The sequence below is a fragment of the Vidua chalybeata genome, chromosome 6 (genome assembly GCF_026979565.1).
Source record: "Vidua chalybeata isolate OUT-0048 chromosome 6, bVidCha1 merged haplotype, whole genome shotgun sequence".
Classification (NCBI taxonomy): Eukaryota; Metazoa; Chordata; class Aves; order Passeriformes; family Viduidae; genus Vidua; species Vidua chalybeata.
The window spans coordinates 8,760,796-8,821,743 of NC_071535.1; the positions used below are offsets into that span (position 1 = coordinate 8,760,796).

A 60,948-nucleotide genomic window follows, 5' to 3' on the forward strand; every position below is an offset into this window, starting at 1 on the left:
GATTGTGCTACTAACAAGTGTTTCCAGCCATCACTGCTGTGATGAAATGGGATGCAAAAATTAGGAAATAGAGCTGTGTCTGGATCCACACAGCTCCTCAGTGCAGCAGCACAGAGAAAGGAGCTGTCTGTGCCTGGCAGCAGCTTTGTGATTAAAATAAACAGTTCTGTGCTGCAACCCCAACCCTACCTCAGTGAGTCGCCCAAGCCAAGAGACATAAATCCTCTTCAACTGCAGAGACAAACTGCAAGTGATCACAAGAAAATGTGGATAGTTTACTGATATTTTTAGGAACTCCTCTCTGTCTAGGTTAAGAATGAAGAGAGGGCTGTCGGTGCCTTGGGGATTGCTGTGGGTATAAGCCAGCACCTCAATTTATTTCAGCTCCTCTAGGAGCAGAGATACATCATTGTAGCTGCTGGGCTCTTGATCTGGATGTGCAAAATCCACCCTAAAGGCTTGCCAATATAATCTCTTAATGCCACCATCTCTCCCGCCTAATGTTCTACCCCATGGTGCTGTGTTATTATTAGGCAGCTTATACAGTGTAGGTTAAACTGGAAAAATCTCCGTTTCTTAGCAATTTATAGCCCTCAATTATTGGGGTCTTAAGGTCACACAAGCCTATGTGCATAAGCTAACTCTTGGAGAGCAGGAGGTGACTGCTTGGAAATTACTGCATTTAGCTCAGAAATTTAGCTCAGAAAAGACAGCAGGGAGATGTTTAAAGGAGACAATGCTTGAAGCAGGACAGCTGAAAAAATTTAAGATGTATGTAGCCCCTTTGCTTCCTCTGATCTTTTGGGGGCTGAGTTGTGTTCAATCCACTTCTCTGGCTCTAAACAACTGCCTTAATAGTCATGCCCATGGCCAGGTATCCATGCTAAGGGAAGCCAAATCTGCTGGTTTTCAGTACCTAAAGGCTTTTGCCTTCTTGCCTGAAATCTTTGACTCTAAGATTTCCTCGCATCCCAGTCCCATAGAGCCAGACTGCAGCAGTTCTTCAATCCCAAATTCAGCAAGGAGGGAGATAATGCATACATGTGCAAAAATGGTCTCCCAGATACTGGCTCCAGACCTCTTGTTCAAGTCTTTTTGTGCTGCACTGCTGTTAAGCCAACATCCCTGCTGTCCAGATGTACGTGCCATAGCACTGTTCCTCTCCTGCTCTGCTCCTCAAGTAGTCCTGGAGCTGTGAGATGAGGTCAGCAGTGTCACTGGGGCACTTGTACATCCCTTGCATCATTATTTGTTCCCAAGGACTGTTCTCTAACTGTTTAATTAGTCCCTTCAGTAACGAACTATGTACCATTTGTTCTCTTTCAGTTGATATTTACCCTGTAGGAATCAGGGGCTCCTGAGAGCTGTCACACAGCAGAGTGTTAGGGGGACCCCGGGGAGAGGAATCGTGTGTGGGCTTTGGTAATGGCCCAGGCAAGCAGGGCAATAAACCAGTCCCAAATGCCTGCTTTTAAATACTGAGAGAGACACTGGAGCTGGTCTGTGATTGTGCTTTTTAGCTGGTGCTCCTCTCCCTCCCTCCAGTGATGCCGGGATCTGTGCATGCACCTCCCTTCAGCTGTCACAGCTGCAGGCTGCCAGGCAAAGTACAGCAAGAATTGTTTGCCAAAACCTGTCCAGCCAGAGACAGCAGGAGAGTGGAGAGGAGACAGCCAGGACCCCACAGCCAGAAGCAATGCCTCCCTGTGCAGCAGCTGAGGCTGGGCTGCAGCACATGTGTGGCGCTTGGGACGGTGGGCTGTTCTCAGCAACCTGAATTTCCCAGTCATGTATTTCTGGGATGAGAAGGCCTTGAATTTTTGATGGCTTGTCTGAAATTAATAGCAAACTAACCTCTATGAAAGTGCTCCTTTGATATTTTTATTGCTTGAAATTCAGAAGCTTGCTGTGGCCTTAGTCCTTGAATTTTCCTCTAACCCATACACTGGAGCAAGCGAAGCACCACTGACCTCAGTGTGAGGGTGGACTCCTTCACTGGCCAAAGAACAATATAAAGGTGTTTTTTCTGCTCAGGTGCTGCATATTGCTCTCAACTTGTACCATTACATACCTAAAGAAATGCTGGTTCTTGCAGACTGATGGATTTGAACATGCCAGCATTGCTAAACACTCTATTTAGGATTTTTAAACGTTTAATTTGTAGCGATAGAGACTAAATTGAGAATTAAAACCATGCACATCAGTCCCAAGGGAGTTTCCCTCTTCCCTCCCACTCCATCTGGAATGAAGAGGAGTTGGAATTATACATGAATTAATGAATAAGTAATAGAGAGTCACACAAATAAATTACAGATGCAAGGATTTTTTTAAAATCATCCACAAGTTAATATTTATTTATGTAACTTGCAGAATCCCAGCCAATGGCTGCATAAATATTAATTACTAATTAAATTTTAATAGCAAAGCAAAACCCCTGTGTTTGCTAGATGTATATGTATTAAAGGCATCATTATTTGTTTGGACAATTAGGTTTGTTTGTGACTTTGGTCAAGCGGTGACAAGAATCCAATTTTAGAGCAGGGGATATCCTGGATTAATCATGCTTTTTGATTTGATTGCAATTGCTCAAAGAGAGGATGAATTAATTATTTTTTTTTACATCCCATGAGGAGATTATAACAAATTTAAAAAGAGCCCTCAGCAAAACAGAGGCATTGCTGGACTCCCAGTTGTGCATCCCCGCTACATATTTGACAGATTTCCAATACAAAGAGGAGGAGGAGGAGGAGGATGGCTTCTCAGCCATCAGCCTGCAGTGGCTGTCCTCATTTAGAGCAGCTGATTGTCTGGTCTGTGGTGGCACTTTTCCATTTATGTGTCTCCTGGCAGCCCAAAGGCTCCCCTGCAATTGCTGCTTTTGCAGGTTACTGTGAGTAATTTTGCATTAATGTCCCTGTGTATCACTTTTTGATGCACATTGCTAAACCCAGCTGGGAAGGAATTTCTCTGGGATGAGCTTTTCTTTTCTGCAAAACAAGAGAGGATGGAAAGCTGGTGAGTCCTGGCAGTGCCATGGTTCAGATCTGAGGCTGCCCTGTGTTTTCTCACACTGCTTCACTAGTTGCTCCAGTTCTGCTGTTTTCTCTGTGTGTTGTCCTGCTGCTCAGGGGAGCTTGTGAGGGTTTCTCAATGCTGTGGTTAAACCAGGCACTGTCCCCTATGATCCAGGCTGGCTGAAACATTCCTGGTTCCCAAGTGGCTCTTGTTGATGCCTTGCCATGACTTGGGGCCCCTGGGCTGTGAGTCAGGCTCAGGAGAGGCATCAGGTGAAGCAATTGTGACTGCCAGGGACCTGAGACTAAAGAGCTTGGCTGGTGGAACAGCTGGGAAAGGGCTGATTTTGCTGAGCTGTGCCTTCAGCAGCACTTGAGCTCGGGTGGTGTAACATGAGGTGAAAGTGCCACGTGGTGCCACAAACATCTCAGGGGTAGATTGCCTAAAGACACTCTGAGAATTAAATGCACCTATGGGTAAAAGGTGCTTTATAGATATCGATGAGTTTTTAAAGGGAAATGAAAATATTCCAGCCAAAATGGGACCACTGCTGTGTAATCTCATGCAAAGAGCTGGTGCTACTGCCTGTGCTGCATCCCTGCTCTGGGGCAGTCAGGGAGGTGCAGTTGCCCTGTGGTTTGGGTTTGGATTTGTGCTTTGGAGCTTTCTTCTTTTAAGTCAGTAATTATGGACTTAAGCTGGTGAGACAAACCCAGAGTTAAGCAAATCAATCTATTTCATCCTGGTGGGGAGTCAGGCCTGCCTGCCAGTACTATCCCACTGTGATTCACCAGGCCCATGGTCTGTTGTAGGTAAGGAAGTAAAAAAGGTGAAACCCAGTGTTCCCTAGGACATACCTGGAAAATCTTTTGAAGGCTCAGGGCTTTAATAAGGATGGAAAGCAGATAAAACATTTATTGCAGTGCTTTTTAATTTGGCCTCATTTAATTACAGGGACACTACTGGTTAAAGAATTTATTAAGCAATTTTCTTACCCACTTTGAGATTGATGGAGCATACAAAGACATGAGTTGATTAAACCCAGCCAGGTTTCACCCAACTTTCTGAAATTAGTAATCTCTAAGGTCTGAAAAGACAAGTACATGACTCAGGGTTCTATGCAATAGCTCCATGTACCTCCCCAGTGAACTCTCCTGGATCCTGTGTTTGGTTCAATAATAGTGGATGGCCATGAGCATGTCCATTTTAAGTGGAAGGAAGAAACAGAGATAGGAAATAAATTAAGCTGGTTACAAGCACAATAAAACAAAGTGCACAAATTTAAATGTAAAACACTGAAAATGTACCAGAAGTAATAAAGACAAACCAGTGATAGGAGTCCGAACTGAAGCCCTGGCTAATTCTGTACTGCAATGATATAAAAGAAAATCAATATTAAAAAAAATGAGACCTTTATCACAGAACCTGTTAAATGGTCTATGCAACAATTTAAAAGAAATTACTTGGGAGCTAGAAGTGCAGCAAAGAAACATCTAAATAATTGACATTTAAAGAATTAACATAAAATTATTCCAAGATAATGAGGGAAATAGTCAAGCACTCTTCTAATGCTCATGTAAAACCAGGCAGCTTTTACAGTGCACCCTCAACCTTTAATGCATCTGCTTAACCATTAGCCTCATGTCCCAGCTCTCTATAGGCAAGATAAGCATTCACTAATGCATGGACCAGCCTGTTTAGATCAGGGTTTTTTTTATCTTGTCCTTGACCTCACTATTAGGTGATGAAATGGCAGGCCAACATGGGGCTGGCTCCATCTCTGCTCCTCCTGGGCAAAATTCCTGATGGACAGAGAATTAAATCAGCATCCCCTGAGTAAGCCACTGCTCCTTTGGAAAATGGATTTCTCTGTCAGTGGTTGACATCGACAAATACAAAATGTTGTGGCATTGCCATGCATCCTTCATTGATCAAATGCTCATTTCAGTATGGTGCTCCCCTTTTAATGGGATGTTGCAGATGTTCATTAAACAAATATTCATTATTTAAGCAAGACAAAGTCCATCCTTAATTTCTTCTCAGTTAACTCTTCTTTCTACAGCTACTGCAGGTAAAAGTCAGGAGACTATATGGATGCTGGTGTGCAAAATTCAAAATATTTTGGTGTCTTGTGTTGGATTTTGGGCTCCCCAGGCAGCTTTGGACTGGCACAGCCTGACAAGGACCTTTGAACAGACAATAAGTGAAGGTACCCTAGTGTAATGCAATGCTGATGGCCAAGCTGATGCCTGTGCAGCCAGGCCAGCTGGCAGCTGGTGCTCACAGACCAAGCCCTAAGTCCTTCAGGCTGTGGGATTAAGGCTCTCTCTTTACTGTGTGACTCCCAGCAAGGCTCAGAGCAAGGACAGCACTGCCAGCTTCTGCTGTCTCCTTTCCTGCCTGCTTGAGGAGTAGTTGGCTCTGGCTGACACAGGCAGTCCTGGGAGCACAGGGTGGGAACATCTTTTAGTTGCTTTGATCTGTGTGAAAGAAGTTTTGTCCCTCGCTCAGATTAAGATTCCCAAGTGGCTGAGGCTTAACATCCGTGAGATCTTCTCTCTCTTTAATAAAAATATACACACACCCCTAGATCCTGTCCAGGTGTTTTGTTGTGTAGCTGTGCAGGCAGCACAATGTCTGAGCACAGAGCATATCCAAGAGTCAGCTCCTGACATTTGGGATTCAGGCTATTTGCAAACTCTGGCATGCCTCAAGAACTCTTTTACACAGGCTTCACATTCCCAGAGCTGTCTTCAGAATTAGTGGGGTCACCAGCCAGGAGATGGGGGTTTTATTACAGACCTGTGGAACAAGGCTGAAAGCTGATTGACATGAACCCAGCACCCAGTCATGCCTGAACCAGATTCCCTCTCTCACATGGGTTATGTGGCTTCTCCATGAGCTCAGCCTTTGCATTTGGGACACATCACCTCTCTCGCCTTTGCTTGTCCTTGTATTTTCCATGACACTTGCAGGAACTTGCTTTTTTTTTTTTTTTTTTTTTTTTTTTTTTTTTTGAGATCTTACAGCTCTATGAAATGTAAACTTGGCTCCTGGGTTTAGAGGCTACCAGAAGACGTTTATGCAGTGGTGGGATTGCAGATGCCCTGTTTCTGTGAGAAACCAGGCTAAAAAGGAAGTCAGGAGCACAGTGATCCCTGGAGGAGTCAGGAAAAGTCCCGCAGTTTTGCTTATGTGTGGAAGAGTGTTGAAGTCTGGAGAGAGCCGCATGCCTGGAGCCTGGGTGTGTGCCCTGCTGTAAGCTGGGGCTGCACTGGAAGGAGCAAAGCCCAGACACAGCCCTGGTGTGAGGAGTGGGGCTGGAAAATCCCAAACCATGAGCACTCGACTCCATTTTCCATTTCTTAGAACATATTCAAAGAGGTTTATACAAATATTTTTGTCCACTTCCATTTCATTTTTTTTCCATCTACAATTTTGATACATATTCAGGGTATTTTTTCCCTGGTATGAGTTTTTTCCTCCCCTTTTTTTCCTTTTTAGAAGTACAGTTTCTCCAATGATATTTTAAAACAAGATGGATTTATCCATGTCTTCAGTTTTACTCCATTTTACTTGAAGTTTTGTGAGTGCTAGTTCTCTGTTTTACAGAATAGCTAACTTGGGGGCTGGGATGTGTTAATTATTCAATGATTTAAATGAAATATCAAAGGAGTTTTTATTGATTTGCATATAAAAGTTATGAAACGAAATATATGGTACAACAGACAAATTAGTAGGCCATAAAAAGCATGAGTGAATTAGTGTTTTATTAAAGCTTTAAGATAACATGCTGTAGTATCTGAAAAGAAAGGTCAAAAGGAAAGAAAAAAGGGAAAATTTAAATGTGTGCACATTAATGGACTGGAGAATGTGGCTTTACTAATAACTTCTGTGCATAAAAATTTATATTTTTCAACACAGCAATCATTTCTTTCACCCTGTTGGGTATTTTAAATGTGCTCCTGTGTATATAATATTAATTTAGTCATAAAATAAAAGGCAGTAATTCAGACAGTAGCCCATGTGAGCTATTAAATTCAAAGTACTGTGTGAAATATTTGCGGTTATGGTTCCTCGCAGTTCTGTGTGAGACACAAACAAACCACTCCTGGCAAGATGAAAGTGTTTGCTTTCAACATACCTGTCTGTGTTCAGTTTGGGTTCCTGTGCTTCCTTATTGAGACCTGACACCATCTCTGATTAGATAGTTTGGGTGTAAATATAAGAATGTTTCTTGGGAACAAAATGGGCACAAAATGAGGATTTGTGCAATAGACAGGCTTTTAAAAGGGGATTGTTCATTCTGTGAGTCTATCAAAGGTAGCCAGTGTTACAGTTCACTTCTTTTTATGCCTGACCATCGAGCTTTGCTGCCTTAGAAGGTGAAAAGATGTTTTTACTTGTCCTGCTCATTCACTAATGTGGGGCTGAAAGTTAACCAGCAGCAAATGGGCTTGACTGTGAGGCCAGTGAGCTGTGTGAAGCATTTCTGTGTTGTCTGTCTCTGGAAAGCTCAAAGCAAATATTCCATCCACTGCAGAAGCAAATTAATACATGGCAATCAATCAAAATTCCTCTCACTTGGTTTCCCTGTGCATGTGCTCTTGCATTACACCTTGGAGTGCCTGGCTGCTCTCCTGTTAAATGTGTCTGTGCTAAGACCCGACACAAGCACTTCTCAGCAAGAGGAAATTAAGCCCAGACCTGGGATGAATCCTTCAGAGACTTGGCTCAGTGCCGGCAGCTCAGCTCATGTGTCAGTGTCCACCCTTAATGGCAGTGGTGCAAACACTCAGAGACTCCTGGTAAAACCATCCCTATGGATTCTCTCTATATTAGGATATAACACCATGCAGCATTTCAAAGCCATCTCTCACCTTTTAATACGAGTGACTTGGAGAGAGATCTCATCCTTGCCTCCCTTCCAGCCTGCCCTCCCACCTCTCTTTACAGAGGATCCAAATCTGCTGCTGGGAATAGCCCCTGATATGGTGAAGTCTGCAAGGAGAAGAGGATTTCCATGGATCCTGCCTCCTGCAACACACACAGCTCAGAGGCCAAGCAGCACAGTGTCCTCTAAAGCCATGTCCAGAGAAAGTGCAGTTGTGTGGGGCAGAGAGTGAGCATTTGCCACAGCTGAGACACAGCAGCAGTTGCTTACACAGCACCTCAGGTCCACATTGCCCAAAATAACTGTGTGGCATAGATCAAAGACAGCCAGTAAAGCAGTAAGAATGACTTCCTTCCTCCAGCACTTCCCCTTGCTATCTAAGGGCAGTGTAAATGCAGTTGGTGAGCTCAGTGCAGGCTTTGCATGACTGATTCCTAGTCAAGGCACAGCTGTGCAAAGAGGTTGGCGGCACCCGTTTGCTTCCTGCCCCTCTCTCTGCTGGCTGTAGGGGATGACTGGGCTCCTCCAGGTGCCACAGCAGCATGGCTAATGGGTGACCTTTCTGGTAGCCTCAGAAAAAGCCCAGCCATGTGTCTCAGTCTCACCACAGCTGTAGCCTGGGCTGGTGGCTTGGCCCAGGCTCCTTGTGGTGGTGCCAGCCCAGCTGGAGCTCCTCTGCAGTGCCCCAGGCTTACCCTGGGAGCCTCTGCTCTGCGCTGCCTGGGGGCCTTGGGGTCTCTTGCACCAGCCTGTATCTGACATCACAGCTGTCTTCAGTGTCCCCTGCACCTCACTGGCAGCCTCCAGGATACCACATGGTCTTGCAGGGTGTGAGAGATGCTTCCATCCAAATTCATCCCTCCTGTAAATCAGACAGTGGAAGGATGGATATCCATGGCAGAACTCTGTGATTCCTCAGTTAGCAGTCGCCCCAGACAATGCATCCTGTTTGTCCTGAGATTACCATCCCGTGGAGAAGCATGGGAGAGCCATTTCCAGCATGCTGTAGGTGGTCTGAGGGCAGTTGTTTTAGGTATTTGTTGGCTTCAGAGAAGAAGAGATCACGGCTTGGCAGGGGAAATAGCTGCAGGCCACCCCCACAGCTCAAATGAAGGGTTAATTTGGCACCAGGAGAGAGGAGATGTGTGTGGGCAGGCACAGCATCCCCACATCTGTGGTGAGTCAGACACCCCAGAGATTCACAGCGGACATGAAAGGGAGAAGTAGGTCAGGGCAGACAAAGACACCGAGGGTTCCATCAGCCGGATCAGAGGCGGCAGCGGGAGGGGATCTGACCTCCTGCTGTTGATTTGCAGAGCAGGGGGGAGAGAATTCATCATCCTCCAGCCTGGCACAGGGCTGACGGTCGGGACTGGCAGCTGCAAAGGCAGGTACCCGGTGAGAGGCAGGCTGCACCTGCACAAACAGCCAGGAAAGATTGCAAAGCCACGGGGAGTCCTTTAATTACGTGTGTGCTGCATCAGTTAGTAAAGACAGTGGCATTGGGCTGTCTGGTTTAATTGGCAGAGCCAGGGAGGAGGGCATCTGACATGGGCACCCTCAGCCTCTCTGGGGACAGGGCAAACCCAAATGACCTTGAAGTCCCAGGAGGGGAGCCACAGCTCAGCTTCTGCTTTCCCACTGCCTGACTGCGCTGGGCAGCAGCTCCTGCCCTGGGAGCAGGTGAGCTCCAGGCAGGCCTTGGCCATGAGCTCTGGAAAGCTCACCCGAGGCTGGGGAATATGCACAGGGTGAAATATGGGATTTAGAGACCAAGGCTCCAGAAGGGAGAGGTGTAAACAAAAGGTGTTTCCCTTTCCCTGGCAATGTTAATGCAAGTGTAGGTTGTTGTATAACTGATTTACTTATTTTCTTTGCCTTTTTGGCAGACTTGGGGTATTCCAAACCTCAAATATTTCCCCCTATCTCTCATCCTGACCTTTATTTCCCAACCTGTTCAAGTGCTAACCACCAGTGGTGGTCCTAAAAGTTGTGTCTGGTCATGATGGTTGCATCTGGCTCAAAGTGGATTTGGGGGAGACAGATAAGAACCCGATAGCCAAGGAGCAGTGCATCCACCTAACTACAGTGCTGGTCTAGGTCCGAATCAAGCCGAGCTTGGAAGAAACTAACATCTGTAGTCTGTACGCAAATATGACTATGTCAAATATGACATTATCTTACTCCACAAATAGTGACAGCCCAGGGCACGTTGAGCTCTCCTGCACAGGAAGAGAGTGTGTGCCAGGATTTCCTTTGAGTAGGAACATCTTTCAAGGTGCCTTCTTGAGGCTGAAAGGTTCCTTATCACATCAGATACTCAGTAAATGAATTGTGAATATGTGTACTGAAAGTTTGAAATGATACAAAGGATTGATTGTGCTTATATAATGCTTTAGACATAAATTGTTGATGAAGCATGGATCCATCTGCATACAACTCTCATTTGAGAAGCTCTTTGCAACATAAGGGGGTCCTTTCTGAACCTCATGATGTGATGGGCGTACATGACAGCTTTGTCTGACCCTGTCCTCTACGCAGTAAATTCTCAACTGTACCTTGCCATCAAATTTTGTTAAACTCCTGTTGATTTACCATTGAACTTTATTTACCCACTGTTTTATATCAATGAAATACATTTTGGCTTCTCTTCTGAGAGTAAAGTTCATGATTCCACCCACAACAAAAAGGAAGCAGATACTTCTCTGTGGAGGATGCAGCCTCTGGGATTTGTCAGTGCTCAGCAAAGTGAAGATGACTCAGATCTGAAACAGGTGCACATCATTTCAGGCACGTTATGTTCCTGTGGAGATGTTCTCAGTCAGGCTCCAAGTGGCATATTTCCTTGCCACTTCACTTTCTTCACAGGATTAAAATAATTCCTGCTGTGGATCTGTCGTGATCCTTCTGGCTGCCCCCAGAGCTGTTGCCTTAAGTGGCAGGAAGAAGGTCTGGTTCCTTTAGGCATGTCTGAGCCTGTACCTTCAGCAAGCTCCCAGACAGCTTGGGAGTGTTGTATAATTATATCCTCCTCTCTGGGGTGTGCAAAAAACTACCAGAGGCATTTGAAGCTGGTCCCAAAGGCAGGATGGGTGGGAGCTTGGTGCAGGAGTCAGGGTGGCTGGAAGAGCCAGGAGGGAAGCAGGGGCTGTTTGAGGGGGGGTTTGTCAGACAGAGCTGCCCAGACACAGCAGGGGCACATTTGGCATCGAGGTGCAGGCAATTGTCAGGAGGACATCATACCAGAAAAGTGACAAATATGGGAAATGTGTCTTTCAGAACACCTGCCTACATGGAAAGGGAATTAAATCAGAGAGCAAGGAGGTGCTAGCCTTGTCTTGTGTCCACAGGGGAAGGGAAGATGAGACTGGGAGGTTAGGAAGGAGACCAAGATAATTCCTTCATCCCTGGATCATGAAGTTTAACTAGAAATCCTTTAAAAACATTTTTCAGAGTTCAAGTCCACTGATGATTTCTACCTCTTCTGTGAAACTCTCACTCTGTCACTTTGGGCAAATTACCATAAAAAGATCATGTGGGTGGAAAATTTCAGCCTGTGTAGAAATGCTCACCAGTAAAGAGGAATGAGAAAACTGATTGCCAGTATTGATCAACGTGCACCTAAAATTTTGCAGATCCCTGACGAGTTTGTCCACCCATGATCTCATCTGACAGTGGGCTTTTGGCAACAATAACAGTTTGTCTTGATTCTGTGACTTCATTTTGTGTACATTATGTTTGATAGTACCAGAGCAAAAAGAGCGTAAAATGCATCTTTTCCCACCTGAGAAGCTCTAGTCACCCATTTCATGTAGATTTAAAATGATGGTGTGCAATCAGCACAGTGAAGAATGCTCTGAAAACCCATCACCCCAATAAGTGGATCTCTTTAAGTAAGAGAATGAAAATAAAATCATATTTTTTATGTGCTGAGACCTCTCAGGAGAGCAAACAGTGGGACTGGTGGATGGAAGGCAGCTCATTTCAACGGGGGTGGAACAAGGTTGGTGTCTGGTGCTCTGAAAAATCCTGACCAAAGGTGGGAATATCAACATACCCCCTTGTAGCAGCAGGAACCAGGGTCTCTCCAGTATAGACACCCCTGCAGAATGGAGAAAGGAGCAGGTTTGCTGAGGGATGTTGGATTTATGGCTCCAGAAGGGGATGTTGATTTTCTTGGGGCTGGGTTGTGATGCTCCATTCATGTTCACTCTGTGTGCACCAGCACAGCAGCACCCAACTGGGGCTGATGGGAGCTGATGGTCTTCTCAGCATGCCCATGCACAAAAACGAGTGGCACTGCTCTGCAGGATGCCAGAGGAACCATAGATGAAATGTCCATTTCCTATCCCTCCCCTAGCTACTGATCTTGATGTTCTGTGCAAAAAAAATTTTAATGTGCCAAAATTTGCCAGCGGTTGCATAAACTTGCCAGCTCTTCTTGGAGCCAACTCATCCAATCCCTTGTGCTGTGTGGCTTTTTCTGGGGGTGCTCAGCTGCTGGGGTGACAAGTGTTGTCTCTGAGGCTGGCTGGAGATGGTGGGGAGGGCTGTGGTGGGCTGGGAGCAGCAGAGCAGAGCCTGTCACGTCGCTTGCAGCTCTTGGGTAACCACATCACACAGCCCCATCTCGCATCTGCATAATCCATCACTTTTAAAGACGTTTCCTTATATGGGTTAATATAAAATGTTGCTCATTGTGTCAGCCAGCAGGAGGTTTCATAGGTCCTTTAGGCAACTTAAACGGTGATTAATCAAAAAAAGCCTCCACCTTCTTCGTGCTGTTAATGTTGTTGTTAGGTTGCAGGCAGCATAATTTATGGCATTTTCTGATCCTGTTAGCTAGGATGTCTGATTAATTTTGGCTCTGGGATTAAGTCAGCAAAAGAAATTTGACTTCCACAAGCAAGTGATATATATCATCCCCCCGAGTGTGGGAGGGACACAACACTATCTTTCTGCCAGCACTTTTATAGTGTCCTCCACTATAGCCAGGAGGTGGCATTATGTACTCATTTTATTACTGCTGCTGACTGGGGACTAAATAGATTTTAAAGTCCAGGACATGGTCAGCTTCCTGATCATGACGAGGAAGGGAGAGCACTACCATGAGATGCTGGAGACCCTGCCCTTGTTCCCCAGCATGGACCACAATGTGCAAACTAGCACGTTTCTCATCCTTTTCCCTCCTGCATAATTCAGAAAATGACATATCAATGACTTAATTATTAGCCAGAATTTTGCTTTTCAAACATTTTTCATTCTTAGTACTCAGGTGCCTTTTTGATGCTTGTTTGATTTTATCTTATATCTTCATTTTGTCTGCTTATATCTTGTCAGTCCTTCTTGGGGCTAGAGAGAAAAGTTGGGGGATAATACAAAATATTCAGTTTATCTCTGCTTTTCTTTTATATAGAGAGCTTTTTTTCATTTTGTTTTTTTTCCTTATTATGGAAATCTTTATCAAGAAGGCATAAGATCCTTTAGTAGCTCTGGGAATTTGTCAGCTGATGAAACAATCTTGTCTAGGTGGGTTTCTATGAGGTTATTTAAGCCACCCTCAAGTACAGATATAGCAGGAGTGCCTTCATCTAGGAGCATTTGTTCTTGTTAGGTGGGATCCTTGCTCTGGGAGGCCTGGCAGCAGCCATGCTGCTCTCCATGGGTACAAACAAGGCATGGCAATTACAAACATCATCTTTCTTCCCCTTCCCATGCCAGTAACCTCCATTCTGTCATTTTGGGTAGCAATGTGCAGTTCATAGACTAAATATCTCTTCTTAATTTCTGCAGGATGAAACAAAAGGAAGAAAGTCAGACAAACCTCAAGTTGCTGCAAGTGATTCAGCCTCTTGATGGAAAGTTCAAGAAGAAATCTCTGCCCCACCTGAGCCCAGCAGTCCATAAGGAAAGGCAATTCTACATCACAGCTGGGGATGTGGCTGCAGCCTGGAAAAAAGCAGCAGAGATCTGGGTTTGGAGCTGTCAGGAGGTCACTAGTGAGAGGTGACTGTAACCCTAAGATGCTGCAGTTTATATTCTTGCTCCATTAACTCTGACAACAGACTTTAGAGATCAGTTTTCTCAACCTGGTTTATAAATCATGCTAGTAAAATTGCACTGGGATTTACTTGTGCATAGCAGGGAGCTCTGCAATTAAAATTAACCCTTTGAACAAGAACTGAGGTGAGTGTGAAAGAGATGCTTGGCACCTATGTGAGGCTGCTCGAGTTTTGGGCTGGGTTTGTGGAAGCCCATGAGTGGATACTGCACACCTTGAGCTTCAGATATTCATCTTTTCCCCAGCCAGACCCAGACAGCTGAGAGGGCAGAGCTGGTGAGATGAGACCAGCCCCAGCCTGGAAGCTGTTACAGACATATCCTGTGACAGGATGGTCCAGTGCTGGTCCAATGCTGGACCATCCCCTTTGCTTCCCAGCAACGAGTGATGTGCAACAGCTTCCAAGCTCAGGCTGGGCTTACACCAACCTGCTCAGAGAGGTGGAGCTTAATAGGATTTATACCCAAAGATTTTCTCTGCCCTTGGAAAGATCTGCTTTCCAGAACCTACCAAAACCACTTCAGCTTTTTGTGCAAATACAAGCCTTTAAAAATAGCTCAATGCTCACCCAGGAAGAGACCCATTTGAAGTCATGAGCTGTTTTTCAAAACCTTGACCTTAATCTCTGAGAGAATGCTGCCTTCTGCATAACCCAGGCAGTCCTACCAGGTCTGTGTGGCTCGAAGCTGTGCCTGTGCAGTCTCAAGCTGTGTGTGGCACTGTGTGACAGGGTCACAGTGGCTCTGCAAGACTGAACTGGGTCACCTCCTCACTCATGCATCAGCAGCAAAACTGGGAGCTCAGTGCTGGTGGCAGGACCTTTATCAGCAGTGATGAATGGCAGGGGGGATTTTCATCTCTTTGATTAATTTTGCTGGGCTGACAGTTAGAAAGATCACATCTTGGCTCCTGCGCCAGGAGATTTGAGTGAGGGAAGGTCTGGATGAACTAACTTTACTTCTGCAATCCCAAAACCTCGAGCCCTCACAGCTCCTGCATGCCTGAGGGTGGGAAGTGCTGGTGGGCTTGGGGAAGCAACACTTGTGCTGTCAGGCTGGGAAGAGAAACAGTGATGGGTCTGAAGTCATTGTGTTTGTAAAGGAAACACTGAGGCAGGAACAATCCATTTTGCTTACAGGAAGAATATCCCTTCCTTCTGTGGATGTTTGGAAAATAAAGGCAGGATTAATTTGACCTCTGTTTTGTTTAATATTTACTGTTTTGAGAGATGGAGGTTTGCAATCCAGAGGCTGCTGTGGCTGTTCTGTGGCTGGGGAGGAGGGATTGCAGCAGCTGGAGAGTGTCACAAGTGCCACAGGGGGCATGAACCTTCCTGGACAGAGGCTCAGGGTGAGCGTTTTAAGCAGCTGGAGCTTTTCCTTTGCTCATCACCTCTTCCCTTCTGCCATGGTTCATTCATTCTCCTCACCTCTCCCCCAACATTGCTTCTGAGCATCTCTGTCCTCAGTGACCTGGGTCACCTATAGAGGCCAATTCCTTGGTTTTCCTTTTGTCAAAACCAGTTATTCCTTACTCAGCTGATTCCTCTCTCATGCCCTCCTGTACAGCCACAATAAGGATCTGGATGTCCCCTCTTGAGATAGCTACCTACAGTCTGAGTCTGAACATTTTTTTATTAGGGCAATGCAAATCTAATGTTGCTTCACTGCTCAAGAGAAAACTCGTTCCTGCCTTCCCTTACAGCACTGTGATCTACTTCCTCATGCTCCAAGGGAATAATATGTGATATTTCAGCTGTGACCATGAACTCAACAGATGAAGGGACCTCCAGCAGCTCCAAAACCACAGAAATATTTTTCTCCCCATTACTGTTACAAACAGTGCAGCATGACAAGCAAAAGGATGGAATATGCTGATTTTTTCCCCAGTCCCGTGGGATGCTGTAGTCTCTCTGTGGGTCTTCAGATACTGAGTGATGTTGCACTTAATCTATTATTAGACTGTAGAGTCCCAGGCACAAATCCTAAAGAGGGCAGCAGAATCAAACCCAGACCTTTGCCTATGGCCGGCCGAAGCAGTGCTGGTGCTGCTGAAGCAATGCTGGTGTTGCTAATTGAATGTACTTTATGTACAGGAGCAGCTCAGCACACACCCAGAACGTGCTGCACACCCTTTGGTGATGTACAAACCGACTGGGACAATTTACAATGGTGATTTTTCCACTGACGGGTAAATTAATGCTCTCTATTACAGGCATTTAATCAATGCCAGCTCCCTAAGTCTCTGAACAGGCCACCAAGATGGAAGATTGATTGGTCTGAATGCATCATATATAAAACAGGGATACTTCATAAGAGCATAAATGACGTGTTTGTTTCCCAAAGCCACAAAGACAGCCACTTGCTGAGACACAGTGAAGGGACAAGACCTGGGTTTAATGTGGGGTTTTTGTCTTGGTTTTGTCTTGGGTTTTTTCAAGACAAGGCTGAAATTATCTAGAGATGGGGAGGAAGATCCTTCCAGCTCTGCACACAAGTAAGGCTGTTTACTTGGAAGGGATCCTGGTGATCCCTGCACTGCCTGTGTGGCTTATGGAGATGCTGCTCCCATATGATGCTGACTTTTGCAGCAAAATTTGCAGTTAATCACAAATCACTGAAGTTTGGCTTCATATTTACACAAGCAGCCAAAACTTCAGAGGAGTTGGTCCCTCACCCCATCCTCCTTTTAATGTTATTTTTCATTTTATTCAGAGCAATATAATGACTTTCTTCTTAGCTCAGCCAGGAGGCTTAGCCTCATTTCCAAGCTGTGGTTTGGATACACAGGGGTGTGGAAAGGATATTGCTGGGACCGTGGGAATCCAGGGTCTGCCTGAGTGTGTCCGTGCTCTTAACTGGGACAAATCTCAAATAAAATATATGAACACAGGTCCCCCTGAAAGATGTATAAAGTGTCTGATTGTATCTCACATGAGAAATGGGTTAAAGCACACAGAGGATCAGTTTGCATTACTTCTAACCTTTGCAAAGTCATCAAGCTGAAGTACTAAGCACTGATTTGATTTGGAAACTGAGACTCATCCTAAGTCAATGGGATAAAGTATACCTGTTATTAATATGGCTAAACACACCCCTAGTTGCATAAGTTAAAGGGGAACACAAAGTGATGGTCACTCTGTCAGGATCCTGAACCCCAAGTGCCTGTGAAAGCCAGTGAGGCTGGGGAGGCTCAGACACTTAAACCTTAATTGTGCTTAAAATGGGATTTAACTGTGCCATAAAATTACATTTCCTTTGGCTTCTGTCAGGTCTGTGAGACTGTGATTATAAAATCAGTCTAACTTCACAACTGGAAAGATTGCCACCATATTCTTCCCAAGTGGATAGCCAGGGCCACTCAGTTTCTGATGGAAAGACAGAGAGCTCAATAAATAAAATCTGGCATATTGAAACTTCATGACTTTACTTCCACAGAGTATTTTGGGTATAGTACTGAAAAAAGCATAAAACAGGAGTTTGTGGTAATGTTTCTGGGGTAGCAGGGAAACAGTGGCATCCTTTTAATCCATTCTGGCTCTTTGTGCTCCGGAGTTCAGTCCAGGGATCAGTGCAGGTTTTTACCCTTAGTCTTGAAAAGTTCTATTTTATGATCTGGTTTATTGTCTCACTAAGACACACAAAGGTATCATTTAAAGCCCAGTAAATTAATTTTTCCCACATTCAGTGGCCCATGGCCTTTGGGCTCCTGGTTAAGAACTCACAAGCATGAGGTGCTGTGCTGTAAGTCACTCTTTCACATCTCCTGAATTAATTACAAAGCACTAAAAATGTGAAATAACAAAAATAATAACTATAATAAACGAATGAAGTGAAATATGTTTTCCTGAAATTAAAGAAGTCGCTATCCAGACTGAGAAAACCAAATATAAACCTGTGTGAGGAGACTAATTTACAGTGTGAGGTTTGTGATGGTAAGGATGACTTCTGCTGTACTGCTCTGCTTCTGAGGTCAGATCTTAATTTTATGAAGAATAAAGAAATCCTTATGTTTGCATAGCACTTCCAACAAGTTTATTTGTCTCTGTGAAATCTGAAATCCCCCACTGCTGTGGGATATTATCCCAGGTGGATTGGACTTCAGTGATCCCTGTGGATCCCTTCCATCTCAGAATATTCTAAGATTTTAGGATTTTATGGTTCTGTTTCCAGTGAGCCAGGCTGGGGAAACAGCAGAGACTACATGCAAACTCTCCTGTTGTGTGGGGAGAGGATCCAGTAGAAGGCAACAAAGATGATGAAGGGACTGGAGCATTTCTCTTATGAGGAAAGGCTGAGGGAGCTGCTCAGTCTGGAGAGGAAACAACTGAGAGGGGACCTCACCAATGTCTGTCAGTACCTGAAGGGAGGTGCCAGAGGATGGACCAGGCTCTGCTCCGTGGTGCCCAGCAATAGGGCAAGAGGCAACAGGCAGAAACTGATGCACAGGAACTCCCACCTGAATATGAGGAAGAACTTTCCTGTGCAGGTGACTGTGGATGGGAACAGACTGCCCAAAGAGGGTGTGGAGTCTCCTTCACTGGACAGATCCCAGAACTGTCTGGATACAATCCTGTGCCGTGTGCTCTGGGATGACCCTGCTTGAGCAGAGAGGCAGGACCAGATGACCTCCTGTAGTCCCCTCCAACCTGATCCAGCCTGTGATTCCGTGATCCTGCAGCACCACTCCAACACTCTCAGCTGTCTCATCCTCTTCTGTTGTGTTCTTGGAGCAAGCCATGTGCTGGGAGATCTTTGGATCCGAGCTCTGCAGTGATTGTGACCATGGGGCGCCGTGTGGGACCTGTTCCCCACGTCACTTGTAGCACGCGTTGCACGTGTCATCACTGTCACTGTAAGGCCACAGGAGGAGGTCCATGCAGAGAGCCACCATCCACCTTGCAAGGACCTTCTCCTGTAGCAGCCACGTGGAGCCTGTGAGTTGGTCAGTGCTGCCATTGCTATAACGTGGACTCGAATGGGAAATACTCAGGTGTGTTGGAGACAGTGATGATTTCTATATGAGAATCATGAAATGTAGTTTCCTTCTATTTTTAGTTCTTTGTTTTGTGAAGGAGACACCTATGTGAGCTGTTTTGTTCCACACCTCATACCCCTGCAAAGGCTGGAGAGTTAGCAAAAGGAGGGAATGGGAAATATGCCTATGTATGTAAAGATAACATGGAGACCCAGGCACCTGAAATACTTTTATTTGTTTAGGGTTTTTTATATTCATTTTGGTTTTTTGTTTGTTTGTGGGTTTTTGTTGATGTTTTTGTTTTATTTGGTTTTTTTTTTTTTGTCTGTGAAAAACAGGCTTTAATACATCAGTCTCATCCATTTGACTTCTAAAAATCAGTGTTTAGACTTCTGAAATTGGCACCTGTTGGAACACCAAAATATTATGCTTGGTGTCTCTTCTGCATCCACTGGATGCATTATAAATGTCACGAGGACAGCAGAGTCAGATTTGCCTTGTTGACACAAGCTAATGTGTTTGGGGAAACAAAGCCACCAATTGACAGGACACTGGCCATCTCCATCCAAGAGGTGTGTCCTGAAGAAACATAAATTGGATCTGTAACATGTAAATCCTGTCTTTAAAACCACACTTAGAAGTTCCTGTGGCATCAACCTGTTTGTTAAAATTGCATTTGGAGCAATAGCCCCATGGCTCCCCAGTAACAAATCCAAAATTTACAGCACTGTGGAAATAGGCAGCTCTACAGAACTGTGGCCTTAACTGGCAAAACATCAAGAGGAGAAATAGTGCCATTGTCTTCCCATCTGACAGACCCACTGCAACAGTGCTTGGTAATTTTAATACTGCTCTTCACAGATATTAAACTTTTTTCCATAGGATTTTGGTGTCTTTAAGTGTCACACATGATCTCAGTTGTCAGGGCCCAGTTCATCCACCCCAGAAGGAACTTGTGCTTTTCCCTTGGTGTTACCTGGCTATAAAATGGCATCTGGGCATGGCAGCTACTCACTAATCTGTGAAACCAAGAATGAGAATTGTGTTTAATGGGCCTGTTCAGTAATGCCTGCAGTCAGGATTTCACAGTGTCTGGGGTTGCTGCTGATTGTGGGCTGCCATGCAGAGAACTGTGATTTGCAAAGGTGCCCAATTGTTATTAGGATTGGCTCTTGCTGTTATTCTTGTTTGTAAAAATACATTTACAGTAAGAATAGGCATTTAATTGGCATTTTAAAATGCCAGTTAAGGGAAAGCTTCAGAGTTTTGCCCTGCTCTCATTCTTCAACACTGAAGTTAAAATAAGTTATAGCCACCAATTTCTATACCAGGTTTCAGCACAGGACTGGGTTAATGAGAAAGCAAATGTTTGACAACATTTATGCCCTGGTAAACTCCATGAGCACATCTCTACTAAACCTGGGCTGGGGGGAACAGAATTCAATCTTCACACAGCCCTGTGTCTGGTTTCCATCCCTGCTCACATGCACCCTCTGAGTGCCTGCAACAGTGGATCTTCACTGCAGAATAAATCTGGCTGTAGCTTTGTGTTTAATTCCAGTGTCCCTTACAGTCTGGGCGTGGGTTCATTGAAAAGTGACTACACTGACTTATTCCTACCCATGCTACCCAGGACTCAGTGAAAGGAAAGTTTTTGTAAATATTCCAGAGGATTCAGAAATTTTATGGAGTCTCCACATCAATCACGTGTCTTTCCTGGGTTTACTTTGGCAGAAGTCTTCAACCTGGATCCTCTCTTAAGCTTCCAATAGCATAAAACTGTGGAGTATGAAAAAACACCCCTTGGGGACCAAAAGTGCGTCTCCATATATCCTAGAATCTTAAAATGGTGCGGGTTGGAAGGGAGGTTGAAAGTTTTAATTCCAGCCCACTCTGCCATGTCCAGGGACACCTGCTACTTGACCAGGTTCCTCAAAGCCCCATCCATCCTGACCTTGAATATTTCCAGGGATGGGGCATCCAAAGCTTCTCTAGGAAAAAATCTGCCACTTTCTCACCACATTACAGCAAGGACTTTTTTCCTACTATCTAATCTAAATCTGCTCTCTTTCAGTTTAAAGCCATTACCTCTTGTCCTATCACTTCATGTCCTTGCCAAAAGTCTGTCTCTGGTTCTTTCTTGCCCCTTTTTTAGCCCCTTTGGAAGGCTCCTAGAAGTGTCACCTTGTAGGAGGCAGCCCTGGTGCAGATGTGTCCAGCTGTGTCTTCTCAGGGAGGTACTGAAGGAGATCTACAGGTGTAGCATTTGCTTAAAACTGCAGATTGTCCTTTAGGGTCATGTTAGAGGCTGGCACTTGCCCTTGCACAGATAAAAAGAAATTTCATGTTTAGGATTATCAGATTTCCAGCTACTCTGCAGAAACAGCTGTCAGCAAGTCTGTGACAGCAGATGCTGGGATGTTATTCAGTTTGCTGTGGGCTAATCTGCTGCTCTGCCCTCCCCAGTTACAGTCATTTTTTGCTATCACAGGAGGAAGCTTGGACAAATACTGTGATAAGAATGTGCATCAAAGTTGTCTGGGTCCTTCCAGAGTGAGGAGCCTTAGGCAGATAGTCACTTTTCCAGTCAATTGACTTTATTTAAAGAGTTCTGTCAAGACAATCCATGCTTTGCTTTCCCACTACTCCATGGGCATTGTCAGGGTGGATTGCCTCAAAAGAGCAGGAAAGAAATCTGGAGGGTGACAGAGACTGCTTAGAGGTGACAGCAAAAGGAACACACAGCCTGAACTGCACTCCAGTAATCTCCATCTACCTGGGCCTCCAACTTGCTGGGAGATTGGTGTAAATTGTGGCATAACTTGCAAATACCTTATTTTTGTATGTGAGAAGTGCATTATGCCTTTGGGTATATGAGAAAGGATCTGCCAGCCAATCCACAGGACTAGCTGCTCCTGAAATCCTTTGGCACCCCAGCTGGAATTTTAGATACAGCAACAGTGACCACTCAGCCCCTAAGACTCAGACTCAGATGAAGCACCTACTGTAGTCCAGTTTTATGTGGCTTTCTCAGCAGCAGTGTTGGTTGGAGCAGAGCTCCCATTCCAGGCTTTGAAAGTTAAAAAGTCACCATTCATAAGAGCATCTTCTCTCCTTCTTGTCTGGAAGTATACAGAGCTGGTCTTGCTGAGAGAAACTCACTGGTGGTCTCTGGAACAAATGCACCCTTGGACAAGATGCCCCTTTCTTTCTCTGTGGGATGAATGTAATTCCTGAGTGAAGTTGTACATGGACAAACCCAGCACAATTTCTGCTTGCTGACCTGGAACCACATCATTGGACAGTCTGAATTTCAGAGCAAACCACCTCAGAAACATCAGATTATTTTTATGTCCACATTTTTTGAATAAAAGCCAAAATGAGCGGAAAGAAAAGTAATTATGGATTTTTACTCAAATTAATGTCCTGTATTGTGGGAAACCCAGCCATTAGAGAACTGACATGACAGATGCGAAATCAGAAGCAAAAATGAAGCTGGTTCCTGGATTTTCTCTGTCCAGTAAAGACTGTTAGAAAAAGTTGCCTGACACCTGGCCTGTAATGTCTGAGTCTTCCTCAGAGCTCATCATGCAAAGCCACAGTGAGTGGAAAGAAGATATTGAAGACAAATGTTCATATAATCTATTTTAGAACAAGATAAGTGATGTCTTAAAAATGTTTCTGTGCCTGTAGACAGAGTCAAGGTTACTTGCTTAGATACAACATTCACATTGCTGACTTTTTTGGCAAGAAAAATCCTGTTTGTGGTGATGATGTAACTGGATTTAGAAAAATATTGTAGCAAAACACAAAACAGAGAAGGAAAGGCTGTGTTTATATTGCACTGCATTTTGTGGTCAGTTATTATTAAAGGCAAATGCACATTTTGAAAAGCGGTTCAGGTCTCTCAAAAGAATCATCTGTGTGAGCTGACAGGAAAGGTTTACAGAACAGCATTTAATCATGTTTTCATTGTGTCTGGTGAGGATGCTGTGCAAATTCATTGTTTGCCTTGATCTGGAGAGACCTGCCCCTGGAGAGGAAGAGGAGGAAGCAAAACACAATAACTATGGTTTCTGAGAAACTTTGCAAGGAAATTAAACAATAACAGAGTAGAGGATTGACAGTTCTAGGTAAACAAAATGTCAATATGTTGATTTTACATGTATGGGAATTTTCATCTGTATGCTATTAAGGTCCCATGGCTAATGCTGTGATTTGTTTTCTCCTTTCAAATCTAGGTAAAGATTAGCTGTAGTGTCTGTGGAAGGGGTTGATCAGAATTCCCATATTAAATACAAAAACAATATGATTCTCATGGTGACAATCTGGATAGAAAGTTAATTTATTTTCAATTTCCATGTGTAAACATACCAACTTCTTTTTTTTTTTTTTTTTTTTTTTTTGTTTCAGCAACACATGAGACAAATCTGTACCACAGAGCAAGCTGTTGGCTACTCCAAAATGAACTCCTTTGCTTTTTGGTGTAACTACTGCACTTCTGCCGACTCTTGCATTTTTTTCCCCACATTCATTTATGTTTTCCTTGATTTAAAAAAAAATCAGCTCCAGTGGAAAACAAAAAATCTGTAGTTTCAGTTTCTAGCCCCTTCCTGCCTTGTGATCACTGTGGCCAAAATGGTGATTTCCTGCTTGGTTTCTACCCTGGTAGAATTTAGGACTGGAAAAATAGTTTTGCTGAGGCCATAAACAGATGTTGCTCTGCTGCAGCACAGTTGTCATGGTCCTGACCACCTCCTGTTTCAGAGATGGGCATTGAGTTGCAATCCCATCCCTCTAGGATAAGATGTGAGCCTCCCACAAATGATCATCCTAGCTCATGAATACACAGAGTGCTCATAAAATCAGAGCTAGAATTTGTAAATTGGCCATAGGTGGTCCCCAGACTGTTGCAATGTGCTGGTCTGTCTGCTGTCATGGATGCACTCTCTAAAACTCTCTGTCTCCCTTGGCCAGACAATTACTTCTTCCAGGACCCACAGAGCAGCAGTTACATTGAAATTTGTTCTATTTCATTCTGTTATGCTCACTCGATGCTCTCTCTTGCACAGAATGCAAGATTACCCTGAAGAATAAAATAAAGGAATTAATTGACATTTTAATTAATTGCAAGTTTTAATTAATATTCACCAGAGTGACAAGTGTTCTGGAATGCAAAACAGGAGTAATTTCTAAGGAAAAGGGGAAAAGGCCCTGCAGTTTTTGTTCAGGTTAAATTAAGACCTTGTAGCGGAATATGTATCAGGTATCTGCTGACTCCATTCAACACCTGAAGTTTCACTCATTTTGAAACAGCACAGACAGATCTTTGTTAACAACATCAGGGGCTGTGAGCAGGGCTCAGGGATGGAGGACACTGAATATAAAACATGATCTGTAACTTGACCAGCTCCATGTTTAATGCTCTTGGTTGAGCTCAGGTACCACAGAGAGCGAGGTCAGGGAATGGACATGGCCATGATGTCATGGTGTCATGTCATGTCCATTCCCTCCCTTCTCCCACCTTTTGCAGCCTGCCTTGTCCCACGGGCTGAAGTTGTTCCAGGTAGGAAGCCACAGGAGACCTGGAGCCTGTCGATGACTCTGCAGGAGCTGAGGCTGCGGTAAAGTGTTGCATGGATGTGCTGTGTTTTATTTGCATAGTGAGGATCCCTTTCCTGAATTGCTATAAAAACTGGCCTGTAATTTTCTCCCAGCCATAAACTATAGCCTTTGACAAACCTGTGAGAGATGGGCTCCTTTTACTCACTGTTGGTAAAGAGGGGGGAGTGGAAATTATTCCTCTATACAATTTATTTTTCACTTTGTAATGCAGTTTTTATGTCAGCAATACTCCCCTGATTTTAAGGGATTTTGTGCCTACAGCCTGTGACCCTAAAGGATGGGACAGGGATGTACTACAGACAGGATCAAATGTTTGTTAAAATAAAGAAACCAATCTTTTTATTTTTTTTCCCAAATTTTAAGCAGATGTAGATCTTCCTGCAAAGAGACGAACTAAGAGCAGTGAAGAGTTCCCTGCTCTGCCTTTGCAGCATAAATATCTGTACCTTTTGCAGAGATAATAGACTATTCCCCAAAATTATCTTACTGCTAAAAAAGTAGTTCTTAGCTCATTTGACTTCCTAGTAGATTTGAAATCATGAAGGCAGAAAAGACTTTGCATTCCTTGGCTGTTCTGTGAAACAGAAATTTCCCTTCCCCAGTGGAAGGCATGCTCACACATCACATCAAGCTGACCCAGTTATTAATTTTCACTAATAAAAGACCTCTCCCTCCTTCTTCTCTCTTCCTTTCCTCCTCATCTCTACCTGCAGCCCAGCAGCAGACCTGGTCTGCCAGCCTGACCCTTGCATGAGCCAATGCAACTTTTTGCTGCGTTAATTTTCTGCCAGGATGGTGAGTTCACTCAGTCCAACAAGGAAAACCACCCCAGTCACAAAGAAGAACACTTAGCTGGGAGAATGGGAAAAAGAAGACAGGTAGGATGCAATGACCATTAGAATCAGACGATGATATTGTAACATTTTATCTGGAAAAACTCTCCTGGGTTGCAAATGATCTGTTGCAGCACCAGAGCAGTCCTGGCAGAGGCTGAGCCTGCTCCTTTGGAGGGCTGAACCTGCTCCTTTGTTCAGTCATGCTCTTTCATTGGTGGTGGTGATAGCTTCCAAGATGCCAGGGAATTGTCACAATCCTCTGATGACCTCTGGGTGATAAGAACCTTCTTTGTTTTGAGTTAGGTCTACACTCAAGTGCTTTGGAAGCAGCTTGGAGGAAATTTGGGACCATCCTTGAGTTTCTCTGTTGTTGGTTGTGTGGTGTTACAGTAGAAGAAGAGTAGATGGAGTGGGACTTCTCTGTCCATCTGGCAGCTAAGCTGTAAGTTACACTCTGAGGCAAAGAAGACTTCTTGACTCTTCCACCGTGAGGAAAAGATTAAGCTGAAATCACTGAGGAGGGGAACAAGGAAAACAGTCACCAAACCTGATCTTTTGGCCACTACAGCACTCCAGAAATCAAGAAAACCAACTGACTTTAGGATGAAGGTGCAGTTCCCTCTGTGCATCATCTATACAAAACCAGGCCCTAAACAGCAAAAGAATTTACTGTAATCCCATCTTTGCCAATTAAGTGTCTTCTGCTTCTAAATAGAAAGAAACGTCAATGTTAATTTTAAAATATTGCTGGCATTTATCATAGTAATTACTTTAGCCATGTAAAACTCCAGACACCATAAATACTGTTGATACTATAGATTAAATGCTCCCAAGGCACATGTTACTGATGCTACAAAATGCACAAGGAGACAAGGATATTCTCCAAGCTCAGCATTTGTTGGGCTCATGCAAAGCCATTTGAGCCCACAGTTGCCTCATCAGATTTCTGAAAATGACTGATTTTCCTTGTCAAAAGCCATCTGTCTTTATCAGTGACTGTATTTTGGAGGAGCACACCTGGGCAAACAAACTCACGAGCTCTGATATGAACACATGCTTCACTGCAATTACATTTTCCAATCAGTAACTTTTAAAGATGGGAAAAGTTTATTTCAGGGACATTGAATTGCCATGATCTTCACTTTCCAAATTCTCAGACTCTAAAAATCAGATCTCTTTGATGTCTTATAGATATTGTGGGTATATAACCCATAAATGAATCATTCTGAATTACAAATCAGCTTGGAAAATGTCCATCCTAATCTACTGCTGTGGTCCTCTGCACCCAAAAGCAATGAATGGTGTCTGTGTAGGTAGGAAAAAACCAGAGTCTTTATCAGACACTTTTCTCCAGTGGACAGGCTTGGAAAGATGGAGAGGGTGAGAATTTAGGGATATCAGCAATCAGCTGGAATCTTGTATCAAATCAAACTGCGGGGTTCTTGAAACCAGATATCGGCCAAGTTTACACAGGTAAAGTGTGACCATTTTTGTAATAATCTGATGTGAATATTATTTATAACACTACTGATTATAGGCACACCTGACAGGGAAATATATGCTTCCTTTCTGTGAATTTTACTAAAGAGTAATGTCTCCAGAGAAGTGAAAGAGGTTTCTGATCATTTGGCTGTGGTCTCTCCTTGCAGAGAACCTGCCCCTTCACCTGGTGATGGCACTGACAAAGGGGTTTTGGGGTTATGCTTTCAGCAGGTTGTCCTGCTGACAGGAGGAGGCTGAGTAGAGCCTGCATGAAGCAGGAGCCCTTGGAAGCAGCAAGATACAGGCACAGTGATGTGCATTGAGTAAAGTACACATTTATCACTCCATTGCTTTTTATTAATAGGAGGAAAGATACTAAAAAATAACTCAACCCCAAGACACAGAATGGAGATAAAGCTGTTTTATAGCAGCTGAAAGCATGTGGAAAAATTGTTGCATAGCTGGAACTTATTTGGCACTAGGGAAAATATTTGTTGAGCTGCCAGTAAAACTGTAGAAGAGGAAATGCTTATAAGAAGGCATCCAAACAAGCACTGAGCTTCCTTCCCGTGAAAATCAAGGTCAACTAGAGCATTTGAAATCATTAGATACATGTGAAAAAACAGCTCATATTGTCACTGGGAATGACTCAGACAACAGTTGGAAATACGATGTGTTTGTGAGGACCCGAAAGCTTTCTGCCACCCATGGAACTGCCCAGGGTTTATTTCTTGAGCATTCTGACTGGCATAGCTTGGGCAGAGTTCTCAAAATTCAGCTTGCGTGGTCTGAAGGGTGAGCTCTGCCTGCAGTACTGTCACTCTTGCTCGTGTTTAGCCCAAGGGGAGATTTCCTTGCCCATCACCTTCCATGCAGGAGATGTGGCAGCATGCTCTGGCACAAACCTGGCCAGCTGCTGCAATGAAAGACTGTATGGCTAACCTGACTTCTTTAAAGGATACATCTTCTGCTGAAGAAAACTGCATCCAATTTGCTTTCATATGGAAGCATTGGCTCAGCTTCAGTACTTGTGTCCTGTGGCTGCAGTGTTTTTTTCCTAAATATGACATACAAACCTAGCTGCTTATAACATTGATATAGAAAGTATTCAGTGGCAGTAAGAAATCCCAGGCATTCAGTGTAGGCTGCTTTTGATTTTCACTGGAGTTACATTGGGGTTTTTTCAGATGACAAGCTGGCTTCAGGAACAGAAAAAAAGCTCTGTATATTTTGGCATTATTTGAAACCTTCTTTTACTTTGTATTGCATTTCATACAAGGGAAACAGGGGGTTTCTTTGTTGTTTTTAAAGCAAAATATGCATTTTGCTCTGTTTCCATGGGCTCTAACTAAGAGTCTTCTGTGATCATCTTTTGCAGCCAGTGTGTTGCTGGTTTTTTAAGAACTTGTGGTCATTATGGAAGATAAATGACAGTCCTTGGAGCCCATGGCTGAAGCACACATTAGTCACTAGTAAATGATGTATAAAAAATATTCAGCTTGCAAAAAGATAATGGTGATTCCTATTTGAAAATGCAGAAAAATGCATATATCTGGAGCACAAAAGTGTCTCATCAATATCTCTGTGGGTAGAAAACTAACCTGTCAAGAAGAAAATGTTGAAGAGATGGGGATATTTATGCACTTGCAGCACTGATCATAATGATCTAAAGGACTATTAAAGCAAACTTAAAACATTAGATACTGTAAGCAGACCACATAATTGTTTTTTTTCCATGCAGCCTAGGAATGCTCTAAAAAATTTCAGTAAGGAATTGCTCATTCCACATCTTTGACCTCCAGTGATCCTGCCTTTCTCCATTTCATTGTTATCTGTAAATTTAATAGCCATTCCTGATCTGACCTTTCACTAACAGCAAAGTCCTTCACCCCCTCCAGCACTGGAGCTAAGGGCTGGGACAGGGAGGGAGCCCAGATGTCAGAAGCCTGTCTTGGTGACTCTGGCCCCTGGCCAGGGCTGTAGCAGCAGCCACAGTGAGGGCTGTGGTGGCCTCATGGCTGCACGGTTCTCTGGCCCTCTTCCTCCAGATGGCAACTCCCAGATGAGACATCAGCCCTGCATTGCACAGAAAATCTCATTGCCTTCCCAGAAGAGGGCAATTCTGCCTTTTCCCCTGGTGGGGAAATTTGGTGCAGTTGTCCCACTGCAGGGCTCCAGCCCCCAGGCTGGGCTTGGCACCAGGCTTTGTTGAGTGAGTCACATCACAGGGCCAGGGTGTTGGTGTGTGGTGGAAGAGGGAGCTGCCTGCCAAGAGGGAGGAATCCACTTTTAGCCAGTGGTTTAAATCCTTGTGGACCTGTTTTCCTCACCTTCCACTCCTGTCTCTGTAATCCAACCTAAGGGAGAACCTTTTCTCTGTGGGTTGAACTGGCTTGCTGTTGTTGTTGCTGCTGGCTGACCCAGAGGCTACTTGATCCACTCATCTAGAAACCCCCAAATATTGATGTATATCTATAAATTAACCAGCTTGATAATCTGCTGGTCGTGTGAGATCCTTCCTGGAGCAGGGCAGTTCAGGCAGCAGGAGAATGGGAGGAAAGGAGTCATGGTGTGGACACTGCAGGACCCCCCCCTTCCCAAGCCAGTGAACCACTGAAGCAGCCCATCTGTGCTTTTGAACTATTGTTTACCCACTTGGAGGGCTCAGACATAGATGGAAAAGTCAATAAATCAGGTTAATTTTAATTTTCTTTTTTATTAGTAACTACAGAATCTGCAGAAAAGGAGAAAAATCGCAATATAAACTCTTTCACAAGAGGCTTTTCTGCATGTGCAATGCTCTCTTGTCACTCTGTGCCTCTACTGACTGATCTCAGAGATAAATATTCACCTTTAGTTCCTTCCTGGCACTCTCTGCTGTGAAGGGGGTGATACAACAGCACAACCTGAAGGGTTATATATTCCTTCTTTTACAGGAAAAGCCTGTAAGGTGCAAAAGAGAAATAATTCTGTTGCTCTGGACATCAGTAAATGATGTATGTCAGTCAGTTGGGCGCTGCCCAGCTACTCAAAACAGGACCTGGGGTCTTCAGCTGCTCTCAGCTATGCTTGAAGAGCCTGTCACAGCTGTCCTGTTGCAGCAGAGATAACACTGACTCTGAGTGCTTCTCTTTATCCTTTGCAGCTGTAAAGGCTCCTAGAGGCTCCTACATGTTTTGATCTTCAGTCCTTTTTTCCAACTTTTCTAACCCATGGGAATGAGGAGCTATTTTGTGTGAAGGGAGGCTTGGAGAATTCATCTGCCTCCTGCCAAAGCTGGCCCGTGTGGTCTGCACTCGTGGAGGCTGAAGGTTTAACTCTCAGCAGAGCAGGAAGAAGCTTTTTGGCATCACACAGCAAAACAACAAATTGAACCTGCCCACCCTCTGACCTGTTCAGCTCTGCTGTAATGAGAAGCAGTCAAATCCAGCATGCTGCAACTTTATTATCAGAAAATAGAAAAAAATCTCTTTAGCAACACGTTATTTACTTCAGAAATAACCTTGAGTTGTCAGCTGGAGAGATATATGCTCCTTTTCTGTATCCACTTCACATTTCTCTGGCTTCCAAGGTTCAAATATGAGGCAGTTTCTGCTGCTGTGGGAGAAACAATAGTCTGTGCTGAGTGCCTGGTAAAGGTATTTATAGGTGTACATTTAGAGTCAAAGAAAGTGCTGTAGCATTATGTTTTCTAGACACAAAGAACAGCTCCATGTTTTCAGCTAAAATGTTTTTTATTTGAAATGAAGACAGCATCATAAAAAGTCCAAAATCCAACTCACACTGAGGAAGCTTGCTGAGCATTTTTCTTGTGAACTCTGCTGCAGGAACAATGACAGCAAAATTGTTTTTTTTTGCCAGGAGTACAGGAAGATACTTTAGGAACTCAGTCCCCAACTAGCAAAGGTAGTTACCTCATGGCTGCTTATTAGAGCAGGTTGGAAAAGAGCGCTTTCTTTCATTCATGACATTTCTGTTCTGAAACAGTGGCTAACCAAACACCCTGAAGTTTTCACTGAAATGGGGAAGGTGGGAGGGATTCTGGAAGTGCCTTCCTCTTGTTCATATCTCTTCCCCTCCTGTGTCTCCCTACTGCACACTGCTGGGGTATCTGGGGTGGAAACAACCTTCCAGGCTGTCTTACTTTGCATGAAAGGTTTTATATTTGTGTCCTGCATCCTATAGAGTAAGGAAGATTTATACAGAGAAAAGGAGAGTTGAAAAACAACTAAATAGACTGGAACCTGCCTGGATTGCCTTATATCAAACAAACAAAACCCTCATTGGAGTCAACTGGGAATATTTTAAATTTAATACATCCTTGTGGTTTGAGTAAAGGCAACACAAGGAGTTGACTGTGGAGATTAAAAAACTTATAAAACACAAACAGCCAACAGAAATCATCACAAAATTATTTTAAATGCTTTGTATGTGGGGCTGAAGTGCAGCCATGTACTGTTATGGGGAAAATAAAAACACAGTGAGGCAGGAGGCTAAGGGAAGTCTAGTACAGTTTTACAGCTTCTCTCTATGGCCAATATGATTTTATGAGGCAAATTTTCTATTGCACATCTCAACAAGTTGCCCCTTAGTGACTGACAGTCCTTGTAACTTAAATATTTTTCTCTTGTTCCACTTTCTTTCCCTCTAAGGAAGATAAAAAGTGACTTCTGAACAGTTTAGTTGAGAACACAGCATTTGGGATGCTGGGAGGCAGCCTTGTGGTGGAGTTGTTTTGATGGGAGAAGATACTTTACTGAGGCTTTGGCCCTTTCCAGTCATGGTGAATCTCTCCTGGAAGTGCTTGGAAGAGAAGAACAAACTGTGCCCTAAAGGAACTGTATGGAACCCTGCCCAGTCTTTACTAGATACACTGGGGGAAGTCAAAGTCTCTGAGCTTAGGCAAATGGCTTCTAGCCTATGATCATTGTCTGGAAATTAAAAGGTTAAAAGACAGACAGTGGCTTTTGGAAAATAATGTCTTGTTAAATACTAAAAATCTGGGCTAATTAAAGCTACGCCATCCTTTGGGAATGGGTCATTTGTATGTTTGTTCCAAGACTAAATTTGGATTTTGGTGGATGCTTGCCAGCAGTGATGAGTAGGGTATATATTTGGTTTAAAACATCTCCAGGATTCCAGCTTATAAATGGAAATGGAGAAAAGAGGCAGACTTTACTGGAATAAATAAAACCCTGTGGTCTAATGTGTCATTTGAATAAATTATATTAATTACATAATATCTTGGCAATTTTTTGTGCTGGGTTTTGACAGGGTTGGCCTCCAAATTATAAACTACACTGGAGAAGTTGTCACTAGATTGAAGACCCTGAGTCACATCAGCAAAGCAGCACTAGCAGCATCACATTTTTGTTAATTTCTGGTGCAAAGTCAAACAGAGCAGTAAAATTGCAGCATGGCAGGGGAAAGAAAGGCAATGGGAACAGTCTCTGCAGTACTCACAGTGTCCATTTAGAAAAATGGGAGGTGTTTACCATGCCAGGTAATTCTTCTCCCAGTGGTCAGGAATTGACACAAGAGCAATGAAGTGCAGAGTGTTTTCATTCAGTCAAACACCTTCTCACTCAATGCTCTCAGCTTTTAGGCATCCCATTCCTCCCTCCTCAGAGGCAGCACGGACCCTCCCATGGAGCAGGTAATCCCACTGCTGGCTGGGCACCCAACACTTCCCTCACAATGCCTGGATCACTGGAACATTGCTTCTTTAGGCCCCTCTCTTGATTTCTTAAAAAAAAAAAAAAAAAATCCACAACCTGAAATCCTGAATCGCTTTAGCAAAACAAGAAGGAAGGTGAGGCTGCTTTGGTTTGATGCTGCTCTCCTGGTGCACTGTGGGGAGCAGATGGCAATTCATGCAGCGAGAGCATCTTACCCACGTAGCTCCCAGAGAGCAGAGAGACTGAATTAGAGAAGCCTAATTGCAAAGTGTCAGCAAATATCCACTCAGGTGGACCTGTTTTATGCTTGCCATCTCTTCAGACTTTCCTGCCTCCATCCTGGCAGCAGAGGGGTGATGCTGAGAGCTGCCATGTGCTGGGAGACTGACAGCCAGCTCTGGGAGAGGAGCATCCCCCGTGCTCCAGGGTGATGAGACTGGAAGCCTTGTCATGGGATAAATAAAATATTCACGTATTTGAGAGACCTGGATTTCCCTCACACTTGGGCACTGCAGGTCAGAGCTTGTTCTCAGTGGTGAGGCACAAATCCCAAATAGCTGCTTTGCCTGTGAATGTGTGTGAGATTATTTTTGCATCAGTGTGAGAGATATCAGGGAATCTGATGCCTTCTACAAACTATTTGGAAGCTGTTGGTTCAGGAGGAGACTATCATTGCCAACCTTTAGGGATTGCTATTTATACATGTATTTTAAACAGCAGTTGTTCTTGGAAAATCTGATTTAAAAATAGCATTATGCCTTTGTATTCCTCTGATCGCCAGATGAGATGCTCTGTGTTCCAAAGGATTTGTTTGGATTTATTCCTCTCCATGTGCCAACACTAGAAATTCAATCTCAGTTCTGAGAGCAAACTACATCCTTGTCTTCTCACATATCCTCACCAGTAATAAAAACCTAAAGATCAAAGCATGCCCTTGGTGACACCTCTACAACCTCTTTATTTGCCAGTGATCAGCTCCCAGTTGGAATTCTGTCAGCATTTCTGTCCTGGGTGCCTGGGGAAGGGCTGGACCCAGATTGCTCCTTGTATTTTGTCTTCCTCGACAGCAAAAGAAAACCAAGTGCAAGAGAATTTCAAAACTACAGGGGTGGGGATGTGATTACATGTGCTGTTACCTCACTGTTACTGGGTGTAATATTATGTCAGTGTTGTTCACCTGCTGAGAAAGTGCTGATTTTGTCTTTAGGGAAAAATTTTACATTTCAGTGCACCTGGACTGACAAGTGCCAAAGTTGTTACTCCCAACAATTGTGTTTTAAGCCCAGGGAGCAGAGGAAAATAACTCTGAAGCCTCTAATCCACGGCTTCAAACCTGAGGAATTCAAACTCCAGTGACACTCCCTCAGGCTGCAGCTCATTCTCTCCCCTCACACCACTTTCCTGACCCCCAAAGGACACCCCACAGAAAACAGGTTGAGACACCCCATTACACAGACTGCTCAAGCAGTTCATGAGCATTTGAGACATGACATGCTCAAATTTAATAACTTATTAAAAGTTAAAGGTCCTACAGGTATCCAGATTGTGCTTTCTGCCCTGGAGGTGGCAGGGAGGGCTTGCAGTGCCCTGTGGCTCTGACCCATGCTTGGAGAACCTCACAGGGATGCCCATGCTGTGCTGGCTGCAGGTTCCAGCCCTCATCTTGCTGGCACCAAAGCTGTGCCCAGCCTTGGATGTAAATTGAATCTTGTTGGGAGCTAATGGAGTGAGGAATTTGACACACCTTTTCCTTCTCTCTAGATGGGAGCCATATGGCTCCTGACTCTTACAGCGTTCCTCAGACTGAAGATGAATGAGTATTAACATATGTTCCCTGGAGTAATTAAAAATGTGATCACAAACAGTCTGACTCACTGAAGGCAGAATGTTGTTATCAGGGAGAAAGTGAAGTCAAGGCAGTGCTTAAGAGGTGAGCACCTACCTGGGGTCCCAGGTGCAGGAGTTTGCATTCAGCATTGGTAATGAGGACACTGGGAAAAAGGGGGGAGATGTGTTTGATATAAAACATATTAGCTTAAAGCACTCTCGAGGAAATTTGAATTAAAGCATTTCAAGGGTTTGGACAGACGTGGCTGATGCAGCTTAGCTTGTTGAGGCAACTCACTGAGCCAGAGGAATTTAGTTTTGTGCCCAAGCCCTAAGAAATTCCAGTTGCTGAATAGCGCTAAATTTGAGGGATGTTTGAGAATTTCCCTGGAATGCACCTGAGGACTGCACAGCTCTGGAGACAGAGAAGCAATCTCTAAGGCTGGGGGAAGAGGTTTTATGTGTCTCAGAAAAGAGCTGTATTCCACAGCCTCACTCTACCAGCAATAGAGACACAGTATTCCAGGGAAATTCAAGTAACCCACCATGGAAAGCTCTCTGCAAAAGAAGTTTCCTGTTTCCCATCTCTCCTGAGGGTAAATGTGACTCTGTGTGTGTGAGAAATCAGAATGGTTAATGGCTTAAACATTGTTAAGATTATTGGAGGACTTTAGAACAGAGGAAAAATTTTAGGAAACTAAACTACGAAAGGCTAATCTGAACCCAAGGAGAGGTTTGGCAGTGCTGGGTTAATGGTTGGACTTCATGAATTTAGAGATCTTTCCCAACCTAAACTGTTCTATGGTCCTATGAATGTGGTGGGAAAACTAATAATATCAAATGTTGGAGAATTTAATCTCAGGAAATACAATATTAATAAGGGTATAGGGTATTTTAAAGGTTTCAAAGTGAAAATTTTCAGTTGGTGTTCATGAATATTACCAAACAGATGTTCTTCAACTGATTCAAGGTTCTTCTTGCTTATGACTGGGAAATTATAGACAAGGTGTGTTGACTTATCCAAATTAATGAGATATATTGAGAGGAAAAAAAAAAAAACAGAAAGAAACAGGCTATTAAAACCAAGTTAACATCAATAACCCCCCTATGATCAAATATATCTCTTTGAATTCAATATTTGATCTGATGGTATCAGCTACTTTATTTCCTGTTTTAAAGAGCAGACATTTTTATTTATATTACTTTTGTAGAGAATTGCCAAATGTATCATAGGTCAAAAGGCAAGCAGAATAAAAGGCAAATTTGATATAAATAATTTATTGCAAATACTTTGCTTAGTGAATGATAAACCAGAATAACAGAACAGATTTAGATCTTCTGCCCCTCTAGGTCATGATATATTACTGCCTGCAGGTCCTTTCCCATTCTTCACCCATTCATGTCTCCATAAAATATCTTGAAAAAAAAGGGAGTTATATGCCAAGTCTTGTTGTCCAGGGACTGTCAAATGGGCGGAGAAAAAAAATGCATCAAATGTAAATGTAAACTCCACTCTGCAAAGTAATGGTAGGGCATGATTTGCATAAATATTGTTTGCAAAGAGCAATTAGCACTTCATTTACATTCAGTGAAGTAGCAATTTGCACATTTTCAGGAAACAATTTCTTTACCCATATGTGCAAATTTTGTGCACTGCAATTGACACGCTAATAAAAAGATTTTAATAGACCAATTTTTTTTTATTTTACATCACAGTGTCCTGAAATATTGATTCACTCTCCTGAAATATTGATTCAGTGGGCTATTTGTAAAAACAGAAAAATGCAGATTTGAATTTTTAAAACTTGCTTTCTAGAAAAAAAAATCAGAATTAATTTCAGATGCCTGCAATCTTCATGCTCTTTAAGTGGTATTTTAATGGGAATTTTTGTCAGAGAAATATAATAAGCATTATTAAAAAGCATTAGCAAATTCAGTCTCCTAATCTGCAATAACAATGAGTATATTTGCATATTGCAGTATGGAAATAATACAGTTCATTTCCTAGTATCAATATCACGCTCAATTCTCCATTAAAGGTTAATAAAAATATTTCATATTTATATGGCATTTTCTCAAGAATAAAGAAACTTTCTAATTAAGAGACAAATTTCATACTTACAGTAAATACAGAGAATTTTTATAAAGAACAAAAATTTACTTGGGAGTTGGACAGGAAAAAAGCAGCCCAGTAAGTTCATCCAGTTGTTGTCAATGGATATTTCTGGCCTTTGCAGCAGGAGAAATTGATGTTAAGGGATTTATTTAGACCTCCTGCAGCTCTGTCACTAACAGTTGCTCTGTTTGTTTAGTTTCCTTCACTGTTTTGTCACTTCTCCTATGACATGCACATCTGGGGAGAGGTAGGTATTGGAGCTCCCACAGAAGTTGGGTTGTACTGCGCTTGGCAGCTTTTGAAGGAGAGAATCTTTTGGGTGAAGATTGCTGATATTTGGAACATTGCATTTTTCTGTTCTCAGTCTGAGTTTCCTAGAAGGGGTTATTTTTGGAGGTTGTTCAGTTGCCCGTTCTGGAAGGGTAAGCATTAGGGCACAGCAGCAGAGGATGCAGATGTTCATGAATCTCCCCGCCAAGCAGGCTGGACACAGGCTGCCTGTGCTCTGCAAGCCTTGTAACAACATGTCCTGGATAGCAGGTCCCAGCAGGAGACCCTCAAATGGAAATATTTTCCAAATTGGCCCTGGTTATGAGTTCAGACAGTCAAATGCTCAAAATTCTGCCTCTTACTCTTCAGAGGCAGTGCAAGTGAAACATCTAAACATCACAGGGCACCTTTGAAAACCTTCCTTATACTGTGCATTTTAATAAAAGGCATTCTTTATCAATCTTTGAACAACCACAAGGAAAAGGAATAGCAAATATGACAACAAACAGCAAAGCCCCCACTAAATCCCAGTTTTACGTGCTTATTAAAGTAATTGTTACAATAATGATCTTGTATTCTTTGCCTTTTCATCTCTGTCAAAGAGAAGGAATCATTATGGTTGCACCCAGGAGTGTGACATTCAGGTCTATTTTGAGGTCTCATTATTGTTGGTGTTGTCTTTTTACTTCACAAATCACATATTTATACTTCATCTCCTGTGTCAGGTATTCAAAGCTCTGCTTTGATCAGTGTAAATTGCATGTGCTCCTCACATAAGGCGGGACCTCTGTTTGAACCTACAAAGTAGTTAATTTTGAGATCTCATGTGAATCTCTGAGTTACTCATCATTGGTTTATTCTATTTTTATTTAGCCCCTTTTTTCTTCTTTTTCTGTTTTCTCGAATTTTTCTTCTTCTTCCTCTTCTTCTTCATTGTCTTATTTTTATTTCTAGAATCCTACAGAACCTCTGAGGCCTTTGGCAATATTAACCCTAATATAGCTGTGTCCCAGCCATGCAGTAACTGCTGGGGTGCTCAGGATTTATCCAAGCAGTGGGTGCTTTACTCCCTGTACAGACCTTTAAACTAAAAGTCCACTACATCATTTTGTACATTACAGACAAAAAATACCCTAATGAGAAGGGGACTAGACACCTGAACCTTTAATGTTTCTATAGCCTCAGTGGACCACATTTTGCAAATGCCTTGTAACACTACAAGAGAGGCTAATGATAAGAAAGCAGTGATGACACGAGAAATTTAGGAGTCCTCTGACCTTCAGAGAGCCCATGGGTTTATTGTTTGCAAAACAAATAGATTTCTCCAATTTTCTGTTGACTAACAATAACTAAATCCAGTGACAGCAACAGATCATGTGCAGCATCCATGAGCAGGAACAGCTGTGGCCAGCCTGTGCAGGTAGCTGGCAGGTACTTGGGGCTTGGGCTGAAAGATGGAAACTGATCTCTGCAAAACCACCTGGATTATGTGGTTTCATCTGCTGAGTTTCACACTGCACCAAGCCAGGAATATGATGATTTGAGCCACAAGACCCTTGTACTTTACCCTTGGCTCCAGAATCAGTTTAAATCTAGTTTTCCCCATTACAGCTGCATTGTCCCATCTACAACCAGTAGCAAAGCCACATCTTAATGTTTTGGGTTTTTTTTTTTCTTGCTGTCTCATCAGAAGTAAACAAGTCACCATGAAGTTCCTCCTGTCTCCAGGAATTAAGGGTGTGCTTCTGTCCTGATTTATTCACTTTTGAGACAGAGTTTAATTTTGCAAAACGTCTCTCTCCTCAGTCTTTGCATTTATTTTTGGCAGGAGCAGTTGCCTGCGGCGCGAGCACTGAAGACTGGCTCAGTGTTAATAGTTGTCAGGGAAAATGAAGAGGCTATTTCTCACAGCAGACTTTCACCCTGCATGACAAATGCTAGTATGAGCAGATTAAAAATCAGTGCATGGTACAATATGTCACACATAAAGCAACTCCATGTTATTAATTGGCATGCTACCCATTAGCTGCCCTCCGTACGTGCCTCTGTGAGTGGAACAGGAGCTGGCGAAATCAGGTGGGTCAGAACCTCCTCTGGTACAAAGCTGTGCAACAGTGATGGAAATAATTGAGGTATTCTGATTCATAGCATCCAGTTGCTTGGATAAGGGTTTGAGATGCTTCCCCCCCCCCCCCCCCCCCAAAACGTGATTCAACCTGCATTTTATTAGAACGAGCAGCAGAGATGCTCCATGAGATGTCTTCCCCTGAACCTTAAATCCTTTTTAATCACAATAGGTCATTTAAAACCATGATGTGACTTAGAAAGGTTTTTTTTTTTCCCTTCTTTTCTGCTGTGTTTGTGACAGATTCTTAATTATTGACATTGAAAATTTCCTAAGGAAATGACTCACTCTTAGGGTACAAATTAGTTGTTGCACACAAAAATGGGTTTACAAAGCAAACCAAATCAGAAAAGGCTGAAATTCATTTTCCAAGTCATACTAGGGCTGGGAATGGTTTCAGTAATCTTCAGGAAAAAACCAAAATCTAGAATATAATTTTCAACAGTTTCAGAGCTGGAGTAGCAGTGTTGCAAGTGCTGGGCATCCCCTACACCAGACTCTGGGGCCAGCCTCCCTTCTGCAAAGTTTCCATCACAAATAAATGCCTCAGGATAAAACAGCTTGCAGGTCTTCCTGAAAATCGCTCCTAGACTTCTGCATGCTGTGAGAGTTACCCTGGTTAAACACGCTTTTCTGAGAGGGGTGTGAGAGGGGATCAGGGACAGCCCAAGGGACTTTGTTGCTGTGTGGCTGGTGAGGCACAGCCTCGCCTGTCCATTCTGCTCAGTGCCTCTCATGCCTCAGAGCAGGCAGGGACATTGGAAAGAGGCACAGCCCAGCCCTTTTAGCAGGGGAAGTAGTGCCTTCCAGTGATTGCACAGGTAGAAAAGAGCAGCTCAAATAGAGCAGAACCCTGTAACAAACTTCGGTGCAGCTCACAAGGGGCTTTTATGTGTGAACGCCTGCAGGTGCAGGAGGCACAAGCTCTGAAGAGTTTTAAGCAGACACAGGGCTGCTCAGATACACAAGACCTCAGTGACTGCTTGACTTGTGGTTATGGTGATATTGCACTCTTTGGCAGTGACAGGTTAAGCTGCAGATGTAAGATGTTGATGTCATATGTAATGACCCCATTTAATCTGAAGTGGGGCAGAGTTTTATTTACCCTCAGGCTGGGTTTTATTGCTTGGACACTGTGGGGTCCTAATTTCCTGATCTCTCTTCTGCCATTTTTTTTACCTCCCTTTCATTCCTTTTATTCTTCTAAGCAGTCTCCAGCTCTCCCATGCTTTTCTAACATCTCCTTGGTGCCAGAAGAAAATTCACGTTCACTCGTGAAGCCTGTTTTTCTGATGCACTCTTCACCTGTGCAGAACCTGGGATCAGAACCTTACAAGAGCTTGTCCTACCCTTGTCATTACCTCTATCATCCTCAAGACAGGACAGCAGAGGCAGTTGACCAACTCATGTGCCCTTCTGGGGCCACGTTCCTGCCAGCTGTCACAGCTCTCACAGGCTGTAGGGTGCTGTGGAGTCTGACATGCACCAGTCACTCAGAGATTTGCTTTAATAATGCTCTGAAAATCTCAAGTACCCTTTATTATTATTATTACTATTATTTTATTTAATTTTTAAAATTTATGTCTTAGCCACAGCCTGTGCTTGTTCAGTTCAGAATGTGAATATGTTTGTTTTTCCTTGGCTATCAGAATAGAGAGGTTATTCTATCTGGACATATTCATGATATTCAGTTGTTTCCTGATAACTGCTCCATTAACATCTGTCACCATGGCACCCTCTCTGCTCATAACCTCTTCACAGACCAGACAGCTTTCCTAGCAGAAGGGACATACTTATAAGAAAATAAAAGGCATAATGTCAGCATGTTCCCAAATGAGATGCCCTGGAAGATTCATGACACAGTGGTAACTGTGAAGAAATGCAGATATGACAGGTGGCTGACAGTTTGGTACTTTGTCTATAATCCTTCTGAACTAGTGGCAGAGACTTTCTTAAATACAGTGATTACCATGAGAAACCTCTCCCTAAAAGTGCTGTTTGCATCAACAATCAGAAGATGATAAGTGACAGGCTTGGGTCCTTTCCATTTGTTTCAGAGGACAAATACCATAGGTCAAGACTTTTGGAATAACAATAATAATTACAACAACAACAATGGATTAATATAATAATAAAACAGACCAGCGAGCCTGAATAAAACAGAACAGAGTCTGAATAAAATAGGCTCCAAAGCCTGGGGCAAACTGCATTTGCTAAACCATTTGGTAAAATGGGCTGAGGCAGATATTTGAGCTAAAGTAAATCAGGGAGAAGTTGCCTTTGAGTGACTGATGGACTGGCTCAAAAGCAGCCATTTGGACTGCCCAGAATATAGACATATTGCTCCCTGGGCATCCTTCTGCAGAGGTACTGCTGCAGCTCTGTGCTTCTCTCCAGAAATAAGCAGTGCATTATTGGTAGCAAGGTGGTAGCCACCTTCTAGACATGCTGCTGCTATTTTTCTTGGACCACAGAAATGATATATCCAAGGTAGAGTAAATATAAAAACAAATAAAACTGCTCTCAAAAATGTTTTTGTCTGAATAATTAATTCCTCAGCAAATTTTCTTGTAATAAAACATGTCCTAATGAGCTATCAGGAGGAGAGGAAATTCATCACTTACCTCACAAATATCAACTTGAGAGCAGTGCTCACGTCAGATGGCATAATTAATGACTTGAGAGGGAGCACGGGGCAGCACAGCCAAAAACACCATCCCCATCAGTCATTCCACATCAGCCCAACTCATCCATGTTACTTGATCTACAGAGGATTAGCCAGGCAGCTAGAAGGAGATATGGGGCTAAAGGGAATACAGGCAAATATGGTATATCTAATCCTGATTTATCCTGGTTGGTTTTCTGCTTATCACTGAGGTGCCATGGCAGTTGGTCGTGCATCGTGTTTTGTTTTTGCGGCTTTTCTTTTTTTCCCAGAGAAATAAAATTTACAAGCTTTGAACTTCACCCTCCCTGATGCTGAGCAAGTCATCTTCAGCCCCATGTCAGAACATGGTCCTCTTGGGGGTTCAGTTCCTGTGCAGCAGGCCTGGGTGGGTGCCCTGGAGCAGTGAGACCTCTCTGTGCAGTGGTGACAGGGGATGTTGTGGTCAAGGTGATGTTCATGGGGGGGCTGCAGGAGGAACATATCTGAAACTATTCTTCCTGTGGTGGCACCACCACCAGAGCTGGGGCAATGTGCAGCCTCCTCTTGTCACATGTTCATGTCTTCTCTCAGTGCTCTGCAGCTGCAAGAACTGCCCCACTGGCTTCCTCCACGTGTCTGCTCTGGGGACAAGTCCCTCCTAAGGACATTCACAGGAGCCAAGGCATGGGGGATGCTCTGGAGAGACAGCTCTCCCCACTTGGATGGGAAAGCTGAGACACCAGGCTGGTGCTGGCAGCTGTTCTAATGAGAACCTGAAATGGCCAAAGGGGGTCAGAGCAGAGGGTGATCTCCCTGGGGATCCCATCTCCAAGGCCTGCCAGGAGCAAGTGCTTGCTTTAGGGAAGAATAGAGGATTCTGGAGATGCAGAGGGATCATTTTGTGACTCCACCTTCCCAGCAACACGCTCTGAGGGACTTCCTGAGCTGAAGGTTACTCCCCCAGCTCTGCATTTCTCAGGTCCTTATGGAACTCTTTTTACCATTAATTTATCTAATATATTTTGGCACCAGCACTCCTCAGTGTCCTGTGATGTCACAGAACAATTGTGATTGCCACAGAACCATTATGTGAAGTGAGAAAAATGTGCATTTTTTCCTGTGTTTCAGAGTTTCTGCCTGGCCTGTATATCTAATGTCCTCCATTCCCTGTGATAAGAGAAGGAATGAATCGTCATTCACCTTGTCTTTTCCCCTTGTTGTTTCACCACTATGAGAAAAGCAAGCCTATCAAATTTACTCCACTGAAATAACTCCATGTTTATGAAACCAATTCCAGCCTAGCAGGATTTTTTTAGGATTTACATGAGAGAAGAGTATGAGAAATCCAGGCAGCTGCCAAAGTGATGGCTGACAGGTTTTATTTCCATCCCTTTGCTCACTCCAGTGTGTGCTCACTGCTTAAGAGCAAGCCCTGTGCTCCAGTAGCTGTCAGCCTGCTAAGTGCAGCTGTTTTACATGTCTGCTCACATTTGTAAATGCCTGGCTGTGTTTTCAGAAACTCTCCAATAAATGCTTGCTTGAGTTAGTTCGTCAGCAAAGACAACTTTATCTGCTCTACCCCCACAGTCACCTGTGCAAACACCCTCGTGCAGCAGAGCCCTGTGACTGCTGCTGGCAAGATCTGAGCACTGGGCTTGCCCGAGGCAAAGTGCCCTGGGCATCTGCTGGTCCCCTCTGTGGGCTCCAGTGTAAGCAATAACTGGCCTTTTATGTTGGTGCTGACCTCCCAGGTTAAGTTCAGAAAACATTATCTGGCAAATCTGATGTGTCACGTTTCAAAGAAAAGAGTTTTCCACCTCAATCCAGGTCTGATTTCTTTACAGGTAAAGGATAAAACCCTTTGGGAACCCAGCACTTCTTGGAAGCAAGGTTAAGAGCAATAAACTTTCCTCCTTACCAATAGACTGAAATATCAGCAACATATTTTCTGTTAGGAGCACACATCTATCCCCACAGGGTCAGGTCAGTGCTCTATAACTCATCTTACAAAACTGAAATACAGTTTTTGATGATCAGAGCTGGGTAAGGATCAGAAAACTGGCCAGACACATTTCATTTATACTGACAAAAGTTTTTATTCAAGAAATGCTTTCCCTGCACAGATAGAGTGAGATTTCAAGAAAATATGCATTACAAATGATTTGTAATGAAGCTGTGAATGAATGTCTTCTCTGAGAATCCCCCCAGTGCCCTCCTCAGGACTGTATCTGTAACCTCCTACCAGCACACAGAAATAATTGTTTGGTTATCCAATGGAAACACCAGCCTGAATGCCCATGTGCACTATGTTTGGGGTCTCTGTCCCTCATCTGCTTCTCTAAACACTGCCTGGGAAGTGGCACAGTGATAAAATGAGTGTAAACAGCCCTGGGATTAAGAAGTGATTTGGGACCTGCAGCTGATCTCAGACTGGATGTGGCTAGGAAATTAGATTAAGAAATTACTTTACCTGGAACTGGACATTAATTGTGGTGTCTTGTGCTGGAGAGAGGCTTTGTGCTGAGATGGAAAAATGAAATTGGGATTGTAGGGAAACTATAATTTGAGGTTAGTTTAATTTGGATTTTTGTGTCAGCATGATCTGAGCACAACTCACATCTCCCTTTTTGATGCCTTTTGCTTTCTGGCTTCCTGGCCTTGCAGTTTTGGGCCCTACAGCAGAGGGGATGCTCTGGTGTCTTCCCGAGCATGGTGTGGAGCAGGGAGCTGCTCACCCCTGGGAATAAAATGCCATCTGTTCCTGCCATGTGTGTCCCATTGCTGTGCTGGTCTGTTCTCAGCTTGATGTCCAGCAGGACATTGCTTAAGGTTATTTTCTTTCAACCCTGCTCCACCTGCCAGCCAGGGACAACAGAGCTGATCCCAACCCCAGGCAGCCCCTAAATGACACCAAGCCTCAGGAAAAGTTATTCCAATTCTGGTGAGCCTTTGCTCCCCTTGCAGTACCTTAGTAGAGGGGTGACCACCTGGGCTAGGAACAGAACCACTGGGTCTGTAGGCACCGGGGTGGCTGTGCACCCTGTCTATTATTGCCACCGTCTGAGGCTGGTGGCCAGATTTTTAAAAATTGGGCCAAAATTTCCTGGCATCCAGCAGGTAGGATGGGGCCAGTCAGCTGGTTTTGGGTATCTGTGTGTGTGTGTGTGTGATGACAATCAACAGGGGTGACATCAGTGTCCTGTGTCATTAGGGGCATCCCCCACCGACGGTCCCCAGCCCTGCTGGAGACGCACGGAGTGATTTAACTCCCTGGGCGCCAGAGGGTACTGGCAGCCAGATTTTCCCGAAGAGGGATACCCCACAACAGCTCTTCCTCTCTCCGCTCCCCTCTTCCCCTACAAGCCCTGAAGCCGTTCACAGGGGCAGCTCGGGCTGCGGGAGAGGGAGCAGCCGTGTCCGGAGGAGGCATCGGACCGCACTGCATGGCATTGCATTGCACTGCGCATCCTCCCTCCCTCCTTCCCTCCCCACCGCCTACTGCTGCAGCCTGCCTTCCTCCCTCCATCCTTCCATCCTCCCCGCGTCCCACCTCGCATCGCTCCCTTGCGTCTCCCACTCCTGCATCCCTCTCTTCTACATCCCTCTTCCTGCATCCCTCCCTCCTGCATCCCTCCCTCCACCCCTCCCTCCTTCCCTCCCTCCCTCTGCCTGCGCAGAGCCGCGGACATGGCGCTCAGCAATTTCCTCTTCGCTCAGTGCATCTGCTATTTCCTGGCCTTTCTCTTCAGCTTCATCGTGGTGGTGCCACTCTCCGAGAATGGCAACGACTTCCACGGCCGGTGCCTGCTCTTCACCGAGGGCATGTGGCTCAACGCCAACCTGACGGTGGAGCGGCAGCGCTTCACGGTGCAGGAGTGGGGGCCTGAGGCCGCTTGCCGCTTTAGCATCTTCACCGGGCTCCTCTCCCTGCTGCTGGCCACAGTGCAGGCCTGGAGGACCCTCTTCTTCCTCTGCAAAGGGCACGAGGAGTAAGTATCCCTGGGGATAAGCCCATCCCTCCCACAGGCTGGGGGCACGTGGGAGCAGTCTGGAGGTGCAGCGCTGGGCTTTGCACCATCCAGGTCATCGGGCTCCCCAGAGGGGTTTGGGGACAGGTGGTGTATGGCCCGTGTCTGTCTGCACACACACCAGGCACTCCCCCAGAGCTCCAGGGCCCTCTCCAGGGGATGCTCCTGTGGGGTGGGGGGTCAGATTGGTGCAGCATGTGGCCACTCAGCTGCAGTTGCCATGGAAGGATCTGGGGGCCGTGGGTGATGCTAGAGGCTGGGGCTCGCAGGTGCCTCTTGACCACAGTCCCACTACACATCCGTGCCAAAGAAGGCCCTCCCCAGGTGTGCACTGGGTGTGTGAAAAACCTTGAAACAGCATGGTTGTGCGTGGGGGGCCAGAAGGGAGAAGTTGGTGACCCCCTCTATTTTTTTGTGCTGCTTCTGCTGTGTACATAGCAGCTATTGCAGACAACAGCTATTGCTTGGTTACGACGTGAGAGCAACGCTGAGCGCTCCTGCAGCAGCTCAGGGCGGCACTGACTGCTGGTTCCTGTGCTCAGACAGGCCAAGGGGCATCCTGGAGCAGCATGGGGAAGGATTCCACAGCATCCCACCCCAGCAGGTGTAGTGGGAGGCTTGGTGGCCAGGCAGCAGCTCAGGAGCACTGTGATGTTCTGTGCTTGCCTCTCTGGTGGCCTGAGAGGACAGAGAGCCTGGTGCAGGTAACCCAGGTGCTGCAGGGCCAGGGCTGGACAATGCACTGGTGCCTGTCTAAACTAGGAAGATATTTTTGCCATGGTTTAGGAACCATGCCAAGGGTTAATCACTCCTGTCCAGGTCTATTTGGTCTAGAGGTTTCTTGGATAAGGGGCTGTTACATCTGGGCTTGGTAACCCTGGAGATTGGGTAGCAGTGTTTTCTTTTTGGCTCTTTCCAACCACTCTCAACCTGCTTGAGAGTGGTCTCAAACCTACTCAAACATGCTGTAGTAAGTGTGGACCAGAAACTTACTCCATATTAAAAGTGTGTGCCTTACACTAAGTACAACCAATACTTCTCAATATCTTTGAATCCAGCCTCCTTAGGTGATCCAATATCTGTAGAGGGTTAATTGAATCTCAATGCTTTGCAGGTCAGAGCTAGCTAATTTTTAGAAGAAACCAGCAGTAATAATCCTGTAATGGTGACATTTGGAATAGATGTTTGGCCTGCTTTCAAAAGTAGATGTTAACTTCAAAACTGTTGGGCAGATCGCTGAAAAGTGTCCCTTTAGGAGCTCCTTCAGGCTCCTTCAGGAGTTGTATAACATTGTTCAGAGTTGCTCCAGGCAAGAAAGGCAGAAGGCTGTAGGATGATGGGGAGCAAAGATGGAGCAAGTTGGGATGATAACCACGGAAGACCACAGGAGGGTACAACATGGCAAGATGCTTGGGAAGAGCAGTTTCTTGGTAAGAAGGAAGGTCTGTCCTGTTCCACATCAGCCACCATATGAAAAGCAGGCAGGGCTCACGCTGTCCTGATTTTAGACAGCCATTTATTAACAGTTCAAATGGGTGCCAAAACATTTCTGTTTGGATGGAGAGATAAATGTGAGCTCCTCACAGCACATGATAATTGTCTGTTCTGATTAGAGGTAGCTGAGGAAGAACCAGAATGTGATAACTGATGATCCTATCAAGGAGAATCGCTACTACTGGGCCAGCTCCAGGGTGAGCCAGCTGAGGCAGTCAGGGTTAGTTAGCACCCTTTGCATCTTTCATGTGCAATGATTTGAATGACTGCTGACAGATACTTATAACTGCTAAAAAAACCTTAAAAGGGTCTCAGCACCACTTGCCTCAGCAGCCTGGGGCTCTTCAGCTCAGCTGAAGGGTAGAGGTATAACTCAGATACTTCATTGCTAGGATTGCAAAGAAACTTTAAGCGCAAACACTCATTATTAAAGGGCATTCTCTCAATCTGCAATGCATAGCTTGAAGTTCTAATCTAAGGAAGAAAAATCAGGTGATCTAGAGAGCCAAATAAGCAGTTTTCTGCCAGGACGCCCTGGCATCAGCGGTGGTTTCTCTTGTCAGATGCAAATCAAGTGCAAGGCTGAGCCCTGTTTTGTCAGTGGAAGGTCAGATCCTGGACCATGGAACCTCTCTTGCTGCAGGGTAGGAAATAGAGAGAGAACTGGAGATCCTGGGCTGTGGTGGCCCACTGAATAGTCCTGGTAACTGCTCCTTTTCTAGAGCTGTTACTAATTCTGGTTCCAGGTCTGTTCTGTTCTGTGAACAGCTCAAGTCTTTTCTGCCTCTTGGACCAGCATACCATGCTAAGGTGCACATAGAGGATATGATCTGACTTTAGCAACATTTGGGATGAAATCCATGCTAGGTGTGAAGTCAGGGCGAAGAACATGCAAAAATCTGATATCTCATAGCAGCTCTCACTGTATGGGTGACCCCAGCTCACAGCAGAGGTGAGCTGATCTACTTCACCAAGCCCAGCTAAGCCAGAGCAGGATTCAGCTTAGTGTTCATCCAGAAATCAGGTGTCCTGGCATCCAGCACCCACTGCAGTCTATAGGGGCACTTCTTGAAGGTGGTTTATTTCAGTTTTCTATCAGTCTTGGGGTGGGACAACTGTCAGTTTAGAGAGAACCTAGACAGTCTCTCTAAAGCAACATCAACCCAGGAGCAAACATTCTAACTCTGCTGATAACTGCTTCCTCATCTCATTTTAAAGAAGTTTTCCTGAGGTCACAAATTTATCATGTATAAGCCATAGAAACTAGGATTGTCCAGCCCAGAACCTTCCAGGACTCAAACACTCTAAAAAAAACTCTTGGCTTTTCATTTAATGAGAAACCAGGGAAAATAAGTGACTGAGGGTTTTTTCCCATCTCTGGGGTGAGTAGATTCATTCTATCACCAGCACAATGAGTGGCACTGGTGAGAAATTTGTCATATTCATCTTTACCACACACTCTGAATAGGATGGCTCTTCTTGGAGTCTTTCTCCAACCTGGAGCAGATGTCCAGTTTTTACATAATATGACATCCCAAGGTATCCTATTCTAAACAGCCACTTAGAGCAGTTTCAGGTAGAGAAGGGCTTTGTCAGATGAGCAGGATTAGAAACTTTTCACAGCTAAAATTCAAGTGAGGACTTAAAGAGTGAAAATGAGTGAGTGATTCCATGGCTTATGGGAAATCTGTAAGCATCCCACCCATCCCACTCCAAACACTGTACGTGCTGAGGGCAGGCCCTGGTGGAGCAGATTTAATGGAGCTGAGGTAAATTGATATTCAGCTGGCAGACATAGCATACTGACACCAAAACCAGAGAAATCCTGGGAGAAGCTGGCCTGCTCTGCAAATTGCCCATAAAACTGAGATTCGTGTCCTGTGATGGCAGTGCCTTGTGTTACATTGCTTATAATGATTATAGCTATCAGTTCTGTGTTTTTTTATTTTTAGTTTCCCTCTTCTAAGCAATTTTTGTTCCAATTATCACTTAAGTCATGAAATAATTTTAGCTGCAGTTACTACATAATTTGAGCAAATAACATTTTTTTTAACAATGGTGATTTTCATCATTATAGCTAATGAAAGCCACATTGTATATGAACAATCACCACTTATTATATAAAGCCACATATTCTTATGGTTAAAAAAGAAATCAAAATCAAAAGCATTTGTAAGCGAAGGTACTGTGACTTAAAAACAAGTGCATAGTGTTTCAATGTATTAGGTGTTCTTAATTAAAGATGTGTTTTAAATGGAAACTGATATCTTTGTGCCTACTCTGTGCTGCTTACAGAGACTGCTGATGTTGTGTTTCAGCTGTTTATGAGTTACATTTTTCTTCCCTTTTATTACAGCTCTTTCTTTTACGCCTTCCTGAATCTGCTGATCAGCGCCTTTGTGGTGTTCATCACATTTATTGCCAGCACTATAGTGAGTGTAGGATTTAACATGTGGTGTGATGCAATTACTGAAAAAGGAAGCATGCCAAATAGGTTAGTATTGAAGAATACATTTTATTTCTTTTATTTTTTTCATATAGGAACAATTGAACTGTGGTGTTACAAAATGTAGTTATTACACACAAGGTGAGCAAGGGGGAGAAGGCATCTGTAATATGAAAATCCAGAGTTTTTTCATGTGTAACAAAACAAAGCAAATCAAACTTTTTTCTGTTTCTTTATTTAGAAGCCCACAAAGAAAAGTGTGTTTCCATCCTATTTTGTGGTCATGATCACATGGAAAGCAAATCCATTATGTTAAAATTTTTATTTCCAAAGGAAAGCTAGATTTAGAGATTTTCTAAGAATGTGGGGAGTGTGGTCTTGTGAGTTGGGCAGGGGGCTGGGGGCCAGGGCTCCTGGCTTGCAATCCTGGTTCTGCCCTCAACCCACTGTGTGACACCAGGCAAGTCACTTATCCTGCCTGTGCCACAACTCATCATCAGACAAAACATTTGGGGTAGAGCTCCTTGCCTTGTACTGATGCTGTGGATGCCCTGAGAGCCACAGAATGGAAAGCACTTTGTAAGTGCAAAGTACAGATGGCTGATGCTTTGTTACAGACACAAAGTGTACAGCTCCTAAAATGGTCCACTGTATCCCACGATGCTTATGCTCCTTATAGGAAACATGAAAAGTCGAGGAAGATTTTCTCCTATCAAACAAATAATGATGAAGAGAGAGGAAAATGTGACATTTTATGTCATATGATATTGAATAAATGTACTATTTAAAGCATACATTTATGTTGCACATTGTCATATGTTGTAAAATGCCATAGTGAATGTTCTGTTTAGGGCTGCAACGATTAATCGAATTACTCGAATATTCGGTTAAAAATTCAATTACAAAAAGCATCTAATCGAATATTCGGGTAAGAACCCAAGATGACCGACAGCACTGAAAAGGAGAGAGAAGAGGCTGCAGAAATCAACCAAGAGGTAGAATGACAACCTCAAAATCCTGGGATATTTTTCACACCAATAATGGTCCAAGTTATTTGTAAAATCTGTAGGCAGCCCCTATCTTACCATCAGAGTATCGTCTCCTTGCTGGAGCATCTGAAACAAAAACACAATTCCTTCTTCTGAGGCTTTTCCTGATGAAGTCAAAAGGTAACAGAGGATAATACACTTTGTTTCATTGAGGGGTGAAACAGCCAACCTGGGGTGATGCCAGGGGCAAATCTGTGGGAGGCGAGGGGGCAGTGGGAAAGAGGGGTTTAAGGATGCTGTGTTCATAATAACTCTTAAAATTCCACTTATGAAAGATTTGTGCTATCATATAATTTTTTTTCTTGTAAAAGAAAGTAATTTTTATCTTAGTTTATCATAGAGAAGATCAGCAAACAACCTGATGATTGTAATAACTTAATTATCCCTTGATAGAATGTGCCATTGTGACTGTTCAAAATACATTTAATATGTTGTTTCATTTTATATTTGGTTTACCTAGAATCTCTTAAATTTTCTTCTTTTGTTTTTCCCTTCCAAATGCCTTTCTGGGTAGCTGTGAAGAATTGCAGGATATAGATCTTGAGCTGAACTTGGAAAACTCTGCTTTCTACGACCAATTTGCTATTGCACAGGTAGGTCAGACTAAGTCATGGTTCTATTCCAGTTAATTTGCCATTTGCTTATTGACCTGGGATTGCTGGAGCTGAGCTACCATTCTCAGAAATCAATGGGAATGTTTCCACTGACTTCAGTAAGTGCTGAATCAGAATGATAGTGATGGGCACATTTGCCTTTTAAATTCAAAATAGACAGTTTTGAATGCAGATATGTCAAAGCCTCACCTTACCAGTGATCTTGTTAATCATGATACAAAACTTATTGTTCATCCAAAGGATGAGAGCTGCAAAAGTTGCAGTACTCTGGTGTCCTGGATCTCTTCATTACTGTTCAAAATAATTTTTGACCTGTACCACGTTGTGGGGTTCCTAGTTTTGCTTCCTTGACTTCAATTGAGATCACCTAAGCTATGTAAATATCAGACCATTGAAAAGAATCAAAGATTAATTCATTCAGATAGGGCTGTTTTCTGATGAATCCATGAGAATTAGACCTCTAAGGCTGTCAGATCTTTCTATTGAACATTCTAGCTCTAAGTCAATGATCAGAGTCAGTGAACACTGGGACATGAGCACGTACTAATTTTGCAGGGATGACAGGTCCATCCCTGCAGGGCTGCAGCCTTACAAAGGCTTATGCTTTTCCCACATGGAAAGAGGCATTAGCCTGCCTGGAACATTCCTTGAAAGTAACCCTGCTTCTTGGGCACAAGCCAGTTCTTTGTCTTTGTTGCCAACACTGGCATCTAGATGCCCAGCTCAGGCATAACTGCATTTAGGAAAGAAATATGCCATAAAAGTGAAGAAGCCAGCACCACCTTGGATTAGGCTTTGTGTGACTCCATGGGTTGTGATCCAGCTGAGGTTTGCATAACCACCTGGACAGCTGACTTTGTTTTTACAATACTGTACTGACCTCTTATGATTTCTTTCCTTCTCCAGTTTGGTCTCTGGGCTGCCTGGCTGACTTGGCTGGCAATTACCATTCTGGCTTTCCTGAAGGTCTATCACAACTACAGACAGGAGGATCTGCTAGACAGCCTGATCCATGAGAAGGAGCTGTTGCTAGGAAGATCCCCTTCACGATCCTCTTTGCAAGATGACAAAAGTGGCATGATCTAAAGTGTAAGCCAATTTCCATGGCAGGATTTAGATTTTATTATTCAGTAATGTGAGCTCAAGCTGAGTCAGGGTATCGAGTGTGTGAAATCTTTTCTTTTCCTGAAATGAAATGCAATTGAGAATCACTCACTTCCCCCATGAGAAATTGTTGGCAGAAATATTGATATTAGGATAAAGAGAATGAACTGCCCTATGTGCCTATGGCACAGCAAATTTTCTGTCCCGTGGAGGCAAAATTTGTAACCTGCCCTTGTCAGCAGAGCTCCCACGTGCCATCGCTGGCTTTTGCGACAGGGGCCATTTCTGAGGACTGAGCTGGCAAGACCAGGCTACAGCATCCAAGCTATTTCTTCAAACTATTCTTCAAAATAGTTGTAACTGGAGCTGCATTCAGTCCCTCTCCTCCCTTTTGCCAGTGCTGCCCCTGTTCTGTCTTTATCCTGGGAAGCTGCAGCTCTGGTTCGGGTGCAGGCTCTTGCTGTCTCTGCTTTCGCTGTGTATGGATGCAGTGCTGACAAACATGTTGCTCCTGCTCTGATTTTATTTAAAACATAGAGACCTGTGTTCCAGACTTGATATTTGATATTGGACAGTGTTAATGAATTACATGAAACCCATGTATTATTATAGCACCTGCCAAATACTGTGTATAATATGGAAGGATGACAGAGAACATTTGTGGTTTTGTTTCTTCTTAGATTTTGGCATGAGCAGTATTTATTATGACTCCTGAAGTGAAGTGTAGCTAGAAATTGCTGAAACTTGCATACTAAGAAATTAAGCCGAATAGATAGTATTAATGCTTGTGCATTTATAAATGTAACTTGGTCCCTAACATTGTATACTATTCTGTTTTGAATATTAGAATTTATTTGTGATATTTATTTCATATAGGATATGCAAAATTACTGTAAGCATTTGCATTGTAGGTTTCTATATATAAACATAGCAAGGAGTTCAAACAGCTGAGTTATTTTATAGATAGTTCAGTGCTGAATGGGTCCATTCTCCTCACTCATGGGCAGGAGTTCCAGGGCAGATGAATTTTGATGTGAAACGGAAGAATTGCTATTTACACAAAGCTCACTGGTGACTGTGTTGTTGCTTTCAGTTTTGCTTGGCCAGTGCTTCAACAAATCAGGTGGATTGTTGAGATCAGAGGGAGCTCTGATAATTAAGAAGAGTCACTCAGAGGAGTGTGGGATTTGCATGGCAGAGAAGTAAAGCGGTACTAGGATTAAGCATTTATCCCCAGGTACGCATTACGCAGAAGACCCCAGATCAGCAGAAAATTTAAGCAAACAACTAAGTTTGGACTGAAGATTTTTTTGGGAGTATGCTGACACTGCCTTTGGTACCTGTGTTTGAGTTGAGACTGAATTTATTGCAACAGAAGTGCAAACCACACAGGATTATATGACCTGGTAAATCAGAATGAGGGGAGAGAGGACAGCAGGCTTCTACCACGTCAGAGCTCAAGCCTGGGGTTAGCACAACCATGCAGATTTACTGTTGTCTTCTAGGGACTCTCTGATGCTTAGTTAAGTACCAGCTTAAGCATTTCATTGAAACAGAATTTGATGTCATGAAAAATCCCTCAGTTATTAAGCATTTTAGGGCATAAAATCTGACATTGTATTCAACTGCCAAAACGTTCTCATAGGTTTAGAGAAAAAACCCTCCATGGGCCCTAAGCAGTAAGCCAGCCCTGTGAACATTGCTTATAACCCCAGCTGGCCACACTTCTCTGTAGAGAGGCCTTGTTCTTCTGCATGACTTCTGCCCACAAGAGAATGCAATTCCTTTGAAAGCTTTGCAGCTGTGGCTTTTTTTGTAGTTGAGAGATGACATCTGAAGAGGACTCCTGGAGAGGGAATCAGAGATCAAGTTAATTAATGCCTTTTTAAAATTCAGATATCAGGATTGTCAGAGTGCCTTTTTTTAAAGTTTATTTGGTCTAATAGTTTGGATATTAAGAAAAGTCTCTTCACTGAAAGGGTTGTCAAGCACTGGAACAGGCTGCCCAGGGAAGTGGTGGCGTCACCACCCCTGGGTGTATTTAAAAGAAAGGTAGATGTGGCACTGAGGGACATGGTTTAATGGTGGCCTTTGCAGTGCCAGGTTAATGGTTTGACTGGATGATCCTCGAGGTCTTTTTCAACCTAAATTACTCTGCCCCTAGTAGGAGATATACCCTTGCAAGTACCTGATTCCACTGCCAGGGAATGACCTTCTACATACCAAGTAGAGTTTGGGTCTTGTAAGTTAGCCTGTTTCCCCAGTTTCTCCAGCTGTAAAAGGCAGTCTCACTTTCACTCAGCAGTGATGTCTCTTCCCACAAATTACTTCAGTGCATGCCTTACTCCTTGTGTGGAACCATGATGCTGCTTTGTATAATAAATATATTTTATGTATATGCCAAATCAGGCTTAGGCTGAAGTGACATGTGGGTTGGGACCACTGTTCCTGGTGTTGCCTAAGGGTTTGAAGAACCATGAGGCAGAGGATAACAAGTGTCTTCTTGTGGTTCTTGCTCTGAGGTACCAGGGCCCAAGCCTTGTTTCTGGTTCTGAAAGAGAGGATGCTGCTTGTGGGCAAGGCTGTCTGGAGCTCATGCTGTCTTCTACCTCTCCTGTCTCAAGATCTTTTTCCTCCTTTCCACTTCCATGAGAAGCAGCAAACACTGGTCCTGGGTTTGGAGTTGCCATGCAAAATGAAAAAAGGCTGAAGCTCTTCTGTGAGTCCCATGTGAATGGGACTGTTTTTCACAGCTTCCCTGCCTTGACCAGGTGGGGTGAGGCTGGTACCCCCTTGCAAGCTTCAGCAGTACTTAATAGCAAAACTGTATTTGATGGAAGCCCCTGTGTGAGTCAGAAGGCAGAGCATGGAGTGAGAAGCTCTCTGGCTGACCCAAGGGGAGGAAGGGTATCCTGTGACTCCCAGTTATTGGACACTCTTGGTGTTTTTTATTTGCACTAAGTTTTCTGCAACCTCTTGTCCTAAAGCTTAGGCACTCAGGCCAAGCTGGTGATGCCAAGCTGGAAATGTGTTAGAATTGTGGTATAATTTATGCACACATACATACCTACCTGTGCTCTCTCTCATGCACTCCTCTGTTTTGCACATTTCTGATGTCTGATTTTAGTCATCCATTGCCAACCAGCACATGGTGGGGCTGAGACAAATTTTGCATTTCTGTGACAATTCAATACCTTTAATTTGCCATGTCCAAAGGCTGGAAACACTCCAGCAAGAGTTGTATTCAAAGAACTAGAACACTGTGTGGTACTTGTATTTATTTATTTATTGTCACATGGTGCAAGGGGGGAAAGCTTTGTGGCCTTTCCAAGGCACTGGGCTGGTGCCACACTATTATTCTGTTGTACCAAATATATTCTCTGGCTACCATCTGTGGCTGAATTCCCCACCAATTCCTCATTGGGCTAGAAGAATCTAAGCTAACAAGTGTCATCTGAGCTTTTAGATCAATGCTGTTAATTATTATTTTTTATAATGGAGAAATAATTGCAGCCATCTTTTGGAACAGAACTTCCTCATGAGTGCATTCATGCTCAAAGCATCTTATACCACTAACTCATGAGGCATCTTTCAGCTAGGAAATTTCAGGGAGAATCACAAAAATAATAGCATGATGATTTACTGTAAAAACTGAAGGACACATTTGTACTATAGCAGCTATTCTATGGTCCCTTAAAAAAGGAGGTGTTGTAATAACCAGTGATGGATGACTGAGTGTACAGACCTTGTCATGAAAGCATTCTCTGTGTATGTACAACACACACAGACAAATGCCAGTTCCACTGCTCTTCTGTGTTGTGGATATAGGCTCTTTGCTGCTTGTCCAAACAAGCAGCTTCTGCTGGAGTAACTGTTAGAATGCCTTAAATTTCTACACTTCCTTTTACTTAGCACTGGGACTCATGCAATGACAAAGGTTATGATACCCAGAGGTGGAATTAATGTGGGCAGAGTAGGAAAGCACTGGCCAATGCATAACCTACCAAAGGCTGAGATGAGTTTCCAATGTGGGTTTGCAGGTGTTTTAATTCCTCCCCTTTATCTGAGTAACATCCTGCTGCTAGCCTAAATTAATCCAGTTAGGAGCAGAGTCAGATTTCCCTTCAAGGCCTTCACTCCCCAGTATGGAACTGGGGAGGGATTTAACTGCTGATTTAACCTAGGTAGTGTTCAGGGTGGAAGCAGAGTTGCAAAGAAGAGGAGCTCACACTTCACAGTCATGTTGCACACAAACCTGCTATTGGGTGTATGTGGGTTTTGTCATCTCCCTTTTCCAAAGCCTTCTCAAACATATTGCATGCAAAATCACTTTTACCATTTAAATTCTAACTTTAGCAAAAATACAGACAGTAATTTATACTGGAAAGACTGACAATATTTTCTGAAAAACCAATCTGGATTATGACAAAACTTTTGGGTTTTTTTCTTTATCAATGGCCCAAGTATCCTTGAGCAAATGAGCATCCTGGCTGTGAGCATCCTAAATCTGTGCTTCAGACCATTTCCTTTGCTGATGGAAACAGCCCATTTTTATCTCTTGGAATGTTTGCTTTGGAGACCACAAATGTCCTTTCCTTCTGGTTAGGGAATCCGGCAAAAGAGGAAGGCTTTACCTGTAGTGACAAAATGCTCATGTAACTTCATAAGCACAGAAATTGTTTAAAAACTATTTCTGTTCATGGCACTAGTGCCTTGAAGTACTTGTTTCTATTTTTGTCCTCCATAAGGAAAAAAACTATCCTGAGTTGTACTTTAGTACTCACATATATGCATTAAATTTTTTTTTTTTTTAATGGATTTTTTTAAAATTACAAAATTCAACTCAGTGATTTATGAAGTTAAGAACTGCATAGAAAACAGCACTTTGATGCTCTCTTGATGTAGAGGGGAACTGCACTCTCTCAAAAAAACTATTATTTGTTTCTGAACAAACAGAATGTTAGAACAAAATTTACTTAAGATACAGCAAGTACTGCTTCATTTCAGTGCAGGCACTTTATGAATAATGTTTTTCCATCCTGTTGTTGGGAAGAGCATTAGCATAGCCATGCTTTTTCTTTAGTTTTTTTGTCTGTGCCAAAGAGTGCAATTGAACTTCTATTACAAACATAGATTAACGTGAATGTATTCACCCGAGTGCTTAAAGATCTCTACCTCTCACAACTACTGTAACTGCTTGAACTGTTATTGCACACAGTAGAGAAAAAAAACTGAATCCATCTGAGAGTCTAAATCCTATTTCCATAGACGGCTAAAGGATTTAATGCTTATTAGCTTGCTATAAAATCCTCATTGCTAAAAAACGGGCATAAGTACTTGAGAAGTGCTGTGTGAATAGCACTTTACATTGGTCAAATAATGATATAATTTTGGTTTAGGATTTTTTAATTTTTTTTTTTCTCACCAAAATAAAAAGACAACAACAGCAATTTGTTAGACATGAAAGGTTATCCTTGATCCCCCTTGAATCCTTCTGCTGGAGCTCTTCTACTTGTCTTGAAATTCCTAAATAACAATTATTTAGCATGCTGGCTCTGGTGTTTATCAAGGAGATAAACTACTTGGAATCAAGAGCTGCTCACTGAAGTAGAAAAAATTTTTTGTATGTGGTGGAAACCCAATGTGAGAAGGTTTTGTTCCCCCTTGCCACTCAACTGTGTTGTAAAGTGAGGGTTGAGCCAACCTGCCAAGAGGTGAGAATGATGATTTGTAAGCACTGTTGGTATCTTGGATGATTTCTCACACAAGTGAGTAAACTGTCCCGAGACTAAACTACTCTTCAACTCCTCCTTATTTTCTCCTTGTTTCCCCCTAGAATTGGGCAAATTTGACTCCACTTGGATACAGACTCTGAAGTGTATTTATGAATGTGAGAAAAATTGCAGTCTCTATGGAAAGTGTTGTCAAGAAATTAAGAATAGCAGTCAAGAATTTTCCCTGTTCTCATTCAGCCTCTCTGGATTGTGACACTGAACCCTTCCCTTTACATAAGCCAGGCCTGATTTGGGTGATGTGCTGCTCTGGGAGGTTTCCAAGGCTGGTGCCACCAGTCTCTCCAGGAGCCTGGTGGAGGTAAACGAGTGCTATGTTAAACCATAAAAAACTGTTTGAAAACTGTCATGGTATTCCACATTACACAGTCCAGAACTCTTCACTCCATCTCTCCTGCAGCAGAGAGAACTATTTCTCCCAATTAACAATGTGAAGTCCAACAGTCTGTGTCTGAAACACAGCACATCTTCCTGGAACACACGGGATCTGGGTTGCATCAGTTAATCCATTCCACTTTCTAGGCTGCTGCAACACTTTTAATCATGGTTGTTGAAACAGGGCCCAGCATTTCACTTCATAAGCTGCTGGCAGCCTCTTTATTGAACCACATTCTTTGAGAGCAGCAGGCAGTCCCTTTGCTCAGTGGTGCTGAGAAGCTCTGTACTCAACAGAATCCTTCCTTGGGGGGACCACTCTACTGGGGTCCACAGCCAGTACAGGCTGCTGGTATTAGAGCAATTCTGGTCAAATACACTCTAATTAAAACAGCCCAAGCTACACTACTGAGAAATCAATATATTGTGATCTGAAGTACACTCCAGAGAGGTTTTTGAATGTTTATAAACAAAACAAAAATAACAAAACACCCCAACAGTTCCACTGAAGTTTCCCTCCTCTGCATCCTTTAATCTTCAAAAACATTCCTGCAAACTTCAGAGAGGATTTTATTGCTATCAAGCTGATTGGGTCTTATTTCTCACATCCCTTCCTAACAGAGACAAGGACAGCTGAGGTGTGCAGCACAGTGGCATCAGTCTGAACAGAAATAGGTAATGAGGAGTCAGTGCATTTCCCATGAGGGATTTCAGCTTTTGGGCTGTGAAATGAGGGAGTGGTATTGACACCAATTTCAGCCTCTGCTTGGCCTGCTCAGCCCCCACCTACTCATGTGGCCTCACAAATTGCAGAGCATCTTCTTGAAGCCTGTGCTGATCTAAAGTCAGCGTCTGGAGAGAGCCACCTGTGCCAGCTGTGCAGGTATCTGGTGTAAAGGTGCTGACATTGCCACCAGATTTGGAGGAAAGCAGATCCAGATATCTGGCCCTAAGTCCAGTGCAGCTCTTGACTTGCCTGGGGAAGGAAAGACTGTTCCCAAATCTCTGTAGAGCTGGCATTTGTGAGGGTAGCTCATTAGCACTCGTAGTTTTAAAAGGTTTAGTGGTTTTGTGTGGTACCACCTGCAAAGATCTGAAGAAGATCTTTCTTGCTTGTAAGTCAGTGCAGAGCCTGAAAGCATTTCAGCCTCTCTGAAATATGTGTCCTCTGATGTATGTATTCATTTATACTGTCTCTTAGGGCCATCTGGGAAAAGCTTTAAAGGGTATAAGAGCCTAAATGATCTATTTTTTTTTTTTTTTTTTTTTTTAATGCTTCCTAAGATGTTCCTACAGTGGGTATTTGGGGAGAAAACAGAACACTTTTTCAAAATTTGTTTAACCACTGAAAGCAGTTGAGGAGCAGATCCCTCACCAGTGTACATAGATTACCCTGTGAGCAGCCACGCCAGTCCACACAAGCTGAGGGTAGAGCCTGGCCTGTTTTGAATATTATCTCTGTTTATTTGTATGGTCTTTTGCAGTGTAATGACTGCTTTAGTTGCATGTGTTTGACAAAACCAGAAAGGGAGTGAGGTTTATTATTGTTTTGATACAGTCTTAAAAGGGAAGCTTTTTACTAGCATTTTAATATAGCCCTTTGTAAACACTCAGCAAAGAAAAATGCTGAATCCAATCCTTCTGCTAGTGCAGTCACTGAGTTTCCTCTGGCTTTAGTAGGAACTGGACTGGGTTCAGTGTATGTGGCACACTCCAGCATTACTGATAACGAGTTAATGTGTTTTATATATTGATGCTTTTTGCTGAACAGTGCATCGGCTTTTTATGATTTGGTGAAATATAAAAATAAATTATTTGAAAAGTCAATGTTTCTGTGCTTGATCTTTGAAGGTGAGTTTAAATTGTTACAATATAAGATAAAAAAAAAATGTTCTCAAAGTCAGTGGTAAAGTCTTTGTACTATTCCCCAGCTTCCCCATGCCACAACTTGTGTAGTTAAGGGTATGCCCAACCATCCTCAGCTGCCTGAGCCCTTTTGGTATCCTCTTCCAGCAGTTCACTCTAATGCCATTGGAGACAAGGAGAAAATAGTCCTGTGTCCACACACAGCTGGTTTGTTATCAAATGTAGGGGGAGACCACAGGCTGCACGGACAGGCCATTTTTCTAAATGCCAGCTGGTTAATTTTTTTCATGTAACATCAGTCTTTCTCTTCAGAAGTGAACATAAAGGTTCCCAACAGCTATCTTGGAGCAAAGAATTAATAAGAAACATTATTATCTTATAGGTTCCTGTGTTATTCCTTGGGGGCAGCTGGTAACACCCTTTTTATAGTCACAAGCTGCCAGCTCTTCTGCTTGCTTCTAAGTGGCAAAAGGCAGAAATGACAATTACAATTGCTGCTATGGGCTCATTTCCAGACTATCAGGGTTGGAGACATGAAGGGAAGGACAGGGACTTGAGGCAGTCTTTGGGACTGCCTTTCACTGGTGCTAATGCTGAGTGCATTCAAAGGTTAATGCAAAACCATCC

General features: G+C 43.6%; 1 protein-coding gene across 1 annotated transcript; it reads left to right on the forward strand.

The window, feature by feature from the left end:
• The first annotated feature begins 45,240 nt into the window (after positions 1 to 45,240).
• TMEM179 (transmembrane protein 179) lies at positions 45,241 to 53,209 on the forward strand. Its single transcript, XM_053946239.1, has 4 exons — positions 45,241 to 45,542; positions 49,432 to 49,569; positions 51,085 to 51,163; positions 52,091 to 53,209. Exons 1-4 carry the CDS (start codon positions 45,241 to 45,243, stop codon positions 52,268 to 52,270), a joined length of 699 nt encoding a protein of 232 aa, XP_053802214.1. The 3' UTR covers positions 52,271 to 53,209.
• The last annotated feature ends 7,739 nt before the right edge of the window (positions 53,210 to 60,948 follow it).

Coding starts and splice junctions, on each gene's coding strand:
- TMEM179 (XM_053946239.1), top strand. CDS start 45,241: ATGGCGCTCAGCAATTTCCTCTTCGCTCAGTGCATCTGCTATTTCCTG. Junction 45,543..49,431: donor CTCTGCAAAGGGCACGAGGA/GTAAGTATCCCT, acceptor CTTTTATTACAG/CTCTTTCTTTTACGCCTTCC. Junction 49,570..51,084: donor AAAGGAAGCATGCCAAATAG/GTTAGTATTGAA, acceptor CTTTCTGGGTAG/CTGTGAAGAATTGCAGGATA.